This window comes from Arachis hypogaea, chromosome 11 (assembly GCF_003086295.3).
Source record: "Arachis hypogaea cultivar Tifrunner chromosome 11, arahy.Tifrunner.gnm2.J5K5, whole genome shotgun sequence".
Classification (NCBI taxonomy): domain Eukaryota; kingdom Viridiplantae; phylum Streptophyta; class Magnoliopsida; order Fabales; family Fabaceae; genus Arachis; species Arachis hypogaea.
Genome location: NC_092046.1, coordinates 129,704,020 through 129,776,108, shown reverse-complemented (window position 1 = coordinate 129,776,108; position 72,089 = coordinate 129,704,020). Strand labels below are relative to the sequence as shown.

The 72,089-nt window shown below is 37.4% G+C and overlaps 1 protein-coding gene and 1 long non-coding RNA gene across 2 annotated transcripts in view; one reads left to right on the top strand and one right to left on the bottom strand.

Moving 5' to 3' along the window:
- Positions 1–58,997: 58,997 nt before the first annotated feature.
- Positions 58,998–61,265, bottom strand: LOC112724056 (uncharacterized). The gene is made up of 4 exons (XR_011867095.1): positions 60,947–61,265; positions 60,717–60,857; positions 60,533–60,599; positions 58,998–59,124 (listed from the first exon to the last, which is right to left on the bottom strand). It is a non-coding gene; the product is annotated as an uncharacterized lncRNA (long non-coding RNA).
- A 10,783-nt stretch (positions 61,266–72,048) lies between these two features.
- The window catches only part of LOC112722607 (uncharacterized), a 5,978-nt gene continuing 5,937 nt past the window's right edge, over positions 72,049–72,089 (top strand). Inside the window, exon 1 of the mRNA XM_072206111.1 lies at positions 72,049–72,089. This exon is cut by the window's right edge and continues 127 nt beyond it. Within this exon, the coding sequence (XP_072062212.1) occupies positions 72,049–72,089 (41 nt within the window).

Sequence of the window (72,089 nt, the reverse complement as noted above, 5' to 3'; positions counted from 1 at the left end):
GATCAAAAGTGTATTTACGAAGCTGCGATACATGGAACACGTCATGCAGGTTCAAAAGATGTGGTGGTAACGCGATCCTATACGCCACTGGTCCAATTCTCTTCAGGATTTCAAACGGCCCAATGTAACGGGGATTTAACTTCTTGGTTTTGATGGACCTCCCTATTCCAGTGGTTGGAGTAACCTTCAAGAAGACGTACTCTCCTTCCTCAAATTCTAGAGGCTTCCGTCTTCGGTCTGCATAGCTCTTCTGACGGCTTTGAGCTTCAAGCATTCGACTCAGAATTCTCTTTATTTGCTCAGTGGTTTCACTTACCATTTCAGGTCCTATCAAGCTCTTTTCTCCTGCTTCGTACCAACATAATGGAGACTGGCATTTTCTTCCATACAAAGCCTCATATGGAGCCATTCCAATACTTGCATGATAGCTATTGTTATAAGCAAATTCTACCAAAGGCATATATCGATCCCAGCTCGCCGGTTGATCCAAAACACAAGCTCTTAACATGTCTTCCAAGGTTTGGATTGTTCTTTCTGATTGGCCATCCGTCTGAGGATGATAGGCAGTGCTTAAGCTCAATTGAGTGCCAAAAGCTCGCTGAAATGCACCCCAGAACCGTGATGTAAAGCGAGGATCTCTATCCGATACAATGGTGGAAGGTACGCCATGTAACCTCACAATCTCCTTTATATATAAGCGCGCCAACTCCTCCATAGAACAACTTATCCGAATAGGCAGAAAATGAGCTGATTTGGTCAATCGGTCTATAACCACCCAAATAGCATCACAACCGGTCCGAGTCCTTGGTAAGCCCAAAACAAAATCCATAGCAATGCTCTCCCATTTCCACTGTGGAATCTCCAAAGGTTGAAGGGTTCCTGCTGGCTTTTGGTGTTCGATCTTAACTTTCTGACAAGTTAGGCATTTAGAAACATGTAACGCCACATCATTTTTCATTCCTGGCCACCAGAACATCGTTTTTAAGTCTTGGTACATCTTAGTGCTTCCAGGATGAATGGAGAACCCGCTCTTATGAGCTTCCTTCAATATGTTATGTCGCAAATCCCCAACATCTGGCACAATTATCCGGCCCTTGAACCTCCACAATCCATCTCTATCTTCTGACACTCTCCATTGCTTGCCTTTCTCAATCGCCGGCAAAATCTTATACAATTCTTGGTCGTTCTGATGAGCCTTTATCAGTTCAGCCTTGAATTCGCTTGAGATCTGTAATTGGCTTAAGCATAAAGTCCCAAACTCTTCTCTGATTCCCAATTTCAATCCTTCGAAGGCTCTCAACAACTCTTCCTCTCTCAGCATCATCCAGGCAGCACATAGGGATTTTCTACTCAAGGCATCCGCCACTACATTCGCCTTTCCCGGATAATAGTTTAGCTCGAAGTCATAATCCTTCAGAAGTTCCATCCACCTCCTCTGACGCATATTCAATTCTTTTTGTTCAAACAGGTACTTCAGACTCTTATGGTCCGAGAAGACTTGAAATTTCACTCCATAGAGATAATGCCTCCAAATCTTCAAGGCAAAGACAACGGCTGCAAGTTCCAAATCATGAGTCGGATAGTTTCTTTCATGAGGTCTTAATTGACGTGAGGCATAAGCTACAACCTTATGATGCTGCATCAACACGCATCCTAAACCTTTCAAGGATGCATCACAGTACACCTCGAATGGTTCTCTCGGCTCAGGCAACACTAATACAGGGGCGGTAGTCAATATCTGCTTTAAGGCAAGGAAATTCTCCTCACACTCGGGAGTCCATACAAAAGGAACATCCTTCCTGGTCAGCTTCGTTAAGGGTAAAGCGAGCTGTGAAAACCCTTTAATGAACCTTCGATAATAACCCGCCAAGCCTAAGAAACTCCTGATTTCCGTCACTGAAGTTGGCCGCTCCCAATTCATCACCGCCTCAACCTTAGTGGGATCCACTGCTATTCCTTGTTTACTTACCACATGACCAAGAAATTTCACCTCAGACTTCCAGAACTCACACTTGGATAGCTTGGCATACAACTTCCTATCCTTCAGAATTTGTAGCACTGTTCGCAAGTGTTCAGCATGCTCATCCTCAGTCTTAGAATAGATAAGAATGTCGTCAATAAACACAACAACAAACTTATCCAGATATGGATGGAAAATTCTGTTCATGTAATCCATGAATATCGCCGGAGCGTTGGTTAGTCCGAAGGACATCACGGTATATTCATAGTGGCCATAGCGCGTTCTGAAGGCAGTCTTTGGGATATCCTCATCTCTAACCCTTATCTGGTGGTATCCGGATCGTAGATCAATCTTGGAGAACACGCCAGCTCCCTGTAATTGGTCCATCAGGTCATCAATCCTTGGCAGCGGATATTTATTCTTCACTGTAACCTTATTCAGCTGCCTATAGTCAACACATAAGCGCATGGTTCCATCTTTCTTCTTCACCAATAATACTGGCGCACCCCACGGAGATACACTTGGTCGGATAAAATTCTTACCCAACAGATCCTCCAGTTGAGACTTCAATTCGGCCATTTCTAGAGGCGACATCCTGTAAGGAGCACTCGAGATTGGTCCGGCCCCAGGTACTAAATCAATAGCAAACTCAACTTCCCGTTTCGGTGGAAATTCATCAATATCATCAGGGAACACCTCCGGAAACTCACACACAACTGGGATTTGTTCCAAATCTTGATCATCACCCGAAACACCCGCAGCTAGCAACAATATCCCCTGACATTCAGCCCCAGAACAGTTCACCATCATGGAATTCAAGTAGTAGTTATTCACTACAACCGGCCCTTCAGTGTCTTCAGGCATGAAATACACTGTTTTCGCCGAGCAATCTAATAGAACGCGGTTCTTGGATAACCAGTCCAATCCCAGAATGAGATCAAGACCAGTCATCGTCAAACAAATTAAGTTATGCACGAAATCACGCCCTTGTACTCGAAAAGGAACTTGGGGGCACCCTAATCTAGTCACCATAGCCTCGTGGGTAGCATTATATACCTTTAAATCATACCCCAGTACTACTATTTTCAATCCTAGCTTATCAACCTTCTCAAATGCAATAAAAGTATGTGAAGCTCCAGAATCAAACAAAGCATTCAAAGTTTTACCCGCCATCTCACATTTACCTCGGATCAATGCCTCTGACCCCTCAGCGCCTATAGAAGAAGTAGTGTATACCCTTCCTGGTTGCTGCACCCTGCCTGTCTCATATCTCTTCTTCTCGGGGCAACCACTAGCCAAGTGTCCCGGCTGCCCACAGGAGTAACAGACTCCAGTCCCAAACCTACATTGTCCTGAATGATACTTTCCACATCTGTGGCAACTCATATCCTGCTGTGGCTGCTTACCCTATCTCCTTCCCTGATTAGCATTGGTATTAGGCCTCCTGGAGTTGCCTTGCCCCTGATTATTCTGAGGAACAAAGCTACCACGCTTGAACTGTCTGCCTCTGGGTGCAAAATTTCTCCCTGTGGTCCTCTGGAATGGCATCCTCAGACCCCCTTTTTCTGCTGCAGCCCTTCTAACACAATCCTCTGCCACCCTGCTCCTATTTACCAACTCAGAAAACACCCGAATCTGCATAGGCGCCACAAAGCTCTGAATGTCACTCCTAAGGCCTCCTTCATACTTTATGCATTTCCACTCAGCAAAGTCCTCAGGAGCTCCCTGACAGATGCGTGAGAAGCGGCACAATTCCTCAAACTTACTGGTATACTCAGTGATGGTCATCTGTCCCTGTTTAAGCTGAAGCAGTTCGAGTTCTCTGGCATTTCTAACTGAAGTGGGGAAATATTTTTTATAGAATTCATCTCGGAACAACTCCCAAGATATCACAATCCCATCAGGTTGCAGAATGCGCCTCATGCCCTGCCACCAGTGCTGAGCTTCACCATGCAACTGATAGGTCCCAAACTCAACCCACTGCTCATCCGGAACCTGTTGAGCCTGTAATGCTCGCTCAATGGCCTGTATCCAATTATCAGCATCAGTCGGATTCGAGGCCCCTCTGAAAGTTGGAGGGTGAACCTTCAGGAAGGAATGCAGTGACATAGGACCATTCTCACCATTATTACCATTATTTCCATTATTAATTTGATTTCCCAGGGCTTCAGCTGTTGCTTGCATTGCTGCTGCCATATTGCCTAATGCAGCCATGAAGTCTATAGGATTAGGAGTGTTTCCTGATGCCTCAGGCATGGCATTGCCTATTCGGCCTCTACCTCGCCCGCGTCCGCGTCCGCGAGTAGACATCTGGTCCCTATACACACCAAACAGGTGATATCAAGTTGATCAGTCTCAATATCGCAAGTTCAGTGCTTTAAGTCCCAAATGCATGCTCAGGAACGTTTATGCCACATACATCAATTAGATATCCTAATAGCACATAAACACATACACAGAGAATGCACAAAAGCACAATCAGTCCGTCCTCAGGCTCTATAGGAACGAACTGCTCTGATACCATAATGTAACACCCTACTACACAGTGTTTTATGCTTAAGTCATAGAACAGAGGTAGTGTGGTATTACAGACCTTTAATAGTAAGGATATACATATAATACTGAAAGAAATAATATACTAGGAGCCTTGAAACAGAGCGGGTAAACAAAAATCGCAAAATAAAAAGCGCAACGCTCAAGGAATAGGATTACTTGCGTGCTAAGAAACCTAATAGGAACATGATAAAACAATAAACGAAGGGATAAAGAAAAGCCAAGGAACAGCATAACTAGCCTCTGACTCAGCCTGCGAAGCTAAGGCTGGCCGGAGGATACATATATACATATAAACATACATAAGTGTCCCCAAAATATACCAAAATACCAAAGTAAACTCCTATCTCTCCCTCAACCTCTAAGAGGAGCAGCATACATAAGTTACTTGGAGAGTAAGCTACACATATACATACATATATACAAATAGAAACCAAAATATACCCAAGGACTACTTCGCTTTCCAGAATCCAGACGCCTAGCGAGGAGCCTCTCGACCTGCATCTGAAAAACAACAATACAATATGGAATGAGAACCGGAGGTTCTCAGCATGGTAAAAGTGCCACGCGTATAAGAAATACGGTCCTGAGAATGCCATAGGCAATCCTAGAACTCCGTTATTCAATTATCCAACTTAAGTACTAAACAGAAGCCATAAACAGGGGTAGGTATTCTAAATCTGCCTAACTTACTCAAGTTCAAGCTTAACCTAACATCAAACCATTTCCTCCGTTTTCTCCATCCTTTCATCATTCAGAATGTAACAGAAACAAGCAACCAAACAAGTTCACGCACAAGTAATGATCAAATAGTACAAATAGCAAGTATAACAAATAGCAGGTAATATATATCAATTAGGCATACCCAAAAAATGCATAGCAATCAATACAAACAAATGCATATGATGCATGCCTGTCCTATGGCTGATGGGGCCCATCTGTCAGTTATCCAGCCAACCCGACAAGTCCGAAAACCTTAGACTGTCCCCCGTCGCGCATCCCCAAGAGTCTATGCATAGAGTTCACATTCAATCATCATATAATCACTCAATGGGGGCTATCCATACCCGGGAATTTATACGTGCCCGGTCACCCTTACGACGTAGGGTCAACAGAGTATCGAGATTCAACCTGGAACACGTGGTGGCGAGCCACGGCTCTTACCCAGGGAACTCGTATCTCAGATAGCATTATTCATAAGCCATTTCATAGTCATAATCATTATTTAATCATTCATCAAGCCATGGCATATTAACTCCTTTTATTAACAACCTCCCTTTCACATTTTTCATCGTCATTCCCTTATAATTCAACTTGATTACCCTTTCCGGGTCCTGACCAAACTTTTTATCAAACTCTTCTCATCCTTCTTAATATCGAATAATCTTAAAATCAACCCAACTCTAACATTAAATCAATCACATCACACGAGGATTGAACTTTAACTTCTCGAACTCATGACTATCACTAAGACATCCTCGACACTCTATTTTCTTTTCTGTTTTTAATATAGCAAATGAACTCGAAATTGCACAAACTTTATGTCCAGGCGTTCATATTGAAATAAGCTTTCTAACAAACTAAATATCATAATTTTCTGATTTTTCTAGCCTTAGAAATAAAGGAAAAACTGTGACTGCTCTGCAGTGCATAAAACCAGAAAAACAGCAGCAGCATGTGATATTCAAAATTCAATATAAAATCCAAGTTAAATCCAATGACTTTGAAAATTAATGTAGTTAAAATTTACTCATCCAGGTTTCTTTCTCAATTGGTTCTGAGTCAATACCATTTTTAATGAAAAAGTTACATTACCTGGAAGTTAAGTAAAAATGAGACAAAATCTGTTTTAAAAACCAACAAGCTTAGTACCTTTCAATTGGAATAACTTTTATTACAAAACTCCAATTAAGCTAAATTTTGATTTGAGAACCCCTAGCTCATCTAAAAACAAGTGTGTCTTGGTTGCAACCCAATTTCTATTTAATTCTAAGAGTTACAAGCATTGGAAGTTGATGCATAGTTTGCTGAAATCTGTTTCTTTTTAGTTTTGACCACCAATATTCAAAAATTCACAGCTCCCAATCCTCAACTCTTAAAATTCTGAAATTTTAGAGAACTAAAGAAAGTTAATCAAATTTTATAAAAAAATTGATTTCGCTCCAAAACTCAACTCGTAAAAGTCGCAGCAAGACAAACAAGTTGCTGCCTGTTTGATCTTTTCTGCTGCTGGACAGATTTAACAACCTAACTTTAAAAATTTGCCATAAATTGTATACTTAACAAAAAAGTCCCAAAATTTCCAGTTTAGTTCCTTATATTCCCAAGTTTAGCCCAAACTTGGTCTCATGCAATTCCGATCATTACATAATTAGTTACAGCATATACAATACCACCACAATACAACTCTACATCCTTATTAACAAACACCAATTCTAATCCATCATAAATAAATATAAGAGCACACCATTAATAGCTTTCACACCTCATAATTCTAATATATAAATTCACTAACAAATCTATTCTAACAACATTACAAGGCTAATCATTAAATACAACAAACAATCCAACTTATTCTATGGTTCCTCTAACCTAAGTTTTCACAACACCGTAAATATTAAACGTGCGAAACTTAAACCATACCTTAGCCGATCACTTAATTCACCCAAGGCAGCTTCTCAACATAAAATCACAGCCCCTCCAAGCTCAATCAAACAGCCCCAAAGCAAGCCTTGTCACCAACGAAGCTCCAAGTAATCCAAATTCAAGTTCAATACATAAACACCCTCTTAAACTACACCTAATACACATATATATGTTCCAATTCAGTTCTCTATTACCAAAAACAAGATTGAGCTAGGGTTAGGGTGTTCTTACCATACCCATATGCTCAATAGCTTGAGCCCACAAGTTCCGGAATCTAACTTGAACCTAGAACACAAAAATTGGACAAGATTCACTATAGGTTTTCAAGTTTACCAAAGAAAGAGGGATAGAGATTCTGAACTCAATAGAAGGCTTACCAGAGAAATTGTTTGGATAGAAAGGTAGAGCTCGACGCGCTGAGCGCGTGGCCGCGAACGGTGCGGCAATCGGAGCCCAGATGAGGAAGTTATGGTAGTTGGAAAGAATGGTGAGGGTTAGGTTTCTTCTCTTCTCCCCCTTGCTGTGTTTTTCGTTGCTGTGGTGAAATGGAGAAGATGAAGCTGCTGCTTCATTTATGTTAGGGGCTCGGTTGAACCCATGGGTCCGGTTTGGGCCCCGGTTCAACCGGTTCGGTCCTTCCGGTCCGATTTTGGGCCAAATTATCGAAATTGGTATCAAAATTTTCGTTTCGATGAGCTCTATCCTATTTTAATATTAGTTTTGTATTTTTAACTTTCCTAATTAAAATTCAATATATTAACTAATAATTTACCGATTTTAGCGGGGTTTACAATTAATCTGTTGTTGTTTTTCCACACACTCTTCTTTTAAAATGATGATTTATTAGACACCAATGACTATTCATATAGATTACACAATTTTGCTAGTTTATGGCATGACAATTAGAATTTGATGTAGTTTTTTATTTCCCTAGCTACATGTCAGTCACAACTCACAACACATTAGAAGATTACCATATTCATTTAAAAATTGTTTGGGAGATTTCTCTTATTCAATTTATTTTGCAACCTAGTAAAATATTTATTAATAATATTAATTGAATTCAACGACAATACTGAAATTAATAAATAATGTTATTATGTAAAAGGATGACCATAACTGACCCCTAAGCCTATTAATATTCATGTATTTATTTGAACAGTATTAAAAGCTTTTTTCACATTTAATGTCTTTTAAAAATTAATAGACATTAACGGCGGAGGTATTCAAAATTAACGTTAAAATATTAAATTATAATTAACACAAATTATTTTTCATATGGAATACACATTGGTGTATTTGCTGAATATTGAGGAGGGAAGTGTTTTGCCGCGTTGTGGGTGTCAGATTCAACATGCCAGGAGCGTGGTGATAGAGCCCGTTAGTGGCGTGGCAGTCCCCCTTTAACACGCAACGGGCGTGGTGATGTGGCGGGCAAAGACAGGTAGCAGTGCTCTACCAACACGCGGGGGGCATGCTGCCCTGGAGTTCGTGAAGCGTTGCAAGTTTTTGCTTATTTTCGATGATGCAGGAGCACCACAGGGGGCATGTTGCAGGCAGAGGACAACCTCCCACCCCAGTAACTAGCGATGAGGCAATGAAGTTCTATAAATTGAAACTTCATACCCATTCATGCATATGTACCAAGAGAGAAAGAGGCTGTGAAAAAGAGGGGCATCACCAAGAAAGAAGAAGAGAGTGTTATTAGCAGTGTGTTAGTAGTAGTAATAGTGTGAGTAGTGGCTTGAAAGAAAAAAATTATATAAAAAAATTATTAGTTTGTAGTGATTAAAAAATAGTACGTAATTATACTGCACCCGAAGAACATATTATCAATTATTTGGATCATCCAATTTATGTAAGTTGATCAATTTTATTTTTTTATGTATTTAATTTTTTTTTTAATTTTTGTTATTGTTAATATCATATAAAAATATAATAGGATTATTATTTTTTGTATTTTATGAGTATTTTCGAATAAAATTTTTATTTGTATAACATAATTATATTTTATTTTATATAAACGTGAATATATAATTTTTTTGTTATAATGGAATTAATTTTCTGTTATAAAAATACTATAATGGAATATATATTTTATAATTTTTGATATAAAAATACCAATAAATAAATAAATATTTTTATTTTTTAAAAATAAATATGCGAATATTTATTTTCAAAATTTTAATAAATAAATATTATAATATGTGAATATTTATAAAATATGTTATTATTAAACATTGCAAAAGTAAATATTTTTGATAAATAAATATTATTAAAAATTTTATTTAATTTTGAAAAAAAAATCATGTATGTTTATTTATTTTCAAAAAGAAATGTAAATATAAATATTTGTTTATAATATTTTGAGCCATTTTCTTATTATGTACTACAGTCATGGTAGCCATCACAGTCACCATAGTGAGTCCAGCCACCACGTTCAGTCCGGCAAGGGCAGTCATCACAGACGTCGCAGTCAGCATGATGGGCACAGTGGGCACAGTAAGCACAATCGGCACAGCCAGCACTCTCATGTCGGTCTGAAATCATACCCACACCGTCTCTTCTAACAATATGCATTTGCAAATTCCTAAGAAAGAAGTGCCACGCATCAGCTATCTCCCCCTCCACCAAGGCAAAAGCGATAGGCACAATGTTCTGGTTCCCATCTTGTGCAACAACAACCAGAAGTGTACCTTTGTATTTTTTGTATAGGTGTGTGCCGTCAACTTGAACTAGAGGCTTGCAATGCCTGAACGCCCTAATGCATGGATTGAAACTCCAAAATACGTGATGAAGTATTTCTGACACTGTCCGCCTCCTCACTCCCGTTGTACAGTGGTCGTGTTTCAATTTGGACAATTGAACCAGCCATCTTCTAAACCATAACCGAGAGCCACCATGAAAAAGTTTGGTAAGAATCTTCCCAACCTCCAAAAACTTTGGTTATGGACTTCTGCTTTGCCAACAAACCTTTCGGTAACTGATGGTATAGTTGAACCTTGACTGAACTTCCGTTATTATAGATTTCACCTTGATGGACGGGTCAGTCTCGACCAATGGCGTTATAGCCTCAGGAACTGTATCCGAGTCCAACTTGGAATGATCCTGTGAAATCGTTCCCATTGTGCACGTGTGCTTACCGTTGTATCTGCGTATCTCCTAATAACCTTTTTTTCCGTATCAAGCTGGCTCAGATAAGCCAATCGCACCCATACCCATATGTCTTGCATTTTGTATAGAACGTCTGTGGCTCAGACTCATACACATTGTAGTCAACTCTTCTAAAGATAGTGTAACTTCTAATTGCTACGACGACCGACTTTCTAGAACTATATTCCATTTCAATCCTGAACTCTCCGTCCTCTGGATCAGCAATGCCTACAAAAAGCAGAAATCATCATTCATTATTCAATCCAAAATATAAATTAACAAAAATGTATTATTCACTCATCATGTGCCTATGTTTGAATATTCCGAAAATTTCGGTGCATGCATGGCGTCAAGATCCAAGTTATGCATAAAAGATGGAACATTCATCGGTTGACTAACTGAGAGATGAATCACTACATTTTCTGCTCCTGCCTCAACTCCCACATCACCATCCTCGTCTTCGTCACCGGCTTCATAAGTGGCTTTGAAGTCCTCTTTGCTGTCACTATTCAGTCCTTCGTATACTGCAACTCTATCATCTTCTATATATAAATCATTTTGAATCACATCTGCCTCTACGTTTTTAAACTCAACATACAGCTCAATCTGTGGCTGTCACATTTAAGTCTGCCGGTAAATTTGGAACATATTCTGCATACTCACTTCGTCAATGATCGACATGATATCAAACTGTATTAGACCACCAAAAACTACAACCGAATTCCAGTATAGAATACTGCTCACTCTCCTCAACATACATCATGGTGCATGGAACCACAAACAAAAATAGATTTTGACACACAAACCTCACTCCCTCATGAGTATTCTGTATAATCTCACTATTGCGATATACTATCAAGTTTGCGGTACCCTCCATTACACTACCAACACACTCAAAGAACACTCTTCTTCATAATGAAAATGGTACCGAGCTTTACCTTATATAGAAGGGAGCACTTAGCACGCCCTCCATGTGTTGCTTCATCAGCCAATCAGAGTGAGGCACGTGTCAACATGCCCCGTGCGTGCTGACTAAGCACGCCTCCCATGTGCTTCTGCTCCAACCAACTAGACTTCACCACGTATCAACACGCCCCCTGCGTGCTGACTCAGCATGCCCCCCATGTGCTGCAGACCCAAGCAAGAAGAATGTGCCACGTGTCTTCCACGCCTCCCATGTGCTGCATGCAACATATCCCCTGTGTGTTAGAACTTGGATCTGACACGTCCACCAAACTGTAAATACACTCACCAATAATAAATCTATAATCAAATTCTTGAGCCTACAATTAACAAGAGCCTAAATTAATGGCCTTAATTTAATTTAATGCAAAAAATAAGGTTAAGAAAACTCAATCTTACTAATAAATTGATTATTTAAAATTAGTGCCATGTCAATTTGTTTTTTTCCTTCATTAAAATAAATTTTGCAATAGCACATTGTATATAATTTACAAAAGCCATTACAAAATACCTTTATCATTAATGTTCAATAAATTATTTCTCCATTAATCAAACATTATATGAAAATTCTTCTAATTAGGATAACAAAAAAAAAATCTAAAAAGTGGTTTCGAATATTAACATCGAGTATTTTGTTTTACCATCAACAAACATATTTATCAATGTAACTAAATTAGTTCAAGTTAAAATCTGAATCTAAGAAAACTTATACTAACTTATTAATAACAACATTACCAATTATTGTCTCCGTTTACAAAAGTCTTGTTGACAAAAATATCATTAGTTTAAAGAATAATTAGTATAACAATGTGTTTCATTTTAACTTATGTAAAGTACAGAACTCTGAACCTGAAACAAAATTAAAATTCATAACACTAACTCAATTAGGTAACCCAAACCCTTCACACAAATGAATTATATTTCTTTTTAAACCTAATCAAAATGACATAAGTTATATAAGAAACTAAATTCCTCCAATTTTTAGGATAACTGGACAAAAATTTAATAAATTAAAAAAACTTATTTTAATATTCAATGCCAATAAAATCTTTATCAATAAGTAATTTTACAAAATAATGTCTCTATGCCTTGAGCTTAACAATGAAATAACTCATCCTAAACTATATTATTATCAGTTGATTTGTATTAATTGCACACTCTATTCAATTTTATAAAACTATTACCATCGAAAAGACAATTCGTTATCCCTGCAATAAGTGATTACATGCAAACATAATGAGGGCTAAACAAAAGGAATAAACAAGCTACACAATGTTACTATTTTTTGTCCAAAACCATAAACCAAAGGCCAATGCACTAACCACTTTTAAGTTTTAACCCTTAACTTCCCATTACTCCCCTCCATCCTAACCCCAAACAAAACACTAGGGAGCCACCTCTTCCAATATTAAAATATATATCAAAAAGAAAAATACAAAATTCATGTACCTTCACCAACAAACTTTCATAATGAATCTTGAACTTCCTATTCATCCAAAAATTTTCACTTGACCCCTTAGTTCCTCGTTTTCAACATCTACCCTATGAATGCATTCATTTAATAAACCAACTTCCTTCTCCCTGCTATGAGTCAATTGCTCTTCCTAAACCAAAAATTTTCACTTCACTCCTTAGTTCCTCATTTTCAACATCTACCCTATGAATGTGTTCGTTCAATAAACCAACTTTCTTCTCCCTGCTCTGAGTCAATTGCTCTTTGACATGTCCAAGAATGTGATAGTTGTAATCATGGATGGTATAACCCGTAGCCGACAGAATCTTCTCAGGCATGGCGAATGCCACTTTTTAACGAGCGAAGCTCTCCTCGTATGACAACCGTAAGCCACAAGATCTAAACCTCTGCCATTATGGGAAAGCACAACCATGAAACCAAACATCACACGGTCATCGGTTGAGTTTATCTCTTGATGAACAAATATAAGAGAACCGATTTGGAAGAATAAACAAGCATGCATGCATCAACATGAGCTCCATGTCCTCCACATACATAAAAGTAATGTCTACGATGGACTCAACCACAACACGACCTATATCTGCACCAATAACAATATTTAACGTCAATAACTATGACATACCTTCCCCGAAGAAATGAATGTTACAAAAAAAAAATCACAAAACGTTAATTTCATAAACAAAAAAGAGATTGCATCACCAGGGATTCTTTTAATAAAATACCTCCCTATAAGTGGTTTTGTGAGATCCACTTCCACACACAGCCTTGCGAACTTTCCCCTACAAAGTCCAGATGTGTTGTATGTTATCCATTTTAACAGTTCTTCCAACGAGGTTTCCAATCTTTCTCAAAATACTCCTGTCGTACAACTCTCTGGGCAGCCCAGATAGCCTAATCCAGGTTGTAATCTTGTCTATAGTTGCTGTTTGTGGGTCAAAGTTGGGTTCCCACATCCTCACAGTGAGATAATGGTCATATAACTTTCAAGGACCCTCCAAGAGAACATAATCAAAGTCTTCATTTGAAAAGAACTTCACTAGGTAGTATCCTTGCCCCAAATCTATTATCTCAATGCTTCCTTTATTACTCTACATTGTTTTTAGTCTTCTCTTCATAGCCACATATATGGTTTTCCTCCCTAGTAGTTTCACTATGATTGTGTTCTACCAAAACTTCTATAGTTTTTTTTAGTGTCTTCATTTATAATAATATTGTATAGACCCCTTCTAGTACTTCCACTCTGATTTCTGGGCTATTATCATTGAACATACCTTCAATATTCTTTTCGGCTTCTTCCTCTTCTAATAGTTGATCATCCTCCATACTTTCATCTCTTGGGCGATTTTTTACTGTTTGTACAAAAGACTTCTGTTTTTTATGTCCTTCTTTGGTAACTGTTTCTTCTTCTTTTTTTTTTGGGTAAGGAAAAGGGGCACCAGGCCCACAAAAAATAAACTACAAAACTAAAGGTTCTTAGGGCAAAAGAACTCCTTCTACATCATCTCCCATTAACTTTACTAAATCTAATGGGGGAGCATCCAAAAAGTAAAAAGTCTCCCTGAACGTGATGCTGTTGTGCGCTAGCCAGTGTGCACACTAATTGGCTTCTCTTCCAATATGTGTAAAAGCAATTTTCCAAGGTTTACGAAGGATTTCGTAAATCTCCCTGAGCACTTTATTGTGGCATAATTTTCCTGTCTTGTACTCTGATAAAGAGAATTTTTTTGTGTCTGTTCAGAATCAATCAAAACAAGAATCAATTCGTTGGTAGCACAGTCCAAACCGACAATGAATTCTCAAGACTACATATTAAATCCAATACAAAATAACCGAGAGTATTTAGCTCCCGGGTCGTTCTCCCTAGGAATTGCAATTAAGTGTATAATCATTGGCTATGAGAGAGAGCATGGGGAATTGGGAAATGAAAGCAAGAGAGCAAGAAATATAAATGGCAAGAAAGTAAATGAGCATGCAAGGAATGTAAATGGCAACTCTTGGCAAGAAATGGGTAATCTAGGTTTCCTATCCTAGTTATGGACCACAAATATGGCAATTGTGTGGAAGTAATCCAAATCAGTCAATCCTCCTTGAGGATTAGTCAAAAGGCGTAATTGATCTCAATCCATAAGTCCTAGTCAACTCACTAGTTACTTAGTGAAAGACTAGCGTCAATGGAAACCAAACCAATTAACCATTCTCACACAATGCGAAATGGACACCCACAACTCAATTCTACCCAAACACCCAATTTCTCAACCAAAAGTGTGAAAACTAAACATGCAAGAAATTAAACATTAAAGCAATTAAATAAACATGCAAGAAATTAAAAGTCAAAGCAAGAAAAGTCAAAGTAATTAAATGCAAGGAAAGGAAACTTCGAATGCAAGAAACCTCTTGGCAAGCAATTGAGAGCTAAGGTTACCTATCCTAGCCATTGACCACAAACACATGATGATTATCAAGAGTTAATCCTACTTAGTCAACCTTACATCGAAGATAAGTCAAATAGGCATAGTTAATTTCAATCCCTAAGTCCTATGTCAACACTAAGGGGGTCACATAGAGTCAAGGGAGACCAAATCAACTAACTACACTAATGTATCAAGAAAGAATGGACATCAATAACTCAAGGATCACCAAAGTCATCAATTTCAAGCCAAGAGTGGGGAAAAACTAAGTAAAAACTAAGCCAAGCATTTTATCAAACACTTGGTGTGCATGAAAATAAAATAATATTAAATTACATTAAAATAAATTCTAAAGATACCAAATCAAGAAAATAACAATGACAACTAAAGAAAGCAATAAATGAGCATGAAACATAAAGTGCATTAATTGTAAATTAAAATAACAAGAGTGTCATAAAACATAAAAATGACAAAATAAAGGAAATAACAAGAGAAATGAGGAAGAACAAAGAAGCAATAACAATAAATGACAAGGAAAAGTAAATAGAAACAAGAATTAAAAGTAGAAATTACAAGAAATTGAACTAAAGAACCCTAATTCTAAAGAGAGGGGGAGCTTCTCTCTCTAGAGAACAACCTACATAATACTAATCTAACCCTAATTTCTCCCTCCCCCCTTCACATGGAGTGAGGCCTTCCTTCATATAGCACTCAATCAGCTTTAGAAAGTCCCAAAATTGGGCCCTGGAGGCCCAAAAATCGCCCCCAGCGATTTGCAATAAATGAGTCACACACTGGGACGTGTGCGGACACACAGGTGTGTGCGTACCCACACATGCCGATTTTATTCTTGTGCGCACGCACAGGTTGTCGTGCGTACGCACACATGGTTTTGTGGCTTTTGTGCGTACGCATAGGTTGTTGTGCGCACGCACACTCCAATGTGTGCTTCTCCTTTGTTTTCTTCATGCTTTTTCCCTTTGTACATGCTTCCTTCCACTTTTTCCTTGCCAAACTTGCCTCTAGGACCTAAAATCACTCAACAAACATGTCATGGTATCGATTGGCATGAAAGTGGGACAAAGATTATTAAATTAAGCACAAAATAGCATGTTTTCACAATTAGGCTCAATTTAGGGAGAGAAGACAAAAGTATGCTATTTGGATGAATAAATGTGGGTTTATGTGATAAAATCCACTCAAATCAAACCAAAATATATCGTCAAATACGGATTCATCAATTCTCCCACACTTAAACAATAACATGTCCTCATGCTAATCACAATCAAAGGAGAAGAATAAGGCGGGCAAGCAATTTATTAAATGCAACTACCTACATGTATGCAACTATACTAAATGCTATCTATCTATATCTATACTATGGTTCCTATTGAGTTTGGTAAAAACAAGCAACAAAATCTCAATCAATCCAAAATATACTTAGGGCCAAGACAAGGAAATGATGCAATGTGATCAATGTCCAAAGATTTGATTTGAAATTTTCAAAAACTAACAAGCAACTTGCAAGAAGATACAAGATAAGGATTGGGAACATAGAATTGAGCAATTGAAACCATCACCGGATGTGTTTACGCTCTAATCGCTCAGTGTGTAGGGTTTATGTAAGACCCAGAACTTTTGAAAAGTCTTATTATGATCAAGTCTCAAATCATATAGTTATTTATAGCCTTAATTTCAGAAATTTTTTTATTAAAGATAATTAAGGCAAGTTTTGATTTATTGAATTTGAGATAAGTTATGATTATTATCCACTTTAATGATTATTGGATTATTTTCTATATTTAGATTATAATTTTGGCAGTTATGAAATAATAGGGTTTTATATTATTTGGATTAAATAATTAATATTTTTTAAATATTAATACTGCTATTTTGGAAAAATAGAGAAATTAATTATATTATTTCTAATTTTTAGATTTGGGCATTTTATTGAAAATAATTTGCGAAAGTGATGAACAAATAGTATTTTCTATATATAATTAGGGTTGGATTTAATTGAGTTTCAATTACTATATTATTCCCAATTTTATGCGAAATTATCATAATGCCCCTAACCCTAATTTTTTGAAAATGAAATCCTAACCCAACGACCCGTTACCCGACCCGGTTTCCTTCTCCCCCCACACCCAGCAGCAGCAGCCAAAATCCTTGCTATCCAAAATAGTAGCACACGGTCTCCTTTCCCATTTCCCTGAAAAGAAAGAAACGAACAAAAGCAAAGTAAAGGAAAGACAGAATTAGGGAAGAGGGGAGAAGAGGGAGGCGGCGCGGTGGGTGCCACTGCCACCGTCGCCGCCGTTTCTAACAGAGGGAGAGAAAGGAACGCCGTCGCAAATCCAAGGGTGGAAATCGAGAGAAAGTTCACCGCGCCGCCATCGCCCTCACCGCGTCGCGCCGCTGCAGCAGTCCACGCGTCCTTGTCATCGCCAGGGGAAAGCTAGCGCCGCCGGGCCTCCTAATCGATCTGCCTGTCACGTTGGAGGCGCGAGCCATGGACGCCGCTGAGGGAGAAGACGCGAGGTTGGTGGAGCCGCACCCAGTTCCAGTCGCGCCGCCGTCTCTGTGCTGTCGCAGAGCAGATCTGAGACGAGGGAGAGGACCGCGATGGGGGGAAAGAGTCGCGCCACCCAGTCGTCGGTCACTACTGCCGAGAGGCCATCGCTGCTGCCTCCGTTTTCCCACCGCATATGCCTTTGGTGTTACCACTAGAAGGTTGCCGAGGTTAGTTAGAACTGCCGATCTGATTCTACTTTGTTTCGGTGGATGCCGGGATCGCCATTCTAGTGCCGCTGTCGTTGTTAGGGTTGATGGGAAGAGGAACCCGTGTGGGAGAGAGAAAACGGGGAGGTTGTCACCGCGAGTGTCGCTGTCAGCAAAGGAGGGAATCGCGCCGCCGTGCCTGACCACCGGAAAAATGCCACTGCCGCCACCGGAAAACTTTGTCGGTAAGGGTTTTATGTTGGTTCTCCTTTCCGTTGAGTTTCGGGGAACCTCATTGTCACTGCATGTTATTCAGGTCACGGCTGTCGCTTGAGGTGGCTGCCGAGCTGCCGCCGAACCGGTTCAGAGACCATTGCTGTTTCGGTTCAGCCGCTCTTTCTTTAGTTCGGTAAGCGTTTTGATTTGAAAGCCCTTTAGTTACCGTTCTGTTATCATACGCTGAGGTTTGTGGCATTAATTGCTATGAGATTGAGTTTCGGTTGTTGTATGTTGCGATTAGAGTTGTTGAGACTGTTGCGAAAGTGGCTTGGAGCCGAGGTTTTGACTGCCGGTGATTTGGAGTTGAGGCGAAAAGAACTTATGAGGCGTTTGGGTTATGGAATTGCCTTTTGAGGTAGGGGCGCTTTCCAAAACTATACTTTATGTATTGGAATTATTACATATGGATACTGATGTGGGAAAATGTGTATTTGGTGATTATATCGGCCTTATGTATTATTTGATTGTCTCGAAAGCTTATGAATGTTTGTTTGGCTGAATTGTTGTGCGGCTTTGTGAAATGTAATGTTTGGAAGTTGATTCTTTAAAGATTTGAAATATGAGTTTAATCCGTTGAGGATTGGTTCAAAGTGAGTCAATTATTTTGATGATGTGAAAGATAGAATACTCTTGAAATTCAGCCTGGGTTGCTTTAATTGATTTGGTTTTGATAAATGATTTATTGCTGAACTGATTCTTTTAAACTTTGGGAACGAGTTAAATCGGTTGATATTGAGTTGATTTTGAAATGGTTTCCTTGAGATATGCCACTGAGGCATTTAGCTTGCTTTTGAATTGATTTCTGGTTTTGGGCTGTTAAAAAGGAATGAGAAACGGTTTAGTTGGGACCCGAACTGGGTGGCAAAGTCCAAGTTTTAGGGGAGGTGCTGTCGAAATTTCTATAAAATCCGAGTCTTTATTGAAATATTGTCGGGCAAATGATGAGTTAAAGACTTCTACTATTTTATTTGAATTATCAAGAAAAGGATGATTCATGCTTTCGAAATGAGTTAGTAAATAGGAAATTGTGATTTAGTCTTGCTTCTTAAGAAAGGCATTGTATCTCTTTCAGGAGAAAGTTATTTAGATGAAACTTGTGTTTTAAAGCTGTTTGAATGTGAAAAGGGTTTATGCCTTTGAATTTGACTTGGGGGTTTCAATTAAAGAAGTTTTAATAATTTTGAAAGGACCTGAATGTCTATTGACAAGTTTCATTTTGAAATGTTTTGAGAAAGGTTTTAAGTACTCTTTGAATTCTGAATTCTTGCAAGACTAAAACAATTTTGAACAGTTGAAACATTCTAGAATTTATCATGGGGGGTTGAAGTTGGTTTTTGCCTAAGTAAAGGAAACGGCTTTGAAAGAAGTAAATGATTACGTGACTCGGTTTGGCTTAGATCCTATTTTACTGCTCAAATCGGAAAGTCAAGGTTTTAATGATTTTAAATGAATTTGGCGAAATGAGTTATGTTATTCTCCCCTAAAGACTTGGGACTCTGCCAAGGAACTTTTGTTATAAAATCCCATTGTTGAATGGAAGATTTTGAATGTTTCAAAATAAATCTTTAACTTGCCATGGTTATGGAAGTTTGGAAAGAGGATGCCGAGAGTGGCATTGTTTTCAAAGGGGAATTTACCTTGAGTAAAAGTGGCTTATGAGCCTGAGATGATTTGAGAAATGAGATCTTTAAAGCCAAGGCTGAAAAGAGTTGAAACTCGATTTCAAAGTGAAATGAATTGAGAAAAATGATTTATGGCTTAAGTGCCGATTTTATGAATTTAATGATGTTGAACGGTGGAAGTGATGTTTTATTGTGAGCCAGAATGGCTGTGTATGATTTATGAATATTGGCTGGTTCTGGATTGAACCGTGAGCCGGAATGGCTGTGTATGATATTGATTCATGGCTGATTGCCGAATGAGTTATGGGCCATATGGCTGACTATGAATTATGAATTTAAGCCGGATGGCTGAGATGGATGTTGATCCATGGCTGGGACTGAATGAATATATGCTTGAGATACCTGGGTAGTAGCAATGGTTGTGGTTCGTCCCACTTGCTTCAGGTCAGAGACTGTGACGCCTGGGTAGTAGCGGTAGTAGTGGTGATTCCACTCGCTCCAGGTTGAGCTTTTAAACACCCGCCTGGGTAGTAGCCGCAGTAGTGGTTATCCCACTGGCTCTGCGTTGAGCGGGTAGTAGCAATGGGGTTGTAGCTCAAACCTACTTACTCCGCGATGGGTGTTTCTGTCCATGGTTAGCTACCAGGACGTGTCGGGTTGGCTATATAACCGACAGATGATATCATCAGCCACTAGGGACAGGCATGCATCATATGCATCTATGTGACATTGTTTGGATGTGCATATTATACTTGGTTTGCCTATGTGATTAATTGCTAATTGTTCTACTTGGAATAACTGTTTGTTTGTGCTTGCATCTTCCTATTTGTGTTTGCTACTGGGACTCTGTTGGACTGTGGTGATTGGTTGATGGCTGGATTGTTTGGGCCTAGGGCTGTGGTTGGAATGAGATGAACCGATGGTTGATTTCGATTTTGTGTTTCTGGTTTGTTATAAAATATGAAAGGCTATTTTGTTTCAGCATAGATAAACCGTTTTGAAAGACTTTTGAGTTTTTTTGAGAATTGAATGGTTCCTCTTTCAGAAAAGATTTCCGACTTTACTTTTATTATAAACCGTTATTTTTGAAAAGAGGCATGAGACGGTTATTAATCACTGGTACGGTTTATCTTCATGTATCCTATTACAGTAATTCCAAAAAACCCTCTACTGAGAACCCTTTCGATGATGATGTTCTCACCCCCCCTACATTTTTCCCCTTTCAGGATATGGGCGCAGAAGTCACGAAGAGTTTATTTAGTTGTTGTTGAGATGCTCTGTCTTGTTTTAGTTATGGTTTATTGAACCCTCGCCATTATTTGATATATTCTGTAAGAGGGATAGGAATTGTATTGGTTAATGCTTGTAATAATATTTGCATATATGTATGTATATATATGGATGTACTCTTTATGAGTTTCTGTAAGTTGTATGGTATGTATGGATGTACGTTGTATAGCAAAAGTATTTGTGGGAGCGGTTTTGCGGTATAAAGTTTTAAACAGGCTCATATTTTAGTATTAAATAGTATAAAAGTCGTCGTAATGTCCGAGCTATCAGAGTCGCGCAGCCGGAAGTGTTAACTTTGGTAGTTAGGGTGTTACAGTTTAATCACTCAATCCTCATTTAATCATGTTTCTCAAAGATTTGCAAGTCATCTAACAATCAACTAATATTTGATGAATGAATGCAAATATCATGAGGACTTTTGTGGGTTGTAATGGGGCTAGGGTAAGGATAGGATTAATATGGTTAAGTGGGCTAACAGATTAGATCTTTGATTAGCTCAAGTATCCCACCTAATCCTATATCCTCCTATATACATAACAAAACAACCTAACTACCCATTTATCCTCTTTTTCACACTCACTCATGCATTCTCTTTCCAATTCAACCACATATGCATCCTTTATTTTTATTTTTATTTTCTTTTCTTTTTTTTCTTCTTTTATTTTATTTTCTTTTTTTATTATCACAAAGAAGATGCATATATTTTAAATGATAAATGCATGAGTAATTACCCATTTTTTTTCCAAATTTTCAATATGAACACCCAAAGCAAACTAACTACCAATGATTCCCACAAATTTCCCCCCACACCTGAATAACACATACACTCAACCCCAAGCTAATCAAAGATACAATTAATGGACATTAATGGTTTTTCACTTAGGGAAAAAGATGTGCTTAATATTAGAACAAAGGGGAATTAAAAGGCTCAAGAGTAGTTTACAAAGGTAGATATAAGGGTTGGCCATATGGGTTAGTGAGTTTAATCAAAGATGGCATCAATCATACTAAATGCATTCAAAATAACAAATATAGGACATAAAGATTAAAGCAAATCAAAGATCACAATCATAAAAGGAGTATATCACACAAGAACAAAATTTGTGGTTGAAAATGTGCAACCACACAATTAAAGCTCAAATCTCACTAGGTAATTTGTTCAAGCTCTTTTCTATGTTCCTTAAAAATACTTCAAGCAAGCTCAAAAACAAATATTCAAATCTAATCAATGGCACGCCTTAAAAGAGATTTCATGAAAATTCTTGTTGTTTTACCAAACTTATTCATCTAACATGCAACATGCAAGTATGTACTATCATATAACTATAAACATTAAAGAGATATATACAAACAAACCAAACAAAATGCGAACAAGAACAAAAATTGCAAAAATTGAAGAAAAAGGACAAAAGGAGTATTGCAAAGTGTCTAAGAAAAGAAATTTTACCCCCTTGAAGTTGGCAATCCTCCCCCACACTTAAATAATGCACGCTCCTCCGTGCATGTACATAATCTGGGGGTGAAGGATTGTGAGGCTCCACCTTCAGCTAGTGGACTCCAGGGGCTCGGGGTTGCTATATAAAACAAGAATTGAGGAAGAAGTCATAGAAGTGTGGTATGAGAAAGGGCAATATGCGTATTCTAAATGCGCACGGTTTAGAACACAAACCATTGGTCAATTAAAAACAGATACCACACAATCAAAAGAAATAGCATGTTCCTCAATCAAGTAGTCCTGGGTTGTAAGTAATAAATAAGCAAAACTTAAGGCACAAACAACCTAGGTAACCACAACTAAAGTGAATTGAGTATATAAGACATTGGTTATTGAAATCGTGCAAGTGAAAGCGCATGGTGAATAGAAAATGACACAATCAACAACAACGAATTCAATGATGAAAAGAGACTACTTATTCACCCTTAGGACTAAGGAAATAATCACATGTATAAGGTGCTTGTTACAAAAAGTGACAAGTCTTGATAAGAATCAAGTCAAGTCAACTCAAAAAAAATGCAAAGAATTAACAAGGAACAAATACCTTGTTATGTGATTATATTCACTTAAGAACCATGATGACTAAGTAGCTCAACTCAATTCACTAAAGTAAAAGTGCACAATTCAAAATGCCACACAAGGATAAAGTCTAATGCATATGGTGGCTACAACATATGAATCAAACTCACAATTCATCTAGGCAATCAAACAAAAACTCAATGCTCATTGCACATATTTATTAGATCAAAATTCAAGCATGAAGCAACCCAACAATCATCAAGAAACACTTGCAATTTATTTAATTAACAAATAACTAAACAAAAACTCAATATAATTAATAAAGCAAAATTGAGAAGCAAACAGAACAAAGTAGAACAAGTAGAGAAGAGGGCAAAAGCAAGAGAAGAGAGGGGTGGAAGAGAAAAGAAGAGAAGAAGTAGAGAGAAGAGAGGAAAAGAAGTAAAGTGGGTGAAAATAGGGGCGTGCGTACGCACAGGCATGTGTGCGTACGCACACTAAGTGGAAAAGGCGAGTTATGCGCGCGCACAGCAGGGTGCGGGTGCTGCGAACAGAATGAACATAAGGACCTGTGCGCACGCACAAAGGCGTGTGCGGGCGTAGAGAAGGGAAAAAGAGGGGGGGTGTTCCCACGCACAAGAGGTGCGTGTGCTGCGAGCAGAGGGGGTTCCCAGGGTTGTGCGTGCGCACAAAGCTATGCGCACGCATAGGTAGTTTTTTTTTATGTGTTGGATCATGTGTGTGTGCGCACACAAGTTAGTGTGCGTGCACAGAAGCTTAAAGGGGCAGGGGTTCATGCGCACAGGCTGTGCCAACGCTCCCACCAGAAGGGAGGTAAGTTGGCGTGCGGGCGCACAAGCTTGTGCGCTCGCACAAAGAGTGCGAAAAAGGGCATGTATGCGTACGTACAGGTACGTGCGCACGCACAGGTCGCAGAAAACAGGAGAATGCGCGCGCACAAGGTGTGCTGGCGCTGCGAACAGAGGGCATAAAGGCTTGTGTGCATAGGCACAGCTGGGTGCGTCCGCACAGAAGGTGAATTTTCGTTGTTGTGTGCGTGCGCACAAGGGTGTGCGCACGCACATGCCCTGTTTTTCCCCAAAAAAAATTTCTTTAAAATCTAAGGCATCAAGCCTTAGCTCAATCAAAACTCAACACCAAAACATGCAAGAATCCATAAATTCATGATCTAAACCAAAATTAACCTATCTAAACTCAAAATTAAACTAATCCTAAGCTAACCAAAACAAGAAAACATGCAATTAAGCCAAAATATATACAAAAAGAGAAGAGTTAGAACAATGTTACCAAACACTTTTATTTAATGTCTTTAAGTTAGACAATTGGGAGAGCCTTTGCTATGGTGAGTTGTGCTTGACCTCCACACTAATGTTAGAATGTCCAATGTCCTCCGGGATCCCAATCCTAACTATTGACAAAAACAAAAGACAACCAAAAAGCAAGCTATTTACATATTAACATATATACAATAGCCACTAACTTTACACCATTGCAACTCCCCGGCAACGGCGCCAAATTTGATAAAGATAATTTTTTTGTGTCGGTTCAGAATCAATCAAAACAAGAATCAATTCGTTGGTAGCACAGTTCAAACGACGATGAATTCTCAAGACCAAATATTAAATCCAATACAAAATAACCGAGAATATTTAGCTCCCGGGTCGTTCTCCCTAGGAGTTGCAATTAAGTGTATAATCATTGGCTATGAGAGAGAGCATGGGGAATTGGGAAATGAAAGCGAGGGAGTAAAAAATGTAAATGGCAAGAAAGTAAATGAGCATGCAAGGAATGTAAATGATAACTCTTGCCAAGAAGTGGGTAATCTAGGTTTTCTATCCTAGTTATGGACCACAAATATGGCAATTGTGCAGAAGCAATCCAAATCAGTCAATCCTCCTTGAGGATTAGTCAAAAGGCGTAATTGATCTCAATTCATAAGTCCTAGTCAATTCACTAATTACTTAGTGAAAGACTAGTGTCAATGGAAACCAAACCAATTAACCATTCTCACACAATGCGGAATGGACATCCACAACTCAATTCTACCCAAACACCCAATTTCTCAACCAAGAGTGTGAAAACTAAACATGAAAGAAATTAAACATCAAAGCAATTAAATAAATATGCAAGGAATTAAAAATCAAAGCAAGAAAAGTCAAAGTAATTAAATGCAAGGAAAGGAAACTTCGAATGCAAGAAACCTCTTGGCAAGCAATTGAGAGCTAAAGTTACCTATCTTAACCATTGACCACAAACACATGATGATTATCAAGAGTTAATCCTACTTAGTCAACCTTACATCGAAGATAAGTCAAATAGGCATAGTTAATTTTAATTCCTAAGTCCTATGTCAACACTAAGGGGGTCACATAGAGTCAAGGGAGACCAAATCAACTAACTACTCTAATGTATCAAGCAAGAATGGACATCAATAACTCAAGGATCACCAAAGTTATCAATTTCAAGCCAATAGTGGGGAACAACTAAGTAAAAACTAAGCCAAGTATTTTATCAAACACTTGGTATGCATGAAAATAAAATAATATTAAAATGCATTAAAATAAATTCTAAAGATACCAAAGCAAGAAAATAACAATGACAACTAAAGAAAGCAATAAATGAGCATGAAACATAAAGTGTATTAATTGTAAATTAAAATAACAAGAGTGTCATAAAACATAAAAATGACAAAATAAAGGAAATAACAAGAGAAATGAGGAAGAACAAAGAAGTAATAACAATAAATGACAAGGAAAAGTAAATAGAAACAAGAATTAAAAGTAGAAATTACAAGAAATTGAACTAAAGAATCCTAATTCTAAAGAGAGGGGGAGCTTTTCTCTCTAGAGAACAACCTACATAATACTAATCTAACTCTAATTTCTCCTCCCCCTCCCCCCTTCACATGGGGTGAGGCCTTCCTTCATATAGCACTCAATCAGCTTCAGAAAGTCCTAAAATTGGGCCCTGGAGGCCCAAAAATCGCCCCCAGCGATTTGCAATAAATGAGTCACGCGCTGGGACGTGTGCGAACGCATAGGCATGTGCGTACGCACACATGCTGATTTTCTTCTTGTGTATACGCACAGGTTGTCATGCTTACGCACACATGATTTTGTGACTTTTGTGCGTACGCACAGGTTGTTGTGCGCACGCACACTCCAATGTGTGCTTCTCCTTTGTTTTATTCATGCTTTTTCCCTTTCTACATGTTTCCTTCCACTTTTTCCTTGCTAAACTTGCCTCTAGGATCTAAAATCACTCAACAAACATGTCATGGCATCGAATGGCATAAAATTTGGATAAAGGTTATTAAATTAAGCACAAAATAGCATGTTTTCACAATTAGGCTCAATTTAGGGGGAGAACACAAAAGTATGCTATTTAGATGAATAAATGTGGGTTTATGTGATGAAATCTACTCAAATCAAACCAAAATATATCGTCAAATATGGATTCATCATACTCCTTCAAAACCTCATAGGCCTCCTTTGCATCTACTTCCACCTCCACTCTTCTCATTCCCAGGTCTGCCACCATGTGAAGTCCATGGAGGACACCCCATAACTCAGCTTGCACTGGTTGGCATCTTCTCAAATTCGCCCAAAAACCCCCCATTCCACTCTCTATTATGGGTTTGAAGAAGACCTCCGCACCCAGCCTTCATTGTTCTTCCTTATGATGTGCCTTCTGTATTCAATTTAACCCACCCTCTTTTGGGTGGGATCCAATGTAAGTTTTTTCTACTTTGAGATGTTTCAATAGATAGAAGTTTGCCTTTCTGATGTGCTCTCTTATACTCCTTCGTTTTCTCCCTTATGATTGAAATGGGATTCACTGGGCGGAGGAAACTTAGATTGTAAACCTCTTCATTTCACTACTTCCAAAGCCTGTAGCAGGTTAGCACAAATTAGTCCATCCAATTGTGCTCAGAGCTTTTGCCCATGTCATTGCTAAAGTTTGTCTGTATCCATAACTCCAGAGGCATTGTGAAAAAGATAGCAATAGCATTTGGGTGTACTATTTTGGCCCAGATCCTAGATGCGCTAGGACAGTCTCGCAGAGCATGGAGGATCGATTCTTTCACTTGGGGACAATTATGACAGTAGAGGGATGTTCCCATCATTCTGGCTTTTTTATCTGCTGTCATCAACCTTCCATTATTTATGAGCCACAAAAAGGTATGCACTTTTTCTGGGCCTTTCCATTTCCATATTGCTTTTTAAATTTTGTTGTTTTCACCTTGATGGCTGGTTAGACTCTTGTATGCAGTTGCAATAGAAAAACTCCATTTGTAGTAAATTTCCACCTTATAGTGTCTTTTTCTTTATGGGACTATGGCATCTTTGTCCTTATTTTTTCTATTAGATTTTGTGGGAGAAAAGGTTCTAATATATTGAGCTACCATTGATTATCTATGTTTACAAAGTCTCCAATTGTGTACTGATCCCACTCTCTTGGTATGTCTTGTAAAATATTTCCTTTAAGAGGTTTCTCTCCTGATAGCCAAATGTCATCCCAAAATCAAATTGTTTTTTCGTCACCTACGATCCATTTACAATGCTGCTTCATCCTAGCTCAGGCTCTTTGCAGTTCCCTCCAAAAGGGAGAGCTTTTATTACTGCTATTTATATTCTCCAGCCCATCCAACACTCCCTACTTATCGTGAGTAACCACTTGCGTCCATAGAGTTCCCTGTTCTGTGAACAGTCTCCATAGAATTTTCATAATAAAGGCTTCATTCATCTTATGTAGCTTGCGAAAACCTATCCCTCCTTGTTATTTTGGTTGGCACAGCGTCTCCCATCCAATGTGAAGAACTTCTTTTTGATTTTAGTTATCCCCCCAAACGAAACATCGAATACCTTTCTCTATCTCCCTTCAAATTTCTTTTGGGAGCCTGGTGTGTTGCATGTCATAGTATGCTAAAGGTTTCAGCACCGCCTTTGCAAGTGTTACTCTCCCCGCTAAAGATAGACACTGTCTTTTCCATTCCTTTAACTTGTTATGCACTCGCTGTGGTACATGTTTAAACTTTTCCTTTCCTCTTCGTTGATTTGTAATCATTGCTCCAAGATACTTGCCCAAGCTTTGATTTTGTTGGAACTAACAGATTTTCTTTATGGTCTCTCTCTCCTCTTCCTTCACATTATTTGAGAATATTTTGGTTGTTTTTGAAACATTGACTTTTAACCCCCGATGCCTCACAAAATTCCTTCATCATATCTGTAATAACAACAATTTGCCCCACAGTTGCTTCCGCAAATACGAAGAGATCATCCACAAAGAGAAGGTGGGAGATTGTCGGTCCCCTTCTTCCAAATGTGATTGGCTTCCAGCGATTAGATTCCACATACTCTTCTATCATCTGGGATAATTTATACATCATAATTACAAAAAGATAAGGTGATAGAAGGTCGTCTTGCCTCAAACTCCTTGTGGGGCTAAAAAATTCTGTTTTTTCTCCGTTCCACAAAAAATTGTATGAAACAGACGACACACATGTCATGATAATCTCTCTTAGCTTGCTTGTCACTCTGAACTCCTCCAAACATTGGTTAAGAAAAGACCACCTCACTCTATCATAGGCTTTCTCAAAGTCGAATTTGACCGCCATGAAGCTTTTTTACCTCTCATTCTTTTCATTATATGAGTTATCTCTTTGGCTATCAATATATTATCATGAATATTTCGACCTGGAATGAAATTTAATTGCTGGAAAACAATTTTGCTTGCCAGCCTAGGTTTAATGCTGTCAATTATTATTTTAGATAGCCCTTTATAACTGACGTTACAGAGGAAAATGGGTTTGAACAGGGTTATGAACTCTAGTGTAGGGGTCCTTGGGATGAGTGTAATTAACGTGTTATTCATTTCCCTAATGTAGGCCAGATCTTTTCAACAAACATCCACCATAGAGAGAACATTAGATTTAATACAGTTCCAATTATTTTAATAAAAACTCGCCGGGAAGCCATCCTTCCCCGGCGCTTTAAGAGAACCAATTTAAAAAAAGCTCCTTTAATTTCTTCTAGGGTTGGAAGTGCATCCATATCCCTCCTAATCTCTTCATCTAGTGGGGAGGGGAGGTACTTAATGATAGCTAACTGAGCTGGATTATTATTTTTCTCTTCCTTATACAGCACCTTAAAGAAGTTAATATCATGTTGGGCAATGGTCTCCTCTTCTTCCATCCACTCCCCATTCTCGGTATGCAACTTTAAGATTTTGTTCTTTCTCTTTCTTAGAATGGTGTTGGTATGGTAGTACTTCGTATTGCGACTTTCAACCACCCATCTCTCTCTTGACTTCTGTAGCCACATTAGCTCCTCCTTCTCCAAAATGTTTTCAAGCTCTGCTGCGAGCTTTTTTTCCAACCTCTCAAAAAAAGGGTTGTGGCCCCTAGTTTGCGCCCTCTGGATTCCCCATATTTGATTGAGCAGATTCTGTTTTTGCTTTCTAATATGACCAAAAATATCTCTGTTCCATTCCTTCAATTCCCTTGAAAGGTTTCTTAAGGCAGTACCAAGCGGCTTTTGTTTCTTCCAGGTATTCTCCACATACCCTTTGAATTCTGAACGGAGGTTCCACATTACCTCAAAACGGAATGGTCTCTCTTTTCGTTGTCGTGCTTGTGGTTTGAAGGTAATTAAGAGGGGGTGGTGACTAGAGTTTGTTTTCGTAAGAACATCAACTCGAGCCTCCTCAAATCTAGTTCTCCAAGTTGCATTTTCCAAAGCCCTATCAAGCCGTTTGAAAACTCATTCTAACTCCTGACATTGAGGTTTGTTTCTTCTACCATCCAAACTTCCTCCCTTGGCACAAGCATTTTCTCCCCAAAAAATCCTTCACCATCTATAACTATCATTTTGTGACTAAGCCCACTAAAATAAATCTTCCATCTAAATGTCAACCATTTTCTAACTGAACCCACTAACATAGTCATTTCCAAAAAATTGTTATACACAAAATCTTACAATAAAACTATAAATTAAAAAAGCTTACAAAATCTTATATTTTTATATTAAATTGTTTTAAAGTGTACAAGCCTAGAAAACATGTCCAGCCCCTTCTACCATGAAACAACCCATCCTACTAGCTAATCTCACATATTCTAATTAACGTAATTACCTTCCCTTAATTTCAAAAGTTGTACGTGCTTCACACTGACAACTACTGTCACAAGTAGTACAGGTACCATCTGATGCGCCATAGAACTTGTCGCCTTCAATGAACACTTGTCTAGCCAACACTCTTCCAACACAAATCTATACATGTACATGTCTTCTCTCTATTTATACCAAAGACTTTGCCAAAAACAAAAGACTTCAATACTTCACGTTAATCCTATTTGTAGATTTAAAATTGTCAATTAGAACTCTACGTGCACCTTAAACTTTCCAACTTGAACTAACTCTACTCGATCTAATCTATAAAAAACAAAATTATTTTGACTAAAAGCACAACATTTAATTCTTCCATGTTTCATAATATTAAATATCATTTATGTATTACTAACTTAATGACACTAAGTATTTGTACAAAAAAAATAAACTTAGGCTTAAATCTTCATTCCCTCGTCATATGTAAGAGATAACAAATTAAAACAGATATATATGGGTCACATATAAACATGCACATTACATATTAAAGTGCAAGTTGGATAGAAGATTAGTCTGGCACACAAATGCGATTCTATCCATTGCAGGTTGGGTTGTCAACCGCTTTGACTGAATTGGAACGGTTTGGTTTAGATACCAAGATGTGAAGGTAACGCTAAGCCCTAAAACCAATGCAACTAGATTGAAATTAGGTGTAATTGTGTATCTGATAATTATATATAATATTTGGGAAAGTTTTCAAGTGGTCCAGACCACTTTTCTGGAACTTTCATGGTCCATGTACGGTTAGGTTACAGGTGTTGATTTTGTCTTGTAGCATGGTGTGGAATATCGTGAATGTCCCTGCAAAAAAGTAAAATTGCACATAGGGGTAGTGATCCATGATCAGCTTACAGCATTATAGAAGCCAAGTTGCAGCTGAGCCAGTTGGATGAAAAGTTGTATCCTTTGGGCCCGTAAGAACATAATTGACTGAATTTGGGCTTGTATTAAATTTTGGAAGACTTTTTTGTTATGGGCCTTTTTGTCATTGTTGCATTGTTGGAATATTGATGGTTATAGTGATGCAGTTAGGAAAAGAAACTGAAGCCCGTGATGAAAATGGTCCATGGAGGGAGGTTTAGTGGAAGGAAAAGAGTTGCTAGATGAGAAATGAAAAGGTGGCGTTTTGTAAACCCCCGGTGACCTAACGTGAAGGTGAGCACCCAGCCGTCGATGCTTGGATGGCGTCCTCATCGCTCATCGTTTGTGTTGTTTGTGTATGCACTTAAAGTGACGGCGGCCTTCAACTTCTGGATCCCTGATAACGGCGGAGGTTGGAATCGAAGTAAACGGTCATCGCGGCGGAGGCCTTGTTAATCTCACCCGCCCGATCGCAGGAGTTGGCACGAGAGATCGCGGCTCGTGTTAATAACACAAGGTCGACATCGCGCAATTTTTTTCGTCGACGCGGTGGTCCCATCGCCGTGTGTAAGTCCGTCGACGGGTGAGACTCATTCTGCCAGTTTTCGTACTGTTTTCAATTTAATTTCTCGATCGTGACATTGTCGTTGAAAGTTGAACCTGTCTGTGAAAAAATGAATTTTTTAGTACTGTATTTGTTTTTTTCTGAAAAAGCCTTGGGTATTTATTTTGTTACAAATTGCTTTGTCCGTATATTGGTAGCAATTAGGATGTAATGGCGAATGTGTTTGCTTGTTTGTGTCGTAGGTGTAATGCATGTCGTATTTTTGGAAGTTTGTGTATGTAGTAGGCAAGTGGAGGCTGTGAGGATGTTGGAAGCATGTTGGATAGTAGATGAGGTGGTAAATTAAAGGTTTTTGATCTATGTAAGTGGCATATTTTTTTCATTGGTCGGGTGAGACAGTTTTGAGGCGGGCAAGTTGATTATAGTAACTGTGGCAAAGAAGTTTGTGCAATCCCTAGTTTATTGTTTGTTTTAGTTTGACAGGTTTGTCTTTCAGGTAACAATGGCATCAAGTAGCAAGTTTTGCAAGGATTCGTGTATGTGGAATGAGCCTCTTGCGGACAACTGGATGGAGGGCAAGGCTGGTGTGTCGAATCCACAGGTACGACGGGTATACGCCCGAATCTGTATTTATAGTGTGTTAGTGGGATCGAATTGGATGGGGATGGTCTGTTACACCATTTCGGTGGTATTGTTCATGGAGTTGGTTGCATTCTTAGCAGGTGTGAGGCTTATGTAGTGAGAAGTTGTATTCTATGTGCTGACTATGATGTGACGAGTGTGATGCGTAGAAGAAATGCTAGATTTGTGTTTTGTTGTTAAGTTAGCCGCGGTGGTAGTTTTTGTTAAGTTTTCGTTTTTGTAGTTTCCCATTTTAAAGAAATATGCACCACTTGCATCTGTGATAATGAGCCTGGAGAAGCAAATCCTTTATTAAATAGATTGGCATGGACATGTTGTAGTAGCCAACCATTATGATGATTGGGTAAACTGTATGTTAAATTATAACATGTTAATGTTTATTAAATGAAATTAATAATCGTGAAAGGAGTTTTTCAGTTCAAGTTATCAGGTTTGAATCAATAACCATATTTGCGCGTATGAACATTGCATCTGCAAAGTATACATTGAGACTAATTGAAAATGCAAGGCTTTGATGTTATCTAGTTTTAATATGCATCGATATGCAATATTTAAACAGAACGCATTCCACATAATGCCAGCTGGTAGCGAAATGTTTGTGTTATTCTTTCAGGACACAATGTATGATACAAGAGTGGAGGAAGATGCTGAGTTATCCGATTGGGAGGGGAGGGGGGCTTCAATGTTGCCCGTTTTGTTGGGTTTGGATGGGTTGCAAGCAGAAGATGTTCTTGAAATGGAGTTTTCTTCACCTCAAGAGGCAAGCGGCTTCTATAACAATTACAGCCGACTAAAGGGCTTTGCATCTAGGCGAGGCAAGACGGTTAGAAACACTGCCGGAGAGATAGTGCGGTACACGTTCGTTTGTAATAGGCAGGGATTTCGAGAGAAGAAATGGTTGGAAAAGGTTGATCGCAAAAGGGAGCATAAGGTTGTAACCCGATGCGGATGCATGGCGGAGCTGAGGATAAAGCGGAAAGAGGGTAGTGGGAGGTGGTATGTGTCGCGTTTTGTCGAGGAGCATAACCACGAACTTGCGTATGGGAAGCTTGTTGATTATCTGCGGTCACACAGGAAGATATCTGAGGTAGAAGTTGCTCAGCTAACAAGCATGAGGGAGATTGGGATTAGCATACCTAAGATTTATGAGTCATTCGCAGCACAACTAGGGGGTTTTAATCTGGTAACATTCACAAAACAAGATATGTATAATGAGATACAGAAACAGAGAGGTCTACAAGGCGGAGACGTAACTGCAGCTATTAGTTACTTGGATGGTCTGGCACGCATCGATGGGAAAATGTTTTGGCGGTACAAGTTGGGGTCAGGGCAACAGCTATGCAACTTGTTTTGGAGCGATGGTCGTTGTCAGGAAGATTATGGGATATTCGGCGATGTGCTAGCATTCGACGCTACTTACGGCCGTAACAAGTACAACCTACCGGTTGTAGTCTTTTCCGGAGTAAACCACCACAACCAGACATGCGTATTCGGAACAGCAATGGTCTCATGCGAATCGCAGGAGTCATATATTTGGGTTCTTCGCCAGTTTCTGGAATGCATGCAAGGTAAGGCACCGCATTCCGTCATCACGGATGGAGACCCGGCCATGCGGATAGCAATCCAGTCCGTTTTTCCACACACACATCATCGGTTGTGTGCCTGGCATCTGTTGAGGAACGCGACTGCTAACATAAGCGACCCGAGATTCACACAAATGTTTAGACACTGCATGCTGGCAGATATTGAAATCGAGGAGTTCGAAGCGCATTGGGAATTAATGGTCAATGAGTGCGGTGTTAGGGAGGTTGAGTGGGTTAAGGAGTTGTACGCCAAAAAGCACGCTTGGGCAACCGCATACATTCGTGGTAGATTTTTTGCTGGAGTACGGACAACCTCTAGGTGCGAGTCACTACATGCCAAACTAGGGAGGTTTGTTGAGAGCAGGTACGGGGTGTTAGAATTTGTCAGAAATTTTCAAAGGTGTGTGGACTTTCTTCGTGACACCGAGGACGAGCTAGAGTTTCGTTCATGGTACGGAACACCTGTGCTACAAACGGAGTTTGTTGAGCTGGAAAAGTCTGGATGGAGTATGTTCACCCGCGAAATGTTTCTCAGATTCCGGGATAGCCTGAAACGGTGTGTTCGTGTTAGAATATGCGAACTTAATGACAGTGAGAACCCTCATGCATATACTCTCCAGAAGTATCGGAGGCCTGGGATGAATTGGAAGGTATATAGGGACCATATCTCGAACAGATTTAGTTGCACCTGCATGCGTATGGAGTCGTTTGGCATTCCTTGTGTGCATATCCTTTCCGTGTGTGTAAGTCTAGACTTGGTGGAAATCCCCAAAAGCCTTGTCCTCCGAAGATGGTCTAAGGCAGCCAAATTGGAGATCCATAACCAATGTGTTCAGCAACATACTGCTAACCCAAGTGTGACCTATAGGACACGATTGGGTGCTTTCTCCCAGCTGTGTAAGCGCTTAGGGCGCGTTGCTTGCATGAGTGATGAAGACTTCAAACTTTACTCAAAGAAGCTTTTGAGCGATGCTCTGTTCCTTGAAATAAAGTACGGGTTAAGACCATCAACGGATGATATCACAACAGCAAATGATTGCGGGGTGAAGGACCCTATTCGTGTCAGAACAAAAGGCACGGGTCGGATGAGCCAAGGAGGCGGTTCTGCGTCGAAAACGAAAAGAAAGTGCAGCACATGCGGGAAGCTAGGACACCGGAGGACTAGATGCCCCAACGGAGCCGGGCAAGCGCCAACGAGGAACAATGAATCACATGGTGGAAGAAATAAACGCAAGCGATCTAAGGTTAGCACGAAAGTTTTTCCTGCATGGACTATTTACTATGCGTCGTGACCAATAAAACTAACTCTATCCAGCGGTTCAATATTAATGGCATTTAAATCTTTGAACTAAAGTTAATGCTATTTTGTAGTAGCAGTAGTTATTTCATTATTATGTGGCTCACTATTCTTTGGTAAAAATTTATAAAATAAGTCATCTGGGTCAATAATATATAGTTCGTAATTAATGCACGCATGCCATTGTTAATGTTTTAATTTTTTTAAACCCACTGAACTGTATCTTAACATGTTACTTGTATTGCCGGTATATGCTATGGTGTTGACGATGGGGAAGAAGCAGTCGTAGTTGTAACGAAATTTAAGTAACAGCACAGTACTGGAGATTTTATTAAGGCAGAATCTTTCCCAATTGGTTATTGTAATGAATGTGTGCATTAGCATGATTTTGCCACTACAATGATCATGGTGCAAGGAGATCCGTTATAATTGCATAATGTTGGTGTTAACACGTGTCTTGTTTGACGTTCTTGTTAATGCAACAGGTACCCGTCGTTGTCCCGGATAATTGTCACGCTGAAAATGCATTTCAAGCCGGAAGCGACAAACGGGATCAATTTTCGCTTGCAGACCCATGACAACAGTCGACTTAGTTGTGAGCTGTTATTCAAAGTATGACGATAAGGAGAACATGTTAGCCTGAAACCGATTTTTAACTGAGGTGTTATGTTTGCATGTAGCGGTAATGTTAATCAAAAACTGATAACTCTAACTTCTATCTTATTTGATGGGTACAATGTTAGATTCTGCTCCAACTTCCTTTTATTGGTTAGAACAGAAGATCCCTTGTGCGTTGGAATTATCAATTCCATTATGGACGGGATTATGCCGATTTGTTGTATTTTACGTGCAGTTACCGAATGATTTTGACGCTCTGCGTTTAGAAGAGATGCATGAAGCTATTGATTTAGGTAATGTAACCCGTTAAATTTTCCCACAATGCAGCGAAAGTGACATAAATCGTGCATGAAGTTCAACCCTAAACCCTCTCACCCATTTGGGTTGATTGATATTTATATCTCCAAGGTCATAACTGGTCATACGTTTCAGATGGGGTCATTTGTCCTGTAACCTCTTGATCGGTGTTTCATTGGTCCACGAATACACAGATCCAGATTCTTAATTTTAATTAACTGTATTTATACGTCTATTAAAAAACAATTGATTAAAACTATTGATTGAATTAATTTATTATAATATTACAAATTTGTTCTTTCCGGGAAAAAAATATATAATCTTAATTATTATTTTAATTGGTTAAAAAAATATAGATATGTAATATTCAAAAAAATGATTGCCCCCGTCAATAGCTTGTGTATTGTGCTAGGATTCTTCATTGTTGTTACATTACATAAGTGTTTATAGTTTGAAAAAAAAAGGTTGAATTTAATTGATTATTTTGTTAAAGAGAATAAGCTATCGTTATTTATAGTTAAGGAATCTATATTGTTTCCTAGATATTATTGATATAAAGAATAGTCCTAAGTTTGGCGTATTCCAAAAATGAACGAGTGGAAATTTTATAACTTTCGAGACGCAAGTTTTTTGTTCTAACACATTAAACAAATTCTTATGAAATAACGAACCACTTTACAATTTATAATTACAACTAAATTTCATTTCCGAACTTTTTTTATAATTTTCATTTGATACCATACCATAATATTGCTGCACAGTGGATATAGCAACACTTAGATATCATTCGAATACCTTAGGTCAATTATCATGACCAGAATCAAGTGAATGTTATTTTTTATCCCTTTTCTTCTTCAATCACCATGTAACAAACGGACAACGGGCACAACTCCTGCTATAACTTTTAAACTAGCTAGAACTTCATTCATTAATAAATTTCATATGGTTGACATAGTTTTCCTAGCAAAAGCAGTCAGCCATATATGGCAGGAAGGGCAACGAAATTGACACAACCTGGGTACAAAATACGACTTGGCCATATACCCCATTTCCTTTCAATGACAGTTGGCGTTACTTGGGGGGTGTGGATATTGTGCTCTAGTCTGTCGACAGGACCACTAGTATCCACACACAAAAGTAGCCATCATACACATATATAAGCACACATACATATACCACACAATACCAAATAGCATATAACGAAACAACTAATACGATTTCTACTAACATCACAGTTTCCGGCAACTTAATAAACGCTAATCTATAACAAAATGCACTAGAGTTGTGTCGTATGCCCACAGTTGGAAAGGTTTTCATTCCCTCATTCGAATTAGCTTCCCCCACGCTGCATCTGCCTTCGAGACCACTGTTGCTCTCACCTCGTTACACTCCAAGAGGACAATCTTTGTTGCGGTCTTCATCCTTAATTTCAGGCGGTCCATCTGCTTGTAACCAACATAACCGGTAAAATTGCATGTACTACTTCATTAAATATACAACATGGTTAGATAATGGATGACGAACCTGCCAAGGAAGGTTGGAAACTTTGAATTTCCCCTCTGTTTGGATCCAGTTCAAAATCCACAGACATGAATCGTTGCTGCAAATTCGAAACGTGGCATTTCAATGACAAATCGCTTTGGGTTGGACAGAACAGACGTTAAGAATAAAGAATTACCATTCAGGGTAACTTGGCACTCCATCGGGATACTTAATTGGTCCCCAAGTGGTCGGATCAGCACTAACATGGGTAAAGCTCAGTATGTTAGTCTCCAGCTTGAAAAACTGGCCTAGCATTAGTAGCTGCATACAAGAAAAGAAGAGTAGTCACATCTCACGGAAGGATAACCACAATCAGACATGCAAAACTTATAGACTATTGCAGTGCGGTAAAATGTTGTTCAAATTCTGTTACACTAACAATGGTTTGCATGTCGCGTTCCCTGCGATCCCTGTGCTCCGGAGCTCTTGTCACATCTAGGCAGTACACCCTCCCATGCTTAACATCCACCACCATGAGGTACCACGTGTATGTTACTTCGCACACCGGGACGAAAACCTGTCAACACAGTTACATGAATGATAGGTTATAACTTAAATGAAAAAGGTGCAAATGTGGAGTTCAACGGTAAGCTAACAACATGTTCGAGATGACTAGTTGACGGCATCCATCTGTTCATGTATTTTCTTCTTATGACGTTGAATGGCCTCATAGCTAGGACGTCATCGGCAAACACGGAAGGTGTGTACCAAAGACGGGGTGGCAGAACGCAGCAGGCTCGCATGGACGCACTCATAAGGATTATGTTCATAATCTGTGCACGAAGGAAAACATACGTGTCAGCGTACTCATCTACATCATATTTCTAATATTAACGGGACCTTCGGTTTAAACTCACGTCAACATTGGGCGTATAAACCGGCGATAAGGAGTGGAATCCTGCTCTTGGAACTTCCAACGTTGAGAACTTGAACAGGATTTCCCTGGTATTTAGGCAAACAACATTCATATCCATTACATCCTTCTCTACGAATAAATATTAGGGACATTGTAAACGTTTTAATAACAACAACTTATCCTTACAAATATTGATCATTTTTTCCATAAATGTAAGCGGCGATCTTGCATTCCTCAAGTGTCAGGTCCATGTGAACGGTCGGCCTAAAAACCATTTGGAATCCCTTAAGAAAAATAAATTTAATGTTAGTTATTCACCGGACATATGGTACTAAGAAATTAATTGCGTAACGAGTTATATATTATGCATTCAATGGTTGGGAGTCTTGCCAGTGGAATTAATAGCACAGGAGACTCCATTACGTTAACCATTCCATACGGTTTGAATGCACTCCCACCCCCCATCGAAGATACAATAACATTCGTGAGGCTATTCTGCTGAGTGATTGCGAGCTTCGTACAGTCCGGCTGTTCTTCCCCGATGATATGCTTAGAATCGATTGGCTCCAACTTTGGAATTTTCAGTGGAATGCCGCATGTTTCTGGCAGAGAGAACATCTCACATACTTTTGTTGTGCACTCAAGCTTAGACATGCTGGGTAGGTCCCTGTAAATCTGCACAGCAGAGGTGTCATTTATTTGTCATTTATTTATAAGACAAACGAAGGGTGTTAGTCAAGCTATGAAGGCTGTTACTAACTTTTTCACACACTCCGTCAACTGAGTCATCTGTAATGCTCCCAGAGTTGGTGGTCCTTTTAGGCACACCAGAGCACCAGTACTACGCAAGTGTTCTTTTTGGATGGGCTGAACTGTTCACGGCCTTGCTAGGGTGAGGAGTTGAACGTGCCTCGTCTATGATGAGGTCGTCGTCAAATCCAGGAGAGTTGGGCACGACTATGTCTAGGGAGGAAATAACATTCGACATGGCCAGCGCCTTTCCTTTCTCCAATATTTTCAGTGTTTGTCCTGGCGTCCCAATATCGTTATTAACTGCTACTATACTTTGCCTATGCCCCATTGTGTTGGTTTCAGCACCGAGGTAACCATCAGTTGGCATTGTCACGGCAGCTGTGGATGCTGTGGATGGTATAGTGGCTGCTGCAGTTGGACTCCCCCGTTTAGTGGTTAATAGTGACTGGATCTCAGTAATGGACTTCCCTGTGTGGTACATAGGTCGCTCCAGTGCCGACATGCGATCCTCCAAAGCAACTGTCCTAGCATCGATCTTCTGCGTACTCAGTTAACACACCACAAAAAAACAAACAACAAACAATATCACATACGAAAACCACTAATGAAGCTAACCATCATATTAGAACGTGTCAAAGGTTGGATTCGTAAGACATCGTGACGTGGAAAAAATTTTACACTACGGTCAAACAACAGAGATAAAAGAATCTGGACGATAAAAGGATCACCACATGTACAGTAACACAAGGCATGTGAAACATTGCTTAAGAAAGGTACTGCCTTTGTTCCAAACCCAGACACATTTCATTAATCTCTCTTGGTTGATAGTCTGATTAATGTTTCCTGAAAAAATCAATTGGCTCACATACCTCCAGCAGCTTCACTGCGAGCAACAGTAGACCATCATGTTGGGGCTTCAGATCTTCAGTTAGGTTTTCTCCCAGACCACCATTAGGGCTCTGCACCAAAAATGTTGTTAGAGAAACATAATAACCATCTGGCGTTTCCAACAAATATAAGACGCTAGCACAATAAAGGGAAGTCTCATTCGTACCACGCTCATTGTTAGCTCTAGATTAAGCGTCGACGTTGCATCTGCGATCGATACGCTTCGAAGGTTTCCCATATCTATCGTCGGTACAACACTGTAAATGAAGGTAAAAACTGTTAGCAAATTAACCAGACTGCACGAACAGTGACGAATATAATATTTTGACAACCGGATTAGGCCTAAGAAGGCCTGGTATTGTAAAGACCCACAGCGGAGAAGCAACAAACACGAAACAAAATGTAACTTACGCATCGTTGGTGTCATGCTCCTGGGAATCTTCCTGCTGATGCTCACGGTCCTCCGTTCCCGCCATTTGCTGTGTGAGGGTAAGTTCTGCCTTTGGTAATTGGTTGGAGTAACTGGGTTAGGCGTCCTTTTGCTTGTGTCTTCCTCTGTTGCTTCAGCTAAGATTTCCTTTTATAGGGCTCCCCTGAGTGAAGAGTGGGTGGCAACATTGATTGATGTGACCCTATCAGGTTGACCCACCTAGTCCTGTGCTACCCACCCTGTGACAATCTTTGTGGAAATACTCCTTCTTGTACACTACTCGACTCCTTTAGTCACTTGCATTTGTAAAGAAAATGAACAGTTTTGCCTTTTACGGTTTGGCATTTCCAAAGTGTGGATGATACACTAACAAACCCTCCTTTAGTAGCACTAACAGTTGTTTTGTTTGTGGTGCGGTTTGGGTTGGGTGCATTTTTTAACAAAAAATCCGATCCGATCCAAACGAATTTTATGCGGTTTGTAATGGATCGGATTTGAGGCTTTCGTAAATTAAGTAACTTAAGCCTGCGTAACTAGTCTGAAGAACAAATTTTAAATTATTAACAGTTGTAGTAAGTATTTTTAATTATCGACAATTCGATACATGCAACGACATAAATGCTTCCATGTTTGAAGTAACTGGACCGTGTCGCCCTATTCAGCCGCGAAACCACATATCCTTTGTACTGCTCGGTTCGTAATAATCTTCTATTATACCAATTATCCAAACCGATTAAACCGGGCCTGCACAATACAAAACCTAATAAACCGGCCCGTTCTATGGTGCTTTCAATATCCAAATATGCATACAAGGGTTGTTTTGAACCATTGTCTGCTTCGTAGGTTCGGATAAGTGACGCAAGTATTCTTGGATATTTAGTTGTGATTGTATATGATAATAAATCTATACACTATATAACAAAACTGCTTTATATCGTGGGTTCCTGACCCAGTAAGCCAGTTAACTGATCGGTTAGATAACATGTTCGGTTATGACAACTATGGAAGGAACATTACATCAAAGCGACTCGATTCACAACTAACGAGTTCAGTGGGGTTTAGGGTGCGGTGGGTTTTTTTTTTTCAGTTTTAACCCCTAATTGGTGGGCAACCGGCTCCAACCCAACACAATAACCCTTTTATATCTTACTGCAAAAGACGGAATACCGTTAACATATATATCATATTTCTACACTAACAACGATGCAAAAGTAATAATTTGTTTGCATTTGTCGTGGTTTAGTGTTGAACATCATTGGTGTTTAACATATTCAAATCATACATCTATGTGTGCTCCTTCCTAACTCTATTTTTTGTTGTCAACGGTTGTGCGACCAGAAACATCAAACACTTTGGGTAAACTTAGTTAATAAGTCAAGAAGGTAAAATGTCTCTGACCGGCGTTGAATAGTTTTCACCGGTCTCCTCCGATTTTGACCGACTCACACAGGTTTGTTCCCTATTGCAGTTAGCTAATCGGACCGGCCAGCTAATGGCCGGCGGATTAAGTGGAACCGTCCGAGCCTTATTTAATCGGCTAACAATGAACCTAAAAGTGTTGATCATTATCCCATGCATGTTGGACTTTTCCTCAATTCGTTCCTAACTATTTAAAATTTAATAGAGCAAGCAACATCTGTAATACAGGATACGTACTTGATTACTCAGATAATGACAAATTGGAAATAATATAACGTTGTGTGTAATTCTCGGTTGACGGAATCGATGTTTAGGTAAATTGTTTTTAACGTTATTGTTCTTAACTTAATAAATTAAATCTAAATTTGAGTTTGAATTTGATACCCGTTACAGAAAAGGTACATTCACATTTAACTATTTTAGTTGCTTTAATAACAACTGCGCTTACGGGTGGAAACAGCTTGGGCCAGACCAGACATTGCTCTTAACAGGCAAGGCTGGTTATACACTTGAATGGAGTGGGCTTGGCCTGTTAACGTATTAAAGCTTTTAAAGGTTCTTGGGCCTGTGCCTATTTTATAAGATCCCAGAACATTCCGGGCCGAGCACATGCCAGTCCGCATGGCCCTAGCGGGCAGGCTGGCAATTTTCCAGCCCTTATAATTTTGCTCTCATGATAGATAAATTTTCTTTTTCCCTAAATTATTGTCCAACTTAGTTTATGTACGTTTTACAAGGTTATACTTAATATTTGCTTCCGTTATAGTAAGGAATATAACATTTGTTTCGATTAAGATACAGTCAATGCCGTATTTGAAATATTACAACAATTAGTCGGAGTAAGTATCCAGGAAAAGTTGTCCTTTACTCAGCCATGACTTACAGTAATTTAAAATTTTGTTAAAAGAAATATATCTAAATAGATTTAGTCTCCCACTAAATTTATACATACAACCATAATATAAGGTACATAAAACTGATGTTGAAAATTTTAAATTATAAAAATCAAATTTCAAAAAACATAGTTCAGTTTTAGCATGAAAAATTATTAAAGGATTATCATTTAAATATACATTAAGAAAAACAAAGTAAGTCAAAATTCAATGATTTATTTCTAAATATTAAAAAACATGTTTGAAGTGTTTTAATTGTTAACCCACGCATGTTAGATCCCAAAAAATATCATATTTAACGGTAATATGTTACATATGCTTTTATTGAATTGAATCTAAACAAATTTGGCTTAATTATTCATTGCAATAAAAACAAGGTTAATAAAATATAATTTTCCATATTCCTGGTCATGTTATTGCAGGAAATCTAAAAATTTAAACTTTATTTATAACGTTGAAATTTAAATTCTCGAATTATCTTTCTGGATGTGTTTCAGATATATGTTTTATGTGTCACAACAAATTTTGAATGTCTTTGAACTAAATTTTGATTCATTATTAATTTTTATATGCAAAGGCTGAATAAAAACTGAATTTTAAAGGATACTTACGGTCCGTTTGGGAAACTGTATACGTACCTTTTCTTTATGTTTGACTTATGAAAAGTGTTAGTATTAATGTCTAGGGCAATTTTAAAAATCAAATTTCAACTTTCTAAGAACCTATTTTGGAGCATATTGAGTAGCTAATAAAATTGACTTCTCTCATAATACTTGTACTTTTTATTTCATTTGTATAAAATAAGCTGTTTTAGAACAATAAATGTAAACACAAAATAACTTATTTCTAAGTTACTTTTACCAGAGTCATGAATTGTTTAAGTTATTTTATCGAAACGAACTTACTTAAGTTGGTAACCCAAAAAGGGCCTAAGCATTTTCCTCATAAAAACACATACATCTGCAACCTGTTAGGGCAAAAGCATTTGAAATTTGCTGTAACAAACAATTCTTACATTACATTTGCCTTGCCACAGTAATTCTTTGATGTTGCTATAGTTATAGTAAAAGAAAAAATCATTTGGTCAACAGACGTGTTCAAGTGGAAACACTAATACGATCGCCTAATGTCACATCGTTATATTTCCAATGATGAAGTGGTTCCTGACGTCGATACGTTAGCGGGATTTGCACCCAAATCCCTCATCTTAGCAGGAGTCCGTGGCCCACCAATGAGTATAGATTTGCAAGCATACAACGCGTGCACTCACATACCATAGCTCCCATTAATGTAAATTATCTCTCATAGCGTTCACCACTCTAGTGGCCCAAAAGGATACTGTTGTATGAACCTGCCTAAGCTTACATGATCTGGATAGGGCACGTTTGTCGAATAATAGTAGACATATCATTTAGAAAAAGAATTTGATGTGACGTGATTGAAGAGATTAGACCCTTGTTTCATGCTTTTTAGGCTGTTGTTATCGAAAATATCACTTCCAAAGCTTCTCCTGGAAGTCTCCTTAACCCTACAAAGACATCCTTTCTCGTGAAAGGGACAGAGGAAATACCAAACAAATTCTCAATCCCCAGCTCCTTCCACCGTAAAAACCCAAGAATTCCTAAATCAGCCACCATTGTCCGGGCCCAATGGAGGCGACCATGAAACAGTTCACATTTTTTGTTGTCACAAAGGGTCACAACACGGGAGTATACATGTCCTTCGAAGAAGCCAATAGGCAGGTTCTCAATCACCCCGAACCGGAATACACCGGGTTCAATAGTTACTTCCTGGCACTAAACGCCTATGAATCAAGGATGGAAACGCTGATGGGGGACAAGGAGGCAACTGCGGAAATTATGTCGGAGACAGGCACAGTGGAGTCACCGCCGCGGATACCTCGCACCCTCCCAACATTCGACGGACGCGTTGCTGCTGTTGTTGGTGGTAAATTTGTGATTTACCTTTCCATTAATGTAGCTTTATTCGTAATTAACTAATTAGCTAGCAACGCATAGACTGTTGACAGAGAAACACTTGCATGGTAAAAAATCTAATGTTCTCCGTTACAGGAGCACCAATGATTCCAGAAGATGAGTGTGCGTCGCATAACTTCGCCCTTAGCAACAGCATGGAGCTCTGGCTATTGATGTATTGCTACGACACTAAAATACCGACCCCTTGTTTCTTTCGTGAGGAAAAATTCCACCGCGATCTTGGTCCTATTTATGCATTCAATGTTATCATCCCTGGAAACCCGTTTGGATCATACCTCCGGGCGAAGGGTCGTTACACGGTCCTGGAGGATGACGCGAGGGAGGACGCTGCGTTCAGCATGTTGTGGGTTCTTTTAGCAAACGCGGGATATGAGGTCAGGGACTTCAACTATCTTCGCGCTAAGTCTTTGCAGCGGGAAAACGCGCATCTTGTGGAAGAGATAACTAGGCTGGAGTCTAAGATACGCATGCTTGAATCTATTTGCGACAATAGCCTCGATTGCATTACCCCCTAGATTGAAGCTAAAATCATGGCAAGTAGGCAAACATAAACGTATATTTCTTGCGTCTAGTCCCTGCATGTTCAACAGTATGTAATTTCCGTGTCTCTATGAAAAGGTGTATGTAGAGGTTGTAAGACTTTGTGCTTGAATTATTTTGTTTCTCATTACATGTCATCTATGCCCTGCTAAAATGAGACTGGGAAACAGCTAATACAGATACTTACTTTGATAATAATTTCAATAGCTTACAAAGGGATACGATCATGATGTTAACCCTTGCAAAGCCAAATACGCAAACCCAAATATTTAGTTAACTCCTTTAAATTCTTTGGTAAGTGCTCCTACATTGCTGTTCTGGGTTGCAAAAAAGAATCTAATTAGGGTGATGTTTGATAATCTCTGAATAGACAGGTCAATGCAACGATGCATGTACGCCTTGTCAACCACTCATTTCTGCGCCCACTCTTTGACTCCTACAACTACTGAGCAGTTATACTTATCTGCATAATAAGATGAAATCAGCGAACGACAATCAATGAATAATTAAGGAGAAACATGTGTCTCCACCCAACCAAGCAAACCATCACTTTTCCTTCAGGTACACAAATCATAAAACAGATGTTGTATTTTGCAGTTCAAAAATGGTGATACAGTGACAAGAAATAACCGAAGTTGCACCTTCGAGGAATGTAACAGAACAGATTCCGAACCACAAAGATGAAAATAGTCCTGTCAGACCAATGTTACATACTAAAAGTGAAGAAGCAAGCCAAAACAATGCAGAAGGATGCGACATTCCTGTAACGCTAATAAAGGTTGCAGTGCAAATAACATAAGGGAGCAGGACAATTAACCTAAGCGAGCGGAACAAAAAAAAGCACGACAACCATGTGCACATTGTAGACACCGGTAGAGTAACGTTAAATTCAGTAACTCTACAAACCCTGCATCATGCTGTGTGAATTGAAAACCCAAATAACGGTAGAGAGTAAGCAACCGTGCTGTACGCATTGATATTGTATACTAAGGTAACGAACATAACTTGTCTCAAACTACGTAGTTAACGGACATAACATTGGTTCATGTAGAAAATGAGTTTAGTGATGCCGTAATTAGACATGAGCATTAATAACACCGCTCATAGAGTTTTTGACAAACAGAATAGAATATCCAAAATAACAAAGTCAGCATGTAATTCATCCCAGTTGGATTCATTCGAAATCAACAAATTGGACCAACAACACCACCTCTGGCTGGGTACTGGCGATCTCAAACACGGCCAGCTTGGGCACAGTTATGTTGCACTTCCTCAAGAATTCCGCCCACCCTTGGCTAATGCTACCACAGTTGCGCCTTCTTTGGCCAACGTATCTTCCATAAACGGCGTGTACGGATATATCCCCCGATCTCAGAGTGACGATGACATCATCGTTGACTCCGTCTCCAAAGTGAGGGACATTTGGCTGGGCAAAAGAAAATGAAGAATGATAGGGAGTTAAGGGGATGTTTAACAAGCTTGCAATGTGCATTAAGTCAAACAGAATGAAACGCCAACAAGTGATGATGGCATATTGAATGGTTATCATGCAATGTGCTGCACGTTTCCCAAACAATGCAATTTACCATATCAACAACAACATACATTACCACCTTATTTTTGGCATGAATTTAAGTCTTTAACACCAACACACATTCCCAGCAAATTTCCGTAATCAATATGAATTCAAAAACAGATCCGGCAGACAGCCAACCATTATCAACTAAGCAACAGCATAAGACACAACATATGGCCCACGTAGAAAGGGACATTGGCATACAAGGTTAGTACTAGCGAAAGAAGCACAATTGATTCGGACCAGGTAGGCCGCCAGATTATTTTAAAAATATGGAACTGGAGGGGAACAAAACAGATAATCTGGTACCCGAAGGTAAACAAAGATAGAGGTGTATATATCGTGGTGAGGGAAAGCCGTTACCAGGAAGTGGATGCCCAAGAGCCTTTTTGTGATGTGCATGATGAAGAAAGGGTGGTCGGACTGAAATGTCTGCTCCACCTCAGCTGCAGCTGCGCTCCTAGGGACATTGATACACCCCACTCGACGCCGGGGCGCTTCAGTAGCGGGTCTACATTTCCTTGGCACTTTCGGGGGTGTGATGTCGACGGAGTCATCACCGGCCGTATCATAGGACCTTTCCACACCGGGTGACTGAAATATGCGAACGCTGAAGTCGTCTCTGCCCTTGTGCTTGAAAAGCAGAATGTTAGATGGTTGTAGCTTGTATTCATGATAGAACCTTTGCCATCCCCTGCCGAGAGTGATCTCTTTCCACCCCTTGGGGCTGCAAGCAATCTTGTAAGTACGGTTTGAACCATCGGCGACGGTGACGTATAGGTGGTTGCTATCTTTGGGGAGGAGCCCATTCCGTAAAGGCAGACGCTGCAAATAAGGGCATAAGCGGAGTCGGGTTAAGAGATAACAAAAAATGCATTAGGTAGAGTGACAAATAATCGCAACAAAAGGAGCGGAATCGTTAACCTACCATGGGCCGCGACGGCTCTCCGGCCGCTTTGATAACCCTAACGGCGTCATGTTTCGCGTGTTCTTCGGCCATTGGTTCGTCAGAGCACCAACACAGACGAAGAAGGGGATAATCTATAACGTACAACAACCCTCACAGATTGGATAGCGTGTGGAAGCAGAGGATATCAACGGTGAATCTTATCTTATTCACTAAGTGAAGTTATTTATTCAGAGTTCCAGTACCTAGGAGAAAGTGCCTTTAGCCTTCCGTTGAGTCTTCTTCCAGAAGCCATTCGGTTTCGTGCCTCTTGGGCCACAATAATTTACTTTGGTTCTGCTACCCAAATATTTAAAATGTAATTTAGTAATTAAAAATTTTAATTTTCTTATGTTGCAACCTTTCGAATTTTTACTTACGGCTTATGAGGTAACTAGTGCCTCAAGAGGCGATTTTATATTGCGAAAAAAAAAATTTTTTTACTATATTTAACATTATAAATTTAATTTTAGTTCGTATTCGATAACCCATGCAAAAAATTAATTTTTTAAAGGATATAAGTAAAAATTATGTAATAATTAAATTTAAATTAAAAAATACTAAATTTATGTACGTATAACATCTGCTAATATTATTTATAGATGACTTATTTATATATTAAACGTTTTTTTTTTTTTGTGAGTCATATTTAATCTGGATTAACTATATGCGAATTCATATTCATATTCAAGACACTCTTTAAAAAGACATACAATTGTAATCAGAAAATAAAATTTATTTTGGTGATATTGTATTGAACATCTTTAATTATCTTCAATTTTACTATTATGTTATAGTTATTAAATTTTATTTTCAAAATATCAACACATCATGCTAAACATTATTAATTTATGTTATTATTTTTTGACGTGTATAAATAGTATTTTGTCACGGTCACTATTAAATTGATTGTAAAATGAGAAAATTTACTTAAATTTTTTTCAGGCAAAGTAAATTAGATTTTAGTATATATTTAATGTAAAACGACACGGATGCAAGAGAAGTTGGATTTCAAATAGTTTTCTAATTTGTACATTCAAAGTAATACGATATGATCAATAGCACGGGAGGTTAGCGATAATGATAGAGGTTGCTTGAATGTGAATTTACGGCATAGGAGAGAACGTGAATGTTTGTGATGAGAGAAAAGACGAAATAGTGGAAGTGGTTTTACGCCAGCATAACTTACACATAGTGCGGTAGATAATTACATGGGGCAATATTGAAAAAAAAAAAAACCAAAACAGGTTTTGAATTAATATGGTGTTATATATTTTGGTAAAGTCTTTCGTTCCTAACAAAAAAAATAATTATGAAATAATGTTAACTGTTTTCTATTGGAGTACATCCATTATATGATCATGATTTTAATAATTGATTTAGTGGCCAAATAATTAAAAAACCATTTATTTATTTTTATTAAATCCAAGCGTGAACTATATATTTAAATTCAACTTTTTCGCAGCTTATTCTTTTAAATATTAAATACAATTTGTTTAAATTGTTTTATTTTTGAAAAAAAGCTAACAAAATATATAATTACGATACTTTAATAAAAAATTAATGACCTATCAATTCGAATTCCATGCAGTACTCTTTTGTCCATGTTTAATAGCTAATTAATATTTTTTTTAATAAATTGTTTTAATAAATTTTTTGAGATTACACCACACAAAATATTATAGTCAATGCAAAACAATTTTTAAAAAAATGGCTTAAAAAATATTGGGAGCACTATAAAAATTTGTAATGTTCTGATGACTTAGTTAAATACATGCATGTACTCATATTTTAAATAAAATACTCTACATAGTCAGTAATAATTTAGAAATTAAAAAAAAACTTTTATTTTATAGAAAACAACTAAAAAATATATTTTATTCTATACAAAATAGTTTTAAAAAAATGGGTTAAATGATGTTATGAGTGCTATCTAAGTTTGTAATATTCTAGTAATTTAGGTACATACAGGAAAAAAATTGTGTTTTCTTTAATTTCTAATTTATTATTAACTATGTAGAGTATTTCTTTAGTGTCCTAAATCGTTATGACATTATAAATTTTTGTAGTACTTCTACCCTCTTCTAAGCCATTTTTAAATTTATTTTGTATAGAATAAATATTTGTTGTCTTATTATTTAAATAATTTTATTAAAAAATATTCGTGAGCTATTAAAAATTGGGCAGAAGAGTATTGTATAGAATTCGAATTGCTCACCATATAATTCGAGTTAGACTGATTCGAACTTCCCCATGCGTAATTCGAGACATATAATATCTCACCATATATTTTAAATAATTTTATTAAAAAATTTTCATGAGCTATTACAAATTATTGTCATCATTTATTTTGTAAAGAGTACAACTAAAATTTTTATAACAATTATTAAAATAAACATTGTTACGATGAGTACTATCAACATTTCTAATGTACTCGTTACTAACCTATCACATAATAAAAACTTTTAAACTTCATAAAATGCAATTTTTTTTCATACACCGTATTGTGGAACTACTTGAATTCGAGTTAGCCTTGCCTCCATATAGATATAAATGTTGGTGTATTAAAATAACTGCATGGATTACATTTATACTGTGAAATTCACGTTCAATTCGTATTTATAATTTTTATATACTTTTTGTACTATATTTTTTATATTAGGTAGTATATTTGTCCTAATATTTTTTGTAATATTTTTTGCAAAAATTTCATAACAAGTTCGAATGAGTCCAATTCGAACTAGTACGTGAGTTTGTGTGTAATTCGAATCACCCTAATTTGAATTAGTGTGTGGGATTCGAATCAGATTGATTCGAATTAGAGGGTATGTGCGTTTGTGTGTTATTTGAATCATATTGATTCGAATTACATTGAGAGTGGAGTTTGAATTAGCTTAATTCGAACTACATAAAAATGCCCTCTGCGTTGATTCGTGAACCAATTTTTGTATTGGTTGATATGTGTAAATTTTGTCACTCATTAGCTGATATGACTGAATTTCTCTATTATTAAACTTATATGATTGATTATATTTTCTCGAATTTAAAAAAGTAACTATTTAAAACCTGTAATTATAAATTAAAAAATTAATATACTCGTGTTGTTTTTAATATGGCTATGTTTACAATACTCTCTAATAGTTTGCTCAATCGATAATCTATAAAGTCGTTAATTATTTAGTGAATCAATACTCTACATATTTTTATTGTTAAATTACTTTTATGCAGTTAAAATTTTTATTTTCTTTATATTTATTTTACCTCTTCTGCTTTAAATTAAAAAACTCTTTATATTTATTTTAATTCATAACTCTCTTTGTCAAATCTCACTTCTAAACAACTTCGTAGATACCGTTCACCACCGTCACTCGCGTCTCCTTCAACGTCGCGTCTCCTTCGTCGTTTCTATCATTGCATCGCCGCCATCTCGGAGGCATTTCGCCTCACTCGCCGCCTACGTGTCCCATGTAGTGTGGGTGGTGATCCTATTCTGCTCTTCTGTTTTTCTCCTATTTTAATTTTTTTGATCTTCTATTTTTACTCCTATGTTAACGTTTTAAAATAAAATTCAAAATTTTACTTTCGAACTCGTTTAAGTATCTAATCTTAAAAGAAAATTTTAATATTTAAACTCAATACTAAATAATATATTTGGTTCTATTAAATTCAAGTTCCCATTCCCGTGTTAGTTTCTTTTAGTTACTAATGAAAAAAAGATTTAAATTCAATTTTTTAATTTAACAAAATAACTTTAACCATTTAAAGAGTATTTTTATCATTTAAAATTATATAAAAAGTACATGTTACTCTTTTAGAATCAAATGTCTAATTTAACATTGTAAATTTATTAAATGATCTCAATTCGAATTAGAAGTAGAGTTGTAAATAAAAGAAAAAAAATTCCTAGAACGGAAAAAAATATAAATAAAAAAAAGTGAATGATAATTGAAGTGAAATTAGATCTAGATAAAAGTTATATAATTTATTGTTGGATTTGTTGTTGGAGCTTGTAAGTCGGTCCTTAATTTTTATAACGGTATTTTTGTTTTTATAAGATTATCTATAAGAGTATTACGTAAATTAAAATTTAAAATTATATTTTTTAATTCATTTAAACAAATTTAATTCTGATTGGAACTGCCTAATGACACCAGTTCCCGAGCCACATAATTAATTCCCATAATGAATACATTAACGTCTATAATGCTTTTCCACAACCTTCCAGCAAACAATATATACCCGTTCGACTACCACATTTACGATAGAAACTTGTGTGCCCTTCGATTTAGTCCGTATTAAATGTTACACTTCTATCTCCAAAAAACTTTGATTAGGGTATGGAAAGAATTTCAAATTAACTTCAATTCCATGCAATGCACTTTAATTTAGAACAAACTAACGGATAGCTTAATGACTGTTTATGCAATGAAAATATTAGATGTTATTCGAAGCTGCGTGTTTTTAATATTACTATTAAAATTTTTTTTTTTCGCGAACTCTTGTAACCCACGCATAACGAAATACATTGTAAGTATTACATAATAGGAAAAGTATAGGTAATAACAAGATAATTGTTACAGTCACGACCCAAAAAGATCCATAACAAAACCTTCAACACAAACCCTAAAACCGTCAACCATGAACCCTAACCAACAAACAACAAACCCCCGAAACAGTAAACCGTCAACCACATACTACACAAAGATTATACACGGCCGTGGAAGGTGGACCAAGTAGCCAGGCGTTCCATTAGCCGAGCGTTGTCAGCCTCCAGTTCAGCAACACGGGCGTCGACGGACAGACTAGATATCCGCTCCAACTCCAAAAGACGTTCCCTGTAACTCTGTGCCACGTAGTAATTGTAGTCGAGTATGTCCTTACCAGACTCTCCAACAACCGCTTGCAGGGATGAAAAAGCGGCATCTTGCCTGGCGAGGCGTTCGTCGGCTGAGAACCTGCCGTAGGCAACAAAGTTCACTCCGTCCGGTGGGCCCCCGACATGCACCACAAACCCATGGTAGCGGTCGCCCTCGACGTATACACAATCGTGCGGCTGAAACACTGGAGGCTCCGTCTTAAGGGCGTCACATGCCTTGCGCAGCATCTGCTCAAGGTCCTCGATGATGATAAACTGGTCAGGATTAACCGTGGGGACAACTTCTAGAATTTCAAACCAGGAAAAAAAATGACAATGAGTAAACGTAAAGGATAACCGGGAGAAAGATTATGTGAAACCACCTACCGTCATCGCGGAGAGGGCCGCCTGGGCGAGTTCCTCCGGAAGAAGCAGTACCATCACCAACGCTGGGGCTCGACATTGTTCAAACCCAATGAACAGCGAGTCACTCACAAAACGAAGTAACAACCTTCAGTCTTATTAACAAAATCCTTAGCCAAGTAATCTCAAGCATCGAACTTATTTATATTTATATATGACATGCCTCATCACATTCTCACTTCCAACTATGTATACAAAGTTATCTCAGTTGACAGCCACACCGCTTCCCCAGGGCTTTAAATTCGATAATAAATGTAGTAACCTCACCTATCCGTTTTTCCCACCCTCCACCATATCTACAACGCTTTTTCATTTTCACATTAAACGCGTCGCATCATCTAGTCTCTATGTGATACATGAAACAAGTTTCAAAAACACAAAATTCACATCCATGATACTAAACTACCCTAAACTATGCAAATTACATTAAAGATTAAGTATTAACTAACCATACATTAAATGGCTTAGTAACTGACCGAACCTTTAACATTCTACTGACTGCCCGTTGAATAATGTATACTACTATAGGTTTAGAAAGGTGTAGGTAAGTAATAACATCTGTTTAACAAGGTCTGAACGGTGTATTATAATAACATTAATTGAGTAAATTTAATTAGGAGAGTAATAGGGCAACATTGTTGAAAAATCTTGTTCGTCATCTATTATTTTCAAATAATGAATACCATTCCCCATACAGTGTCCAGCTTTCACCATAATTTACATACGGTTGCTCTAAACGTTTAACATTACGCATGCATTAAAGAGATCCCTGGTCTACTACACTCAAGTGCAGGTTTCCAACAGGGTCGGTGGACTTATAAATATGGAGGCTACACTACTATGACACACTCCAAACCCTATACTCTAAACACGTATCCTCATCCCCATCGAAATAGGAACCAGCAGGAACAATCTGAAAATGACAGTCGAAAGCTGTTGTAACATGGCTTTCATTCCCAACGACATCTGGGTAGAAATAACCATTAAAGTTGCGGCAGACTCCATTCGCGACCTGTGCAGTCTCAGAATGACCTTCAAGGCTGCACGCGATGCGGGAGAGGCCGAGATTGTACACCGGAGTGTCTCCATCCCACCACCGCATGCCACGCCGTGGTGGTGGTGCCTCAACCCGGGGGCAAAGAGATTCTTTGATCGATGCATGGTAGCTAGCAATCCAGAGCTTCTGTTCCGGGAGGCACTTCGGGAACTCTTCATCAGACGTAACGAAAACGATGGAATGAAGATGCTGAATAGTGCAACAAATACCGGACATGTAGCAGCCAAATACGCACTGACCATGACGTTGCTGCTTCGCACGGACGACAACGACGAAAAACAAAGAGGGATGAAAATGTTTCGCGAGCTTGATGCGGCTGGTTCACTCGCCGATTGTAAGGCAATGTGCTTTTCAATTCTGACAATCTCGTGGCCAGGTGAGGTCCAAATGCCCCGTATAGAAGCACAACAAACCGTCTGCAACTCACCTACGTGCTCCACCAGGGGCCACATGCCTCTTCTGTATGACTATCGCAGACGTGCAGCAGAGCGAAACTCCGTCCATGCTTTCGGAGGTGCCGCTCATATCCCCTGCATCAACTGTCGCGCAAACTACGAGATGCAGGCGTTCGTCAACCTCGCATGAGTTTATACAGTAAAATTACAACCTGTATTTTAAAAATTTAATAAATCAGTCCGTACCGTTGAGTCACATACTTGTTATATATTTCGTGTGTTATAATTAACTGTCGAAATTTATATTTTAGTTAATAATTTTTTATTACAACCGGAACCATGTTCTTCTTCAAACCAAAACTTAGGCTAGTTGATGCTTCTTGCAAAAGGACACATGTCACCCCCACATTTGATAACTTTCCAACCGTTGGAAATATCACAGTTGCAGAATTTGAATTTCCTGTTCAAATCACAGGAGCCATCCTCGATCCCTTTAAAAAGCACCAAGGCCAATCTCCCATCGTGAAAATACTCGACACATCTCTCCTTTGGAATCTCAACATGGTCCGTGACAAGAAGAAATACTATGTTGTTTTCATAGGGAGGGTCCCTGGTATCTATAATTCCTGGCCGGCCTGTCATAGCCAAGTTAACCAATTTAGCGGCAACCTCCATAAGTCATACGAAACATTCGAGGAAGCTCGTTTCGCGTTCGAACAATTCCTATCTGCCAGACGATTGCAGACTCAGCTCACCAACAATGGTCCTCCATTGCATCAAATTGATGCAACATCCATGCGACACAACCCATCACCGATTCCTAACCAACTACTCCCTTTTGACGAAGGTATACAGGAGCAACGTCAAATTGAAGGAAGGGACAACCAGTCAACTGTCCGTCAAAGCAACCGATCCAACCAGGGCCGCCGGCAACGTAATCCATACCAGTTTATCCTATTTATCTTCGTCACCATCCTCGTCCTATACTTAACTCTGGTTAGGAAGTAGGCTCATGTTAACCTTAGTTATCATACCAGCATGTTTTACCTGATTTGTAGCAGTCTTACTTTTCACTGTGTTGCATTCTTGACTTTTTAATGTATATTCTAGTCTGTTAGTTACTCTAATGTTCACTTCACGCATAACGTCTGCTTATTATTCCAGGTTAAGTCTTATTAACTCAGCGAAGTATAATTATTCATACGTGATTTTAGCAGCTTAAGCAGTTAATCCATTGTTTACGACATATGAACACATACAGTACATGAAGGCTAACATTCGTAGGTATACACAATTTTAATGTGAACACCGATAATTTTTGTTCATTCTCATATTTTAAATGTCCTATTATGATAGAACGTAACGTTACTGAGGTTTTTTAAAGCAATTAATTTTTTAAGAAATGAAAAGACAAAACGTCGTTTTAGAATAATAAAAATTTTTTTGTTATGAACAGACAAAACGTCGTACGCCTTTTGTAAAAAAGACAAATTTGTTTTTATATAAACAAAATATCTTGTCCAATGTAAGTAACGACAAAAACCACAACAATCTTAAGATCTCGTGCAAATCGTTATAAACTGATACAGCTACTTAAATTCGTTATAAACTGGAAACTGATATAGGAAATGCAAATTACATAAAGGATGATTTCATTGTACAAGGCAACGATGCAAGTAAGGCAAAAATACTACTAAATTCCGTACCCACTCGATGACACCTACAGCTAAAACGCAGAGATTATTATCTGCATAAAAAAATGAACACAGCAAAACGATAAACAACTTCCATGACAAACACAACTGCTTCACTTGCTAAAAGAGACATGAAAATGTATAGCACAAAGTACATTAAGAGGTTTAATTCATCTCTCAACCCTACTGGGAAGTAGAAAACGAGACTTGATGAAATGGAAATGAGGAAAAGGAGTGGCATGACAACAATTTTCCAAGTTAAAAAACTAGTGCACTGCAATGATCGTTAGATTATTGACATTCATGCATCCGATTGAGACTGTATTTCTTCATTCAAGCGAAGTCCAATTACATATAGATTCTGTACAGCTCGGTTGTTACATTTATAGGAAACAGAAGTTTCTTTTATAGAGGCAACATTCTGTGATGAATTGGAGAAGATCTTTCAGCAACCACCTGTCATCAAAGTGACACATTTGAGTTAAAAGTGTGGAAATTGAAGGCAAGTTTTGAAATCTAAAAAAAATATCAGCCGAAAAGAAAGATACAGAACATAAACTTGGCAAAAACTAAGTACGAAACAGCTAAAGTGGTTCATCATCTTTTCTATTTTCCTCATCAAATCAGAACAAAAGTTTTTTAGAGGGACAATAGAAAGTAACAAACATGGGCAGAACGATTCATAACAATAATTAAATTTTCAATAAAAGGAAATAAGGAACAGTGGCAGAACAATGGGAAAAACAACAAACAAAGACAAGAACAAAAAAGAAGCATACCTGAACCGGATAAGCATAGAACACAAACATGGGTTCCAACCCAGAGAGCAAACCCTGTCTTTTCCTTTCAGTAAACAAAACACAAAACCCATATTTTGTTTTCCATAGCAAAACGGAAAGAACCGAACATTGAACCTTCTAACAATGTAACAGAACAGAAACTACCGAACCTATGCTACATAGTAAAACTAAAGAACCAAGCCAAAACGATGCAGAAAGATGCAACATTACTCTTATGCTAATAAAGCTTTCACTGCAAATAACATAGAAGAACTGAAAATAAAAAATGGGCCACAAAAAGATACACACTCTAAAGAAATGTCAAGTCACGTTAAATTCAATAAGTTTATTTCCAAGTAAGAAAAAAGGCTGAATAAATGCAGATTCCTCTATCCAGCCAACTCCAAAATGAAAACCATGTCTACACAACAGAATGATTGGAAGCTGATAACATAGCACAACAGAAACACAGTCTCCTTAACATGGTTGTACCTTTCCGGCCGCATTTCAGCTGACGAAGAATGTCGAACCCCGTCTGTCATGTTTGTTAACATGAAACAAGGCTGCTACGTACAAGATTCAACAAAATGAAGGCATAAAATTCACAATATTCGTCGTCTGATCCAGTAAGATAGTCTCCATCCGCAGCATGTTTTTTATCCCCGATTGTGTTCCTCCTCCACAACAGTTGTTCAGCAAAATCATGCATGTTACAGAAAAATTAATCACGTTCAGATTCATATGACGTTACCCATGCAAAGAAAAGCATATTCCAACTCAAAAATTATGCAATTGCTCCAACTTCCTATTCTAATGTACGTTACAACGACCTAGTCAACGTAAACAGTAACTGATGTTGTTAATACCGTGCTAACAACGTACCGGTTATTAATTAAGTGGCCAAGTGTTGCAGTTATGACGAAGTAGCCTGTGTTTTATAAAGATAACATTTCGAAATGCCTATGGTTGACAACATCATTACACCTACCAACCGGGGATGAAATAGAAGTAAAATGGATCAAGAAATAAAATAATAGTGCTCGTTTGAATCAACGTCGGAAAGGAGTTGTGGAGTTGTTAAAACTAAAGCAACCGTATCTCGTGGCATTTAAGTACAAAGGAGAATCTAAATTTAAATCCAACGTGATTCGTTCGAATGCTTCCTAAATTGATTACTCGAGTTTCAGAAGTTTCCATATACAAAACCCCCCGAATGAATCGGAAATTTATTTCCCATACGGTGGTCACCGTGATGGAAACTTGTGAAACTTGAATAATCAATCTCGGAGTCAATCGAACGGACCACAAGGAATTTAAATTTAAATTCCCCGTTGCACTTAAAAACAACGAAATATTGTTGCTTTAGCTCCAACAACTCCACAACTCATTAACGACCTTCCTTCAAACAAACAATAGGATCTTCTCTCTTTATCCATTTTACTTCTATATCATCCCTGCCTGATACGCCGTACGATATCCAAAATTTTTTCTTTCGTTGAGATAAACATGTTTCCGGAAAATTTATGCGAGCAACTGTGATCGGCAACACATGCTCCTTTACATATTTACAACCAACTACGATAACTTAATAGAATGTTAGTTCTGTATGCGCAGCGGACATTTGGAAAACATTTAATGTTGAAAAGGAATCAACGAGAATGAAATGGATCATCTGTTTCGTGTATTGTTTCACGATTGTGGTGGAGATTGATAGACTCGAATAAAACAACCTTACGTCATAAAACCAATATAGGCTGAACGAACTACGATTTTTTACTAACCGATTCAACATGACGACGTGCTGGAAGGAACATGGAGCTGCTTGATCAAATTGGGATATTCAACCGAATTTGAAGATGCTCTTTTCTACATTTTCGTTGGGACAGAAACCAAATGCTACGACTCTGCACAGACCGGTCTCCATGGGGCGCCTGCGGTACGGGGACATGTACTGCAACAAACAAAAACAACAATAGTTAGATGTACTACTCCAGTTATTCAAATAAAATGTTTTCTCACGATTGAGGGAATTGTAATACTCAAATAACTAATATGACAACAGAGGAATACGTATTACTGAATGTGCATCTTCCGTAACTTCTTCAACAAATTGAACAACGTCATTTTCTGGAATGAATGAGATATAGTCAGAGTATTTCTTCTCTAACCGTTCTACGCAAGGAACAAATAGGGGTGGACATCATTTGGGTTTTTCACAAAGCCAGCCTGCATCTATATCGGAATACCCTATCAAGAGTTCAAAATCCGTTACAAACGAATTTTATTATTTAAATTCACTTTCTTCTATAAACCAGTCATTATTCCAAATTATTAATATCCGAATTCAAATGCCGGTTTTCTAGGAACAAATATTACTCCTACTGCTTCATACACTCAATTCTAATCAGACTTAGGTCAAAACAGCACCTTAACAAACACAAATGGTGAAGAAACACAACAAAATGCATCGGTAATATAACGGAAACAAGCTGAATAAAACAAATTTAGAGAACTCTCACACAAAATAAATAAATTAAGGACACTGCTTAAATAACCCAAAACCAACTTCGGCATTAAGGTCTTACAACTTTTCATGACAAACCTACTAATACTTGGTTAACCTTCCAATAAGGCTTCACCTAAATTTGTTATCGCCTGCAGCATACTTTCAAAATAAATTTCTTTTCCTTGTGCACAAATAGAAATCATGTAACACGAGACCTTTCCAGCAATAACAATAGCACAGAAAGTTATTTCAATGGACCAACTCCATGCTCATAAATTAAATGTGCTTTTCAAGTTTCAATTGAGAAATATTTATAATGTCAACTACCATCTACTACACTTTATGCAAGCAAATTCTTCTACTACGTTTCATGAACGCATTTAGACCCTTTAACAATTACCATCATTCCAGGATGGGTACACATATATATAACTGAAAATTATATATAATTCATAAAGTATCGAACACGATTTTTAATGGATTTTCTTCCCATAATTTGTTTACTTGGAAGACTCTAACCGAGGAAAATTCTAAATTCACTACCATCGTTTCATTTACTATTCAATATAGGCATTCAACCAACGATATTCATCTCCAACTGGGACAACAAAGGATAGTTGACAAAAGAGGAGGTTTCCATGCGACAGGAAAGAAACGAAATTATCAACTTCTCCCGTACTTTCGAGCACCTATCACATATGTACGACAATATTTACCAATATCAATCCACGTCTTAATTTATTATCCACTAATTTTAAGGCAATCCTCAACTTAAATAAAAAAATTAAAAACGAGAAAAGGACATACCTTATGGTCACCGACGTCGCTAGCTGAGACACACCAACTGAATTACCTTTGCACTTCCAGAACAATATTACTTTTGCATCCGCATCAGTCATCCCATACACTCCCAAAGCAGTCTATGACAAAAAATTTATAACAAATAAATTAAACGTTTTAAACCTAACAAATCAATACCATGTTTCATAACCAAAGTATAAATACCACGATCTCAAAATAATGGTGATGAAACTAACATTATTTTCAATCCCGGTTTATGCCGCCTACAGTTGTCCCGCCTCTATGAACACTCGGTAATCGCTGACATCAACATTCACGACTTCATCCACCTAATCGAAGGGTGTATTAGAGCAGTCCGAATGCACATCTCTCAACCTCTATCAAACATGTTTCACACTCAATGATAAAATAAATCACACCGAAATTTTCAATGACTTTCAATTCACTGACACACAATTACACAGACCTGAATGGGAGAACATAGACCGGACGACTTACGACGGAAACCGCAGCGCATGATAGAAACCATGGAGTCCACCTCTCATACTGATTGCGTTCAATCCAGGATGGGGTTTTTATTATGGTAGAAACCATGGACTCCACCTCTCATTCTGATTGTGTAGAATCCAGGATATGGTATTTATTATGCTAGAAATATCTGTTATCGTTACTTGAAACCTTCTACAGTCACCTATTTTGATCTTATCCTCTTCGGATAAGACAACGCAATCCTACCCCAACTAAACTCCAGCCCACCAGAAAAAAAAACCGATGCCCACCCTTCATGCCACAATTAATTGGACCCATAAAACTCGCACCAAATTACACATTAATTTTTTTTTGGCAACTTTCCATCCTAACAGAAAGCCCAGACCACAAAAAAATGGGATCCCTCAACCCTTCATGCGACCTGCTACTGCACGCGACACTTGTTGCATCCTCCTTCCCGAAACTGCCGCCGCGGCTCCTATACCCGTGCCTTCTCCGGTTTAGAAGTATATCTTCTCGCCTGTCGTCCCATGTATCGGAGCTTTCGCCTACCTCTTCCTAAGCGTCACTGTAACTCTGTTCAACAATCGCCCCCCATCTCCCCTTCCTTGAAATGCCACCGCGACGACGGGAAGCGCGCCTACACTATGGCTTCCTACGATGTCATCCTCTCGGGTTAGGTTGCCACCGGCCGTATCTGACTTCGTTTCCTGGATGTGCTCTCCTCATTGCTGACTCCTCACGCCGGCACCATCCGTTTGTCGCTCAAGCTTGGCAGAAACTTGTTCCGCGTGAAGATGAAACAACCCCCGCTCCTTGGGGTGGGGGGAGTTTATATCTCACTGCCCGTACCGTCTGTTGAGTAGGTCACCAACTTTCACCGTCCATACGTTCGTCGAACAACAACTTGCTGTTTCTGCCTTTGCAGAAAATCAACGTAGGCTTCGCATGGTTCCTTTCGTAGTCAAGAATGGGGTTTGGATGAATAGGTGACTCGGTAAGCGGGTGACGGTGCTTTATAATGCATAGGGTTTCTTTGCTCCAAACCATTACTAATGAAATAACCATGAATGCTTAAACCTTACCTAGCCCAATCAATGTCCATACTTGTCAAAAAAATTCAAACGCCCATACCTTTTAGTCCAAAAAAAGCCAACTCACTCCAAGAGCTACACATGTGAGCCGACTTCGCAACTGTGGCTTTTTAAATAGACAACACGACACACCTACCAAAAATGTCAATACCCCTACTGCTTCCCAGGTTAACCGTTGAACAGGTTTAAGAAACACCTTGCACCATTCTTTTATGTTTCTACCCCATAATAATACCATTAAATCTGCACCATCAACATCTTTAATTATATATCTTCACGGTACTGGGGCATGGAACAAAAAAAGCCCAGTGAAAGTGAATGGATCATTTGAAAACTTTCCTAATATTTGAACCCATCAAATTGCATGTTTTATTAACTATTTTTTATAGGGTCGCTCTAGTGTAAAAATACAACTTTATACATATATATAGATGTACCTTTTTCTTATATACGATGCTGACACGTGTTGTTTTCAATTTACAGGATCAAGCATGTCTTTAAAAGGTTACTGGCGCTCATGGGAGGCTGATTGAGCCGAGCTGGTGGCGTGAAATTCAATGGAGTTTGATTGTGCTGGACCCGTTGGTGGGAGTTTGTTAAAAATTGGGCTTTGCTGAGCGGGAATAAAAAAATTAAAGGAAAGGCAGTATTAACTTGGGTCTTGGTTCCACCCTTCACCTCTCTTCATCATATTGTATTTATTAATCTTCAAGAGCAAGTGTTTAAAAGTGCCACTCATGTCTTGTGTATGTATTGATTGTGAAATATCCATGCTCTAAATGATTTATCAATGTGAAAGATACAAGTATTTTTTTTCCACAAGGTGCCAAAGTTAGGTTAATTTAATAATTTAATTTAGAAAAAAAATTATTTTTTTTTTTAAAAGATGTTAAAATGATATTTTTTTCTATTTATAAAATGTACATTCTTCTGAAAATTTTTAAAAAATTTTCTCTTTAATCTATTTTAAATTTTTTATATTAACTAATGTTAACTTTATTCAATTTTTTTTTTAAAATTGTTTTCTACAAAAAACTCTTTAACAAAAATTTTATTTTTTTGTCATTAAATTTTGCTTACCAAAATATTCTTTAATAAATTTTTTATTGATTAAATTATATTTTTATCAAAATATTTTTTTAAAACATTAATAATTAAATTATTTTTTTCTAAAATATCCTTCAATAATTTTTTAATTATTAAATTTTGATTTTACCAAAATTTTCGTTATCAATTATTTTATATTTTATTATTAATTTTTTGATATCAATATATATTATTTTAACATTAAACAAAAAAAACCTTGGTAATATTATTTTCCGATATCAATATATATTAATTGTTATACATATTAACAATGGTATGATTTTTTTATTTAATGTTAAAATAATATATATTGATATCAGAAAAATAATAGTAAAATACAAAAAAAATTGTTAACAAAAATTTTGATAAAATCACAATTTAATAATTAAAAAATTATTGAAGAGTATCTTAAAAAAATAATTTAATTATTAATTTTTAAATAATATTTTGGCAAAAATATAATTTAATCAATAAAAAATAATTTAATAAAGAGTATTTTAATAAACAAAATTTAATGATAAAAAAATAAAATTTTTGCTATAGAATATTTTTATAAAAAATAAATTTATTTTTTCTTAAAAAAGGGATAAAGTTAACGTTAGTTAACACAAAAAGATTAAAAAGGATTAAAGATGAAGTTTTTTTAAAAGTTATAAGAAAAATGTATATTTTACAAATAAAAGAAAAGAAAATGTCATTTTAACATCTTTTAAGAGAGGAGAGTAAAATTTTCTCATTAATTTATTACGAAACGCTCCTAACAAAAGCTGCATAATTCATAAGATCAAAATATTTTTCTTTTAAAAGATAGCATACGTTGGACGTGAAGGAATAAACTCTACATTATGATTATTTTAACTAAATAGAATTGTTCATACCCTGACTCAACACTAAGATCCAGGACCAAATAAGACAAAAAGGACCAATCCATAAGATTGGCCTCCCCACGCAACTGACCTCCTCGCAAGAGGTCGGGTTTGACACAGGCTCCACCATAAGGAAGTCGGGAACGAGGGTTAGCTAGCAGATAACACTTATTTGAATAAGTAACTGCCCCTAAAATCTCTCAATCCACTTCCAAGAGTCAAACCTCAACATCCCTAAGATAAAGGGACGGTTATCCTCCTTAAAAGGTGGAACTACTCCAACGGTGGTTATGGGTTCACCACTATAACTTGTTGAAAATAACTTAGTGAAAGTTGATTGAATTGGCACAAGTATTAGTGAACACATCTATTTTAAATTTTAGTTTCACACTTTTGACTATTTTATATTTTTTATCTATGCAATACCGGTTTTATCGGTTTAACTAATAATTAATCAGTTAAACCAAATAAATAGTGAACCAGTAATTTTATCGGTTCGATTCTTACAACTATGATTCAACCCATTCTACTGATCGGTTTATCAGATTATGGTTTATGGTTGGCTGACTTCGGAATACGAATTTCAATTTACAGATTCGGATTCAACATTCACATCTCATCCTCCATGGTTCAGGGTTTAGGGTTCACGGTTCAACGTACATTATTACGATGTCCTTTTACTAAAAGAGATAAATACATCAACTGCGATTTACGATTCCGAGTATAATTTTTATGAAATTTGGTTCTCTGGCTCCCAGACCATGGTTCACCGTTTTCACGGTTGCGAGTTTCTGGGTTCCGCTTGCGGGGTTCAGGTTCTAGAATTAATCTTGCTGTGTACTGTTCCAAAAAAGAATAACCAAATTAACTGACTTTTTACGGTTCAGGATTTGTCTTTTAGAAATTTGTCTATATCGTTTCGTCTCTCAAGGGTATACGAATTGTGTTTTGTAGATTAGGGTTACGATTTTCGTTCTTTAGGTCTTCCAAGTTTGGAGTTCAAGGCTCATGGTTTATATGTTTCGTTATCATATTTATTATTTATTAAATAATTCGATATTTACTCTAATCAAATCAAATAATTAATATAATTAACTAAATTAATTAATTGATATAATTAATTATAATAAATGGTAAAATTTGAATGTCTAATCAAATTAATTAATTGATATAATTAATTAATTATAATTGATTTGTTTTAACGAATCAAATGAAATAAATCAGGAAACACCTTAAGAGCATGTCGCATTAGTTCTGTTATTAAGTGCAAAAATCTGATTTTTATATAATAGAATAGATAGATAATAAAGATATTTTTTAAATTAGTATAATTGTGCATTATTCATTAAATATTAATTGTAATATTGTAATATAATTATAATAAAAATATTTTTTTAAAATAAATTTATTTAGAGAAATATAAATTAGTTATTAATAACCGGTGCCATTATCATATAATTATCATATTATTATTATTATTATTATTATTATTATTATTATTATTATTATTATTATTATTATTATTATTATTATTATTATTATTATTATTATTATTATTATTATTATTATTATTAAAAATATTTTTGATTGATAATTGATAAGTAGTTTAATAATACATTAAATATTGGTTTTATATAACTATAATAAATATATTTTTCTAAATTAGTATAATATGTACTATTACTTAAATGCTAATTATAGTATAATTATAATAAAGATATTTTTATAAAATAAACTTAGAAGCAAAAATAGTGCATTCATTTTGGCAGGAAAATAGATTCATGAGAAATCGACACCTCACTTCCATTAGTTGGGAAAAAATCCAGTTTTAGCATATTAAGTAGATTTAGAAATATAAATTCTATTATATCTTCCTAAACAAACCTAAACAACTCTACACTAATAGCACGGGCCATGTCGTGTTTTTCAAGACCTATATTTTAGGAACATATAGAATTTTAATAATAATTCACGAGTAATTGAAATAGATTATATACGGGTTTTTCAAGTTATTATTATTATTATTATTATTATTATTATTATTATTATTATTATTATTATTATTATTATTATTATTATTATTGGATAATGAATAAGAATTAGAATTATATCAATATTTTTAAAATTAATATAATTAAAATGACTAAAAATATTTAAAATTAATGTGCGTTATTAATATCATAAGATTTGATCATTTTATGATTAGAATCAAATATTCTTATCATGATTACTATGATCGGTGCCATTATCATATATTATTATTATTATTATTATTATTATTATTATTATTATTATTATTATTATTATTATTATTATTATTATTATTAAAAGTATTTTTAATTGACAATTGATAAGTAGTTTAATAATGTATTAAATATTGATTTGATATAATTATAAAGAAGATATGTTTCTAAATTAGTATAATTATATATTATTCATTAAATATTAATTATAATATAATTATAATAAAGATATTTTGTATAAAATAATTTAGAATAGAGAAAAGTGTATTCATTTTGGAGGAAAAACAGAATCACGAGAGATCGACACCTCACATTCATTAATCGAGGGAAAACCCAGTTTTAATATATTAAGTAGATAGATATATTTGGTCCATTTGGGTCATAAGCTCTTTGTTTTTTTCAAAAGACAAATTTTATTGGTGTAATAAAATAAAAGGCCCATTTTGGGCTTACAGCAACAGAGAAATGGGAATTCCCCAACTAAGTAAAAGTATTAGATGTTATCTCCTCATTAAGACATAGAACGTGAAAAAGGGTAAAGTAAAAAAGGAAGAGTTTTTGGAGAAGGAGTGTCGTTCTTGGAGCTTCATCAATGGAGGTGAGTCACTGCTTCCAAAGTTCCGGATCTTGCAATAGCTACTACTTCTTGAGGAGAAATGACTTTGGCTTCAAAAATTCTCAAGTTCCTCATCTTCCAAATCTGCCAGGTTAGTATTGCTGCCAAATGAGTTTCTTTTTGCATCTGCCTACGCTCTTTGAGTTGTTCTTGGAGCCATAACCACTATCTCCATGTTTCTGTTTCTTGGTTTGTCCAGGGAAGGCTTGCTATTTTTCAAGCATTCTCTGATTTCGGACACTAGGTGAGACAGTGGAGAATTGATTCTACTGTAGCATCACAATGATTACAGATTGGATTCACCATTTGGATTCTAGAGTGCAATCTTTCTTTAACTGGTAAGCCTTCATGCATTACTTTCCATAGAAAAAATTTAATTTTGGGCTGGCATTTTAACTTCCAAATTGAACTCTAGACTTCTCTTCTTCTGCATTGTTCCGGCAAAAATTCAACTGGTGCATGGTAGAACTAAAAGGCCAACGTATATCCAGAGGCAACCGAGTAGCATTCATTCTTCTCTTTACTCCAGGTAACGATATCTTCTGTTGTTCTGATGCCTGTGTTCATGATTGCCTGCGCTACTTTTTGTGTGAATGTTGAGGTGATTAGCTCTTGATTCCAATTTTGATCTGGTAGGAGTAGTTCAGAAACTCAAATCGGGTGATTGTGTGAATGGTTGATAATTTGAATTTCATTTGGTTGAATTTGCTTTATCCAGTTGTCCTCTAAGATTTTAACTGAATGTCCCCGTCCAATCTTCCAAAAAATGCCTTTCTCCAAAACTTTTCTACCTTCCAGAACACTTTTCCAGCCCCAAGATGGATTATTACCTGTTTCTGCGCGTAGAAAGGTTGAAAATTTAAAATATCTGCTTTGATAGACCTTGTAAATTAGAGAGTGAGGTCGAGAGATCAGCCTCCATCCCTGTTTTCCTAACATTGCCAAGTTAAAAGCCCTGAGATCCTTAAAATTCAGACCACCTTGGTTCTTTGGTCTACAAGCAATCCGCCAATTAATCCACTGTATCTTCCTCTCTGCGTTCTTTTGGCCCCAGAAAAACTGCATTATTGACTTTTGGATGTCCTCTAATAGTGTCTCGGGGAGTTTAAAGCAGCTCAGTGTGTATAGAGGCACTGCAGTTGCCACTGCTTTTATTAAAACCTCTCTGCCACTAGCCGACAGCAAAGCTCGCTTCCAATGCTGTAGTTTTTGCAAAACCTTGTCTTTGACGAAGTTAAATGTCTCTTTTTTTATCTATTGACCACTGCTGGAAGGCCTAAATACTTGTTCTGGCAGCCAACATGTGGTATAGACAACAGGGCAGCTAGCTGATCACGGACTGATAGGGGAGTGTTCTTGCTAAAGAAAACAGAAGACTTATCTAAATTTATCACCTGACCACTCACTTCTTCATAGTCTCTAAACAACTTTAGTAAACTTTCACAATCTTTCATTGTTGCCTTACTGAACAAAATAGAATCATCTGCAAAGAATAAATGACTGACCTTAGGGCATCTGGGGTTCAGTCTCAAACCAGAAAATTCTAGCCTCCGTTCTCCTCTGTGGAGCAGACGGGAAAAACCCTCTGCACAGAACAAAAATAGATAGGGGGAGAGAGGATCACCCTGACGTAATCCTCTACATGGTTTAAAAAAACCATGAGGTTGACCTTCCACAGTAACAGAGTAAGAAACTGTTGTCACACACTCTTTGATCCAGTCCATCCACTTTTTGCAAAATCCCATCTTGCTCATAATCTCCCACACAAAAGTCCACTCAACCCTGTCATAAGCCTTGCTCATATCAAGTTTTAGAGCCAATTCATAGTCTCCATAACTCTTATTCTTCAGAAAATGCATAAACTCATGCGCAATTAAAATATTATCGCTAATCAATCTTCCTCTAATAAAAGCGCTCTGAGTATCACTTATCACCTGATTCATTACATGTTGTAGTCTGTGTACCAAAATCTTAGAAATGATTTTATAGAAAACACTACTAAGGCTGATTGGTCTAATGTGCTTCATAGTGTTAGCATTTCTAATTTTCGGAATAAGGCAGATATTTGTATGATTGAAAGCTTTCAACAATTTACCTCCTAAAAAGAAACTCTTGACTGCACTAATTACATCCTTCTGAATTAGCTCCCAATAAAATTGAAAAAACTTTCCTGTAAACCCATCATCTCCCGGAGCCGAAAATGGATTAATAGAAAACACTGCTGCTTTAATCTCACTGTCTGTTACTATTCTAGTGAGCATTCGGTTTGTCCGAGCATCTACCTTCGTAGGAATTTCTTCTAAAACTTCCGTAGGTTCCCTTGGATTGTCAGAAGTAAATAGATTAACAAAATATTCCTGAGCTACAGCCGCAATACCTTGTTGATCAGAGGCCACATTACCACTGTCATCTACGAGTTCTTGGATTTTATTCCTCCGGCACCCTGACTGAAATTTAGAGTGAAAGAACTTTGTGTTTTTGTCACCCCAATTTAGCCATTGCACCCGAGATTTTTCCTTCCAAAATCGTTCCTCCTGCTCCAAGTTCTCTGCTAACTCAGCCTCCAATATCCTTATTACTGTGCCATCTGCAGCTGCTCCTTTTTCTTTTTCTTCTTCCAATTTCCCCTGCACTCTTCGGATCTGCTGTTTTGAATTTGAATCTGCTGATTTTTGCCATTCAAACAATTTATGCCTGCAATGTTTTAGTTTTGTAGCCAATTTGAACATGGGTGAGCCCACTACTTCCAAGTCCCAAGCATGTTTAACAATATTTGATACCTCTTCTTTATCGCACTAACGCTCTTGGAACCTGAATCTTCTTCTTGACCTTCTTTCTTCCTTTTCTGAATTAAGGAGCAAGGGGCAGTGATCAGATCCTGTACCATCCAAATGACACACGAAACCGTTTGGATATTCTGCTTTCCATTCCGTCGACACAAGTGCTCTGTCTAGTCTTTCTTGAATAAAACTGCCTCCGAACTGCCTATTACTCCATGTGAACTTCTTACCTTCATATCCCATATCCACCAATTCAGCTTTATTAATAAAATCATTGAATTTCTGAATGGATGATGCTGATTTCATCCTCCCTCCCTCCTTCTCATGGTGGGCCTTTATAGCATTGAAGTCTCCTACCACCAATCAATGCTCTCCCAAAGTATCCATAATCTGAAGTAGCTGTCCGAACTGCGCTTCTCTAATTGTTTCATCTGTGTGGAGATGCACAGCAAAAACTTCCCATGTCTTTGCATTTTGACTATCCTCCCATGCAAAGTGCACTAGAAAAGATTCAAAAGCTTTGATTTGCACCTTCGTTTCCTCCTTCCAAGCAACCATTAACCCTCCTGCATGTCCAATCGGGTCCAAGCAAAACAAATTCGAGAAACCAACATCCTTAATCACCCTCTCCACATGCGAGGTATTGTTTTTGGTTTCACAGAGAAACAATACCTCGGGGGAATGGGATTTAACAATCCCTTTAATGTTGTGAACTGTAAGGGGTTTCTCCAAACTCCGACAGTTCCACATTGTCATCTTCATGGATCCTTGGGCGCCAATTGTTGGGCGGCACCCTCCCCCTTCTCAGTTTGACTTGTTTCTATCGAACAATGCTTCTTACTTGCTGCCATATCCTCCTTTTCCCTTGTTCTCCTTTTAACCCATGTTACCTTGTTGCCCATTTTACCTCTCCTTGCCATCTGCTTCCAACTCAACTTGAGTTTTCCTTTGATCTCAGGTGAATTGGCCGAAGCACTAAAAGAGAGTATGCCATTTGAGGTATAATTCTGTTCTGAATTTTCTTCTCTATTCTCCATCTGTGCTACTTTTTCACTATTATATTGCTTTTCCTGAATTGGCTGATCAGCAAGGCCCAAAATCCTCCTCTTCTCTTTCTGTGTTTCACTTTCCACCTCATCATCCTCAACTCCTTTTCGCGTGTTAGCCTCATTAACTGAAAGACTTGCAAAGCTTTTAATCAGGTTTAACGGAGTTGGTTTTCTATCTCTTTGGTTTTTCTTCTCTGACTGTTGGTCAGAATGTGGGTTCTGGTTCTCTTTTTGGGAGCTAACCCTCCTTCCAAATTGTTCAGCTCTTCAATTATATATTATTTATAGAGCATATTTTTTCCTGCCCATAAAATCGAATACATCACCCAAGGCCTTCAGTTGATTATTTTTTTTGTTCTCGGGCCCCTTCATTGCAAAGGCAAAGGTATGCAATGATCCAACTATCTATTTGGATATTGTCCAAAAACACAAATTAAAACCAAACAGAGCCATCCACCATTCCAGCGTAGGAAGCTCGGCTCTGTAGTGGGTTAGCTTTCTCTGCACAATTCTACGCTGCTCCCACTATCATGGCTCATGGACACGTGTTGTTATTATCTTCTTCTAATGAGAATATCTGTAAATCTTTATACACTTGCATCTGTACATTATAATTATCATTTTTCATATAATACCATAAACATTAAAATTATAGTTTAGTTATTGTTATTAAGAATTTTTAAGAAATATAACTTAGAAGGCCCGAGTTTTTATTTTTTTTTTTTAATTTTAGACCAAAATCAAATTAAACTTCTCTAATTTTATTTGTATAGAAGTATGGATTATGACTATATATGATTATGACGCTGCAATGCATATTATTTGTATAGAGGTTAGATTATGATTGTGAGGTAGATAACGAAAAATCTGAACAACGTGAATAATGGGTTGAAAATTTAGTCTAATAAGTTTAAAAAAAAAACACTTCACCTAAATTACCTAATAAAAAAATTTCATTCAGTAATTCAAAAATTTTAACGTTAACAAGGATCTTCATCAGCGTCGCTCTACTCCAGGTCGGAAACAAATGGCGCTGTCGGGCTCCTCCTTGCCGTCGCTGCTTAGTTTGCCACACATTGTCACTGGCATCGCTCACCTCTAGTAAAGATAATCATCCACTTAAGGATAAAAATAATCATTCACATACCTAATGAATTGAATATCCAACATTTTTTAATTATATATAACTAAACGCAATCCAATCAAAATAATCACCCACATAAGAATTAAAATAAATATCCGCATACCTACTAAAATGACCATCCTAAACTGGTCATTGAAGTAGCTTCACTGAAAGACCGTGTTAAAAATGATGCAATGACTAAACGATGAATTTTAACGAGTCATGGACAACATCCCTAACAACGACAGTAGAACCAAGAACGA